Raw genomic sequence first — 72,089 nt, 5'->3', positions numbered from 1 at the left:
AAGATGTATTTTTAGATCATTCTAGCCACCTGTACATGCCAGAAGAATGTTTAGAAAGATTGTTAGAAAAGTAAAGGTTAACAGGACTGAATTTGAGAGCACCTTTTGAATGTATCCTATTGTAGCAGCCGAGGAAGCTCACTACAGTAGTTCATGTTGTGTCTTTTGTGATGACAAACTGCAATATAAACCAAACCAATTCATATTTGTAAAATGTAATATATTCTTTCTAAATGTGTGACTGATATCAGCTCAGCATCAGGCCATCCAGAGAAAGGTGTTTGTATTTTTTTAATAAAGGTTAAATAAATAAAGACAGTCATATTAGTAAAAAGTTGGAATACTGTTGACCAAATGCTTCAAGAATCCTTGCTCAGAGAATACAGTTTTAAAAAATTGCTGCCCTTGTGTCATTCCTCCCTCTGGCACCATAAGCCTGTCAGAGCCATACAACCCTTCCCAGAATCCCCAGGAGAATCAGGTGTACTTCTACAGTCAACCATCACCCAAATCAACATCAAGCTCACATTCATCCTCATCAGAATATTAATTATGTACAACTGTTCCTCATTGCCGTGGCTATTAAGACTTGTGTTGCGTTTATTCCAGTATGAAGTATTGCCCTTGTTATTTCAGTGCATACTGAGTGGTTCATTGTGTTTTGTCCTCGCCTGTTTCCTGACTGGCTTTTGGATTTTCCCTGTTGGATTTGGTAGCTTGTATTTGTGTTTTTTCTCTGGCTTTGACTTGGACTGTTTCTGACTCTCTTCCTGGTGTACCTTTTGGTTTGGAATTCTCATTTTACTGGTTTTGACTTTGACCTGTTGTCTGTTACTGGATCGCCCTTTCATCATTAAAAACATTTACTTTTATCTGCAAGCATCTGGCTGATTCTGATCTGTTACTTATCCATTACTTATCTCATTATGTAACATTATTTTAACTTTCTCCTTCGATAAGGTTTCTCCCCTAAAAAACTGAAATCATTCTTCAAATAAAGTGATGTGCTTTTAATGCAAACATGCAACATGAGACAGGAAAAGGCTGTTGCCCTCTGTAAGGCTGGGAGAGTCGTGTTTGGCTGTTATCTTCCCTCTGACTGCACTTGTAAGCTATGGCAACACTTTGTGATCCACTTCCTTCAATAACAGCAGCTTCCAGCCTAGTTAGTTAAACATTACTGGGTAATATATTTTCAAAATATTTATGTAACAGCATTAATCCAGACTCTGTTAGCAGTTAATATTTTTTTCTTTTACATCCCACTTTTACCAAAACCGGTGTTATTAGATAATATCTATGTTAACATCTCCGATTCAGCAAGGGTAAAACTGAGAATTTACTGGAAATATCATTGTCAGAAATTGGCAAATTTTGTCCTTTATAGTTTTTCCATTAAAAATGTTCTGACATATTTGAACAGTGCTATCAGTCCAGAAGGTAAACTGGAAGTGGAGTTTAGTTTGAAAGTCAGTTGGCCTACCATGCTCCCACCAAAAAGCAGTACCCACAACACAATCAAGAACTGAATAGATGACACCCTCAACAACAATCAAAAGCCTTTCTAAAGCTGTGTGTGTGTTTTAATGGCAGCTGTGGTGTTAAATAATGTTCATACTGCACACTTTGTAATTCCTTTATCAGCTGTTTTCCCTCATTAGAGTGTGCAGAGGACTGTGAGTACACAGAAGTAAACTCACCACAAGAGGGAATATTTCAGGGAGTTTTGAATAAGTACAAGAGGAAGGAGTGGTTATTTGCTTAACCTTGTTAGACCTCTGTTCAGACCTCTGACAGTTCTGAAAGGCAGAAAGAAGGAAAAAATGGAAGTGTAAACAAAGGCACAGCCTCATTAAACTATGTAATTTGTGAAATAAAATAATCAAATTTCACTACAGTGCAAATTCCAAAAATTCAGCCATATCTGATACCTAAACTGACACATAAAGTAAAAGTGTATGTCTGATGTTTTTGAGTTGGGTAGACAGTGTATGTTGGAGTGGGGGTTGAGATGGGATGCTGTGGACTTTGTTCTGTTAGGACTTTGACTCTGATTTGATTTTTCTGTTCAAGTCTGAAGCATTAGCAAGTCTCCTGTCCTGTCTAGCTGGTACAACACCCCTCCCTCCCTGAGCACAAAATGGATGTTAGGAGAGTGGATACACACACACCGCTTTACCAGCCTGCACAGCTCTGATATTACACACAGCTGAAATACACACCCATACAAAGCCACAGAACATGTCGGTGTGGAAGGTAGGGGTTGGGGGTGCTTAGATAGAGATAAAGAGTGAGACATGGTGGGAAGCAAGGTGAGAAAAAGAGAGAGAGAGAAAGACACTTGAAGGTGCAGACATGGCCTGTTGTTGGTTCTGTCCCAGTTTTGGTTTCCTGTAGGCAGACTGCATGAAAGCTCAGAGGTCCTTCGGTGTAGATTTATCTAAATGGGTGTCATATTGGAATCCAGCCTTAAAGTAAACATTTACAATGAATAGATGCTACACATATCCAAGCGCTGAATCTCTGAATGTTTGTCTAATAATTACTTATTTGTTACTTACCCCAGAGAATAAACAACAGTAAACTATGGAAAGGAGGTAGGTTGAACCAGAAAACGGAGGAACCACTCAAAATAACACCATTGTTAGTTTAATCAGGCAGACTTCCCTCCAAAATAGAGACCATGAGAACAGAAGTCATGGGAACAGCAGCTATAGCAACAGTCAGCCAAGGCCCAGAAGTAGTTGAGCAAGACTGTTGTCTTGTCTTATGAAAAAGAACTCTGTCAATCAGTAGCCGAGTGAGGCCAACTGTTACAAACACAGTAAGTCCTGAGGTAATTATTAGAGATGTGGCCTTACTCCCTAATCAGCTCATACAACATATCTAGACATTGGACATTGTGTGTTACACTGGTATAATCATATCTCCCTCCACAGGCATTTTAATTCAGACTTTATATTCCTTTAGTTTAAAAACATGATAAATTTTAATTATACAATTCTAACACACCCTTTCTTCCTCTTTTGCTTTTGATGACTTAGTTTTCCACCATGACTTCTTTTTCATTTTGAGTAATCTGAATACCAGGTTTGTTCCTTCCACACATACCTCTCCCTGGAATACCAGTGTTGTGCAAGTTAATGAAAATTAGTAATGCATTACATTTACTAGTTATTCCTATTAAAAGTAACTGAATCACATTACCAAACACTACATATAAAAGCATCATTTAAATGTTGCTTCAATTCTCTTATCAATGCACAGTTATTTTATTTTAGTTTGTGGGACAAAATAACAAATTTTGTCTACCATTTTCATTATCACTATGATGAAAAGTAAGTAGTAAAATAACAAAACACAATAGATATGTTTTAATAGGCCTGTTTATTGTAGCCGCAACAGGCCTTCAAATGAAGTACTTGTTCAAGTCTGTTTTAATATGGTTTTGTCAGTGTGAAATGAAATAACTGTTTCTCAGACATTTAGCATTAATTTCTTATCACAGAAAATAAATAAATGTGATTTACAAAAACAAAAACACACTAAGATTCATCATTTGCAACCATAAGTCCTTCAAACCATCTCAACTTATTCACCAACTGGGAACATCATGTTCAATAATGGTAGTCAAGCTTAAAAGTATTTTCAGCCTCACAAAGACAAACAAAATACAGTTGCCTTGAGATGCTATCCAATATAGCCCAGAGATATGATAATCTGGATATATAATGTTTAACAAACGTATCTTCAAATGGTGTAACAAAAATAATCTCGCTTCACCATTTAGCAACTGAAGATATCAGTAATGGTGGATAAAATTAATGTTTCCAGTTTTCAACCTCATAAGAAACTAAATGCAGATACTTTTCAGTAAGGCAGCAATATTAACAAGGCTACCACATCTCTATCCAGTGACCTACACCATTCCTAACCATCAAAGCAATGATTGTACCTCAAGAGCAGAAGCTTCTCAAACTGATCTACTAGCATGTTTATCTTTGGAGAGATAATCAGGTTTCAGAGGCTAAAGAGTCTTTCTGCTGACAAAGTGGATTAAGTGCCTGCGATATGTTTAAGAACTTCTCTTTATTATTGGAAACTGGTACAAAGTGTCTATCTCTGTCACTCCTGATTTGAGGTACTTGGTTATTTAGGTTTCAGCAGTGAAACTGGTGTCCTCATCCTCTTCAAAGGAAAATAATTCCTCCTTTTTGGTAGGAGCCAGGCACTGCATTGTCTTAGTTTTCTCTGCTGCTGATCCAGCTTGGAGACATGTTTTCAGCACTTTGCTACCAGTCTTTTCTTTTCCAGATCCTTCTTCTCTTGGTCGCATAACCAACTTAACCTGAAGTAAGGTAGTGTCACAGCAACCAGAACAGCATTTTTATTTTCAGTTGCCTGAAATAAATGACAAGAATTTAACAAGAATAGATAAAACATTATTACATTATATATTATAAATATAGTTGATATATAGCTATAGGCTACAGATTAATCACTATAAAATGAAACTGTGTTTATAGGTCTAAATTGTTATGCTCACAGTATGAGCTTTGCTCTATGTTTGTGTTGTGTGTTTTGTATATGTTTCTGCCTGTTTGTAATTGCGACCCAGACTCAGATTTATGTACAATCTGTGTTTTGGCTCTTCTACCTTGAGTCCATATATAGAATATAACCTTATACACCCATGTGAGTGAAATGTTAAAAATAATGTAATTGTGTGAGTGATTGAATGAAAGATCAGTCAAATGAACAACTAACCTGAACAACTGCATCTGATAGGCCAACAAGGATTGCAAGACCATCTTTAAAATCCAGGGTCATGAACATCAATGATTTCAGTGTCGGTAGGTTTGTTCTATAAAAACAATTGTCCTCTCCATGTAGAATGCCCAGTGCCACAGTAAGTGGCTTCATGGCAAAACAGTACTATTTGAAAAACTGATGTTCCCTTTCACTGATACATTTTAACTGTAGTTTGGAGTAGATTCTGTTCAATCCAACAATAGGTATCTCAGAAATTTGAGCCAGGGCATGGTAGAAAAAAAATTCAACCTTTAAATTTAACTAGTGCAAGGTACTATAGTATCCAGTTGAAAATAATGTCAACTGTGTGAAAAGTACTGTCTGGGAAATATCTTGACAGAATAAAGTATGTATTTGGATACCTGCAGAACTATATTATGCAGACCTGCAAACACACCTGCAGATATATGAATACAACTGTTAGATGGACGTTTTCAGGAACCCACCTAATCACATTGTTAGTTTAATTGTTTGGCCTTCCAAATGCCAATAACAGTCAATGATCTGGGTGGAGCTAGGTACTGAAGGCCCACCGCCCCAGAAGTTCAGGAAAGTAGGTGTTAACTGTCAATATTTGCTTTATAATTTTTTCTATTCTGGAATCTGACAGACACTATCTTGAATCAGTACAATTTTCTAAAAACAATTTCAAGCACTTTTACACATACTGTATGTTGTTGGAAAGTGGCCCAGCAAAGAATCCCTGATAGCAGAGACATCTTGGTGTTTTCTGACTTTTTAAATCAAAGGAAAAACAATATGATATAAAAGTTTATTGTAAAATGAATCGAAAAGATATAAAGTTTACAAAAACAAAGAGTAAAATGAAATTACCACAAATACTCCCTCCTTAGTATGACTCGCATTGTACTGAGTACCCACCTGCTTGTAATGCACTGAACAGGCAGGAATAATGGTGCAGTCTCTGTTCTATGAATGCCCCAAATGTGCACAGTTTTTCCAAAGAAATGTCTGTCTTGGTGAGGGTGCAGCCATATTTATTTTTGCCGTTACATGTTGAATAATAGAGGCTTGCATTTTATAGGACACACCTTTGCAGTTGGGTCAAGGACAGGCTTTTCAAAGCTTAAATTACAAACACACCACTGTACAAACACATGCAGACCTTTCAGCCCTACTGCTTACACAAAAAGTCAACCCAAGGCTTCTTACTGTACTGCAAACATTTGCCAACCAGCCAACCTGTGAGACTAAGCTATCAGGATATATATATTTTTCAACATTGATAACGTTTGTCTATTGGAGTCTAATAAAACATTCTGGAAGGCATTGACCATGTCCACATTTGGTATAAGAATTGTTGCAGATGACATACAGTACATGAATACTGTTTTATGTACATAAGTGGAGTGATGGAGTGAACCTATTTCTTTTTTGGATAGGATGTTAATATAGTTAGCCCACCACACTTAGTCCCACCCTAGACAACTACTTCTCCGTTGCCCTTAATGGACATTCTCTTGCCGGTTGGGCCGGTTGCACACCTCGGGACAAGACTAGGACTTCTAGAAAGTTGGACTAAACAATAATTGCTTATTTCATTTGTAAAATTTATTTTTCTCTTTAAACTGTTATTATTGTGATGTCTGTTGTCGGCCAGAGGAGGATGGGCCCCTCCTTTGAGTCTTGGTTCCTCTCAAGGTTTCTTCTTCATGCTCTAAGGAGTTTTTCCTTGCTACTGTCACCCTTCGTTTGCTCACTGGGGGCTTGGACTTGGACATTTGTAAAGCTGCTTTGTGACAATATCTGTTGTAAAATGCACTGTACAAATAAATTTTGATGTTTCTTTTTTTTTCTTTCTTTTTTTTTTTTTTTAGCAGTAAGGGAACTCTGCAGTGTCATCTGGAGCTGCTAAGTATGTTTTAAAAATGCCTCATAACCAGAACCACAATATTTCTGTTGTTATAGTACTGTCTCAACATTCTATTTAAATGCTCAAACAAGAAATTGCAAGAAGCATAGACAGAGCCATAATCTTTTAAATGTAAGTGCATGTTAAGCATACAAACATAACAAAGAATAGATGGTGATCCAGTTTTTGTACTGGTCTGCAGTGAACTCATTAAACCCTGATGCAAATCTTTGAGGAATCCTTCCAAGATCTGAACATGAGGAAGTCCATTCTTTTTTAAAGTTCCTAAAGCTTCTGGATGGTCAATACCTCAAGCTCAATCCACAGTTTTAAAATATGTCTAGCAGTTCCAAGAAGTAAATTGTGCATGGGCCGAATTGGGTAGCATCATAGGAAGAAAAGTTAAGACCATATAGCACCATTCTGGGCTGCGTTTGTTGTGGTCTTCTCTGTCATCTTTGGAAATTTTTAGTGTTCTTCAGAGGTAGACAGAGTCAAAGTTCAACAGTGAAATCCAGAGAAGCCTGTTTCCCCCCAAAATGATATCTTCTTAAATGTTTTCAGACATTTGTTACATCCTGAAAAGAAAATAAGACAAGGTTAACTGTTTGATTCATTCCATATAATAGAAAACACTGAACAATATAAGTATAAAAATAACATTAAAAAATCACAACTTACCTCTTAGTGTTCCATGGCTATCAAAATCACCACACTTATGAGAAGCTGGGATATCATTTAAGAGACAGAGTAGAGCTGCTCTGTAAACCTGGCATCCCAAGTGTGAAGAGTCCATCATGACAGCTCCTTCCCACAGATCTGAGGTCATCAACCAAAAGCTCAAGGTATGTCTTAATGTTGCTGTTGGTTTCTTTAGGTTCTGGTATCACTCCAACTAAATCTTTTTTTTCTTCTTTGAACCATTCTTCTATCAGCAAATTAAAAACAACAAGACATGACACTGCCTATGGAGAATGCTTAAAGGAACCTATAAATATTCATCATCATTACAAAATTATTAGGTTCTGCAAGAACATCCTGCCAGATTTTACATTTATTCCCCCCCCCCCCCCCCCGCATCATACATTAGTTAGGCATGTTAAGGTGTTTACATTCTTCATACAAAATCCAGACCTTACTCACAAAAGTCTCCAAAGAATGAGGGACCTTCTTGTAGCAAGTAGACTTGAATAAAATACTTTTACTTTTTTTTAAAAATACTTTTTAAAAATATTTTTTTACTTTTTAACCACTTGAGCCCTCTCCAGTGAGGGTTTGTGGAAAATAATATAAGCAAGTTTTGCTGATTTTTTTTAAAGCAGTTCTGCTGATGGTGTATGATTCTTCAAGTGTGTATGTGTCCACACACTTGGGACATATTACACAAAACCTGTCTCTACTGAGGTTTGTCCATTTTCTGAGTGAATATAAAATATTGGGGATCTTTCCAGCCAGGTCACTGAGTCAGTTCATGCATAGAATATGTGCCATGAGCCAAATTAACTATTCGCTGCAAGAGAATATTGGGTGGTTGGACAGAGTGGAGTCAGACATCAACTCAAAGCTCCAAAAAGGATAAAACGAGTGAGAAAGTAATTCCTGTAGTCTGTTGTATGACTACCACATATTCTAATGCATTCGTATTTCTTTATCTGCTTTACATCTTAATGTGATTGAATGTATTCCTTATTAGTATTTTTGCCTATTAGTATGTTTTGAAAGCAACACGCACACATGATCCAGAAACAAGGTAAGGTAACATAAACAAATCATGGTTATTTCATAACTTTGGAGCGCTGGAGGGGCCATGATAGGATTTTTGATAGGAACTTTTTTTTTTTTTTGTGCACAATGTACATTTGTGTGTGCATAGATTAGTTAATGCAGCCTTGAGATAATAGAAAATGTTCGACATTCAAAAATTGAAAGTATGTTATGCATGCATTGTGATTTCAAAACCTTTGTTCAGTATCTTGTAGCCACTTTAAACCAATCTGTGTGCACAATACAATACATTGACCAGATGATCCAAGAAGAGAATCTAGCAGAGGGCAGGATCACCACTTGCAACAAGCCAAGGAAGAGACAAACAAGTCAAAACAATAAATTTCTCCATTTTTCTGTTATTATTACTACAATCACCATCATATATAATCATGAAGACAAAAACTGGGAGGAAAGAAGGAGTAAGTTATTGTGCCACCAATCCAAGCTAAGAGTTTTGACCAATCGAAGAATACCTGGTAGTCCAAGGTGTGAAATGCAAATGTTCTCTTGCAAGCACCCTCAATTATTCACTATGGCAACTAATGGTTCTAATCAGGCTCTCAAACCTAGTACATAGGAGTATTTGGGTCTGTAACAGGACAGAAAACACCTGGATACATCTGATTGTCTGTGGAGTATCCAGAATTATACCAGTCTTAATACACCTGCTTCACACAGTTCTTGTTCATAATTTCCGAGGCCACTGTGAACCAAATCACCTTATTACACAGCCCTGAAGATTTTGTGGTAGCACTTCTGTATATTGTTCTTGTTTCAAGTTTTGACATCAGCCACTTATCCACATCAGTGCATGAAATGAGGTTCAATGTGTGTGATGCACATATCTGATGAAGAGGTAAACATGTCACCAACATCATAGGCAGGACTACTGAACACATCTGTTGGCCATTATGTGGGCTCATGCTGACTGATTTATTAATTCATTGAACCACTGTAATGTTGGGTGAAGCTAGATCATAAACAGGAAACTGGGAGAATAGGCTGCATTTGTCTATTAATATCTTTACACAAGAGAAAAGTAACGAGTAACAAGGCCATTTAAATTTCATTGTAATTGCATTATTTAAGTTGATAAGGTAATTAGATAAATTAATCTTTATCTCCAAAAGCAGTGAAATTACAGTGATGCGTTACTTTGTAACTTGTCACTTCCAATACTGATGAAAATTGATGATCACCAGCATGAACGCTTAAGAAAACTTGTTAGTCAATTCATTTTCTTGTTTTCACTGATGACGTTTGCCACAATAGGAATGCACAAGTCAACATACCCATCATTAGAGGTGGCACCATACCTTCAAAAGGAGTGGGGTGGAATTTGTGCCAGTGTTAGTAGTCTGAAGCAGGCTATTTAGACACAAATAAATATAAATTCCTGATGATTTCACAAGATTTTTGAAGTTTAATTTGTGATTTGATATCACTTACAAGTTCTTTCTCCATTCTCAGAACACTGGTGAAACAAACAGCAGGCCTAAACAGTTCTAGAGTATAACATTTACTAAACTCAGCTGTGACAGTCTGCTTGCTTGCCTTTACTTTTGGGGAATGTCCCAGCCCCAGCTGAAATGTTGATTTTGATTGACTCAAGTATGATATATTAGTATGAATAAGTATGAAGACAACAGAGCTTTCGTCTTCCATTAAACAGTTTAGAATTACAGTATTCTATGTTTTCATTTATGACATTTAGCTGACACTTTTATCCAAAGTGAACTACAATCATGGCTGAAAACAATTTGAGCAATTGATGTTTAGGAACACCAGACACATAGAACACACACAGCAGAATGATAGTCCTTTTTATTACTTAACAATCCATTCAAAAATTCTTTAAGTGAGTTAGCCAAACAACTGTGTGGACTGCATGACTATTAAGTTGAGGTTGCAACTTAATTTATTTTGAGGAATTACATCAGAAATTGTGTTCCAGATGAGGCCATGCTTAGAATAGTAATTGACTGGAGATGCTGAGATTCTTCTCTATGTCAACAATAGTAAGGCCATGCCATACCTCACAGTGCACCTACAGACCCCCATCCAGGCTTAGCAACCTGATGCAGATGTTTGGCTGTAGCTCATCCAGTGCTCATGTCCTCCTCCCTAACCCCACTTTAGCTGCCCTGATTTCCATGATGTAATTTCTGCATGCTTCTGATTTCAAACTGTACTGCAGTGTCCACTTAATCTGCAGATAAGCACACCTATAAACACTGTGTAGACTCCAGCAATGCAATACTAATGCAGTCTGGATGTTTTAACATGCCTCTGACACAGACATAGGTGTTCTCTGAGGTGTACTACATTTGAACCTTTTATATAATCTGGCTGCCATTCTGTCACACACCCACATACATGAAAGAATTGATCAAGTCAGTGTCTAATTTATGTAGTCCAACAGTCTCAAAGAAAATAACGATGAAAAAGAAGGTAAAACAGAACACCTCTGTGAATTTGCATTTAAATATATGAAGACAAGTTTTTAAAAGAAATAAAACTAAGGAGAGATCACAATGAGGTCAGAAATGCCGGATTGTAAAGATCCAGTAAATATGTTAAAGATCTTCATTGTAAAGATCATCATATGTTGATGGCAATAATATCATTTTTGTGCCTCACTTTTGTGTTTGTAAAATTGGAACTTAACTGAACACTTTGAGGATAACTGGCCCCAAGTGACCTGAGAAATTAAGGGAAGAGTGCAGCAGATGAGAGGGCCACAAATCCATATTACTTTGTTCATTTACCTGTCAGATGGAGGCTGGAAGGCCGTGAGAAGAGATAAGAGCTTTCATGAAATAAATTCCTTATTAAAACGTGCTGCAATATAAAGTAACATGTAGGCCACGTCCTAAGGCAGATTGGTTGGAGAGAGACTGGCAATGACTTTGACACCCAAGGAGGTATACATACTAGCTCTCGGAGTAACAGACCATCCTTGCTTGTTTGAAATCTTAAACCTAATAGAGGTCATTAGAACTCTCCATCGGGCCTAAGACGCTCTGTTTGTACAGCCAGTTCAAACCCCAACAATAATCAAACCAAGCTGTAAAATGACATCAAACCAAGCTGCAACATTTGAGTTGTTACAGCTTAGACCATTAAAAAAAACACTCCTCCTCAGAGCAGCAATGGGAGTCTTTCGGCCAGGATGGCACCTAGTGTTCCTGAGCAAAGTGGCTAGCACTAATATAGAATTCTAAGAGTTAGTGAAGAGGTTTGTGTCCCAGTCACACAGACAGCTCTGCACCCCTCACCACCTCATTCTCCCCAAAGCTTCCTGTCAGCTAAGAACATTTTCTCATTTTGACCTGTGGCTCTTCAATAGTAGCCTACACTATGCTCCTAAGGTCTTTACAAACTGGCTCAGTATTTACTTAAAGATAAACGTCATCAGCGGAAGATCCTCTTCAGTGTTTCCATGCATTTTGCTCTTCATAGTCCAGCCCTTCTTACCCATAGCAGTGCCACAAGTTACCTTCATATAGGAATTAACATCACATCAGCTGAAACAATCTGGTTCATAAATTCCCCATTTCCTCCATGGAGGCACTCACCCCATTTCAAAAAGTCTAAACATGGGAGAAATAGTTCTGTAATTGCCCTTACATAAGTGAACTGTTGTAAACACTGGTCCTACTGGACATGGTTTATATGTGGTTAGCACTGATGGAACAGACTAAACTATATCACCAACCTATTTTCACTCATGCTTTGTTCCCTTTAAGCAGATAGTCTACTTCATGTCTGACACAGACAGCTCATGTCAGACATGCATTGTCTGACATGCATTTGGGTTTTGGGGTGCATATGTGTGAGCGTGCACCCACTTTGAATGTGTGGAGGGAGGGTGGGAAAGAGAGAGAGAGAGAGAGATAGAGAGAGAGAGAGAGAGTAAGCATCAGCGCACCTTCTCTGCCAGGGGATCAAAGAGTCAGGGAGTGATAAAATCAGCCATTTTGCTACTTAAAGAGAATTTCCTGCATTATTGTTGCAATAACATACTCAAATTACACACACAATAAACACACACAGTGTGTCCTTGTTTGTTTAGATAAACTGCATATGTCCATCCTTTAAAACAAGGCAGATAGATAGCTGTTCAGAAAGAATGAAGCTTTATTTTTATTACTTCATTTTTCTGAAGTAGAACACAAAGAGACAGCTAGAAGAACTTTGATGGAACTTCACACACTCCTTTAAAGAACACTGTCAGGTTGCAAAAAACATCTTACATTTTTCCCTTAAGAATAAACCTTAAGGGTTTATTTTCGCATAACCAAGAAAATTACTTAAGGATGCTGCATAAAGGCCCTAAAATGTTTTAATTAAGAGAAAATTCTGAGAGGTTTACTACATCGAATGAAGTTTGATTGCAGTAATGTTCTATTTTTTCAATGACAATAGTCACTAGTGAAACACCACTTTAATGTAATAGCTTAACTTTTTAACTTTTGAGAGTCCAGTTTAAATAGTCAAGATGGAAAATATAGAAAAACAACAAAATAAAATCATTTAGCATTGACAACTATGCACAAAAAATATTTTGCTTTGTGTCATTTACTAGAGAGATGAGTGTGCTAGCTATAGGAGCTGACACACTGTAAGAAGTAAAATAGATACATTTGTAGTTTACCTAGTTACATATGGATTACCTTGATAGGAGGCATATGCCCCAGCCAAACTGTCTGACACTGCAAAGACATCACTGAGACAGTTACCCATTCTGATTAGAATGCAAGGTTAAGGCAAGTACAAGCTCTAGTTAGCTAATAATTGTAATTTATCTTATTTTGCCATAAAGCAAAATTAGGGCCCTATGTATATCTCAGAAGGTAGACTATATGATTATTCACAAATATAAGATGCTTTAAACAGCCTGTGTTATCAATTGAGATTGATCTTACAGGGAGATTTTGTTATTAAAGTATCCCAAGGGAACTGACAGTTAAGGTAATTTTTGCAATAATAGTTTCTAAGGGAGTACTTAATAAAAATCAATACTTAAGGGTAAATATAAGGGCGTATGACCATTTCCCTTAAAATAACTTTTAGGGTAAAACATTTGTGCAACACACTTAAGGAATACTTAAGGGTAATCTTAAGGGAAGATTCCACTTAAGATGTTTTATGAAAAGAGGCACAGCTGCTGTTCCTACTCCTGCCCATATCCATATCCTATCAGTGGTTTGAGCCTAGCCATTAAATATTTTTTCCTTTAGAATGGCCATTGTTCAGCTTAATGTTAATCAAGGGTTACAATTTTATGGGCAGTAATTAAGCAGAACACTGCCTTAAAAAAAAAAAGCCTTTGAATTTTTTGAATGGCTGCATTGGTGAGAGCTCCAGGATAACTGCAGATTTTTGTATTTTGCACTATTTCTTAGTGTACACCTTAGTGTACACACCAGAGGAGAGGAAACCCTTGATCGCTGCTACACTGCACTCAAAGACAGCTATAAACCCCTCCTATGCATGGATTTTGGAAAATCTGATCATACCTACATTCTTCTCCTGTCTGCATACAGACAAAGACTCAAACTGGAAAAAAAACAGTTTTCCAGTCAGTCTATCAATGGAGCAAGGAGGCCATCTTCACACTTCAGGACTGCTTTGAGTCCACAGACTGGCAGCTATTTCACAACGTAGCTGGCACCAACATCAATAAGTACACAGACTCCATCCCAGCTATATCAGTAAATGCACTGATGGCATCGTCCCTAAAATCAATGTCAGATGCTTTCCAAATCAAAAACCCTGGATCAATGCTGAGGTTCGGGCCAAACTAAGAGCCAGAGCTGTTGCCTACAACTCTGGAGACCTGACAGCCTACAGGAAAGCCTATACCTGTAAAGGACTATCAGGCTAGCCAAAAGGGACTACATAGACAGAGTAACGGCCAACTACCTCAACTCCGACCTAAGGCATATGTACAATGGACGTTGTGTGATCATGGACTACAAATGAACTTGTAACTGTGATAGGGGGTGGACCTCCTCACTTGCAGAGGAGTTACACTTTGATAAGACAGCGGTGCTTTGACTGCACAAAACCACTGCTTTCATTCAAAGCTTGATAACCTACTTGACAATATTATTTCCATTCAAAATTTGTACATGCAAAACACTTGGACTCCATTCAAAATGTCAAAACTTACTCAACAGTGCTCTTAAGCTATGCTTGCAAGCTATGTTTGCACTCGGTTCCACAAATCTCTCTCTGCTTGGTGTAAAACATGTTCAATAGTTTATGAGAGCTTTACTTGTTCAAATGAAGTGTCTTCTCCGCCGCTCTGTAAATGTAAGAAAATATGACTGATTTAATATCATGCTATTCGGCTAGCACAGGCTAGCCTGTGATCATGAGGGAGCAAGAGAAGCCATCACACAGAGTGACAACAACCATAGCATCACAGGCAACAAAGAAACAAAGAAAGCATTTCCTCCTCCTATCAGTCAATCTAACATCACAGCTTCTCCCTTCATGGAGGTTTTTCTTGTCAGCAAAAAAATGTGAAAACTTTCATGGGTATCCAAGGAGACCTCAAAACCAGATGAATGAGGGGTATCAAAAACACCATTAATAGTATTTAAAAGAACACAATGGTTGTAATCGTTTTTTAAAATTATATTTAAAAAATATTTAGACTTTTTGTCCTTAATTTTCTGATATTTTAAAGGACAGCTGGAGAAAGTATCAAATGACACTTGCAACTTGCCTTTTTCCACTTGTGTTCAGCTCTTCTACCTTCCTGTCCAGCTGTGCGAGTAACATTGTTCAGCCAAAACTTTGATTTAGATTTAGAACACATGACTCTTGATTGGGCAACTTTATCCAAAATATTTTTGCAGCTGAAAAAAAAATTGAGGTTATCTCCTCAGTATTTACACAAAGAGGAAGCCCACATTTATTCTCAACAAGCACATTAAAAGAAGCAGAAAAATGTGATGCAATCAAGGAATTCAATATATGGACAGTGGCTGGCCAGACATGTGATCAGAAAAAACTGGTTCACAAACTAAATTGTTAAAAAGGAGTTAAACCACATGATAAAACAGATCTAGTGTCTGTCCATGTTCTTGTGTAGGTCCAGACACATACTCAAAGATTAAACCGAAAATAATATTTAAAAAGTCTTTGAACAATGGTTTGGTAGGACAGCAAACATGAATATTAAAAATATTTAATATTAATATTAATGCATATTTAAAATCCTATCATATTTTGACATAACTCCAGCCAAAGAAAATCTATTGCAGTAAGGTCAGGACTTTGACTTGGCCATTCCAAAACCTTAACTTCATTCTTCTTTAACCATTCTTTGGTAGAATAACATAGGCTGTGCATAGGGTCATTGTCTTCTTGCATAAGCCTCGAGATTCAGCTCACAGACAGATGGCCTGACATTTTCCTTTAGAATTTGCTGGTAGAATTTGCAATTCATTGTTCCATCAATGATGGCAACCTGTCCTGGCTCAGACTCAGCAAAACGGGCCTAAAACATGATACTACTAGAACCACTGTGTTTCACGCAAGGGATGAGATTTTTTGCTGGAATGCAGTGTTTTAGTTGTTTAGACGTTACCTTGGGTTTCTCTGTCTGGGCCAGTAGAGCTGGAGTGCAGCAGTCATAAGCAGGGATCTCTGATAAAAATGGGGGAAGAGAAGTTCTCTGCCTGCTAAAGTCATACCTTATCATTTTTCTGTGGTGTATTGGATATTAAAAAAGGCAAAATGCATCATAAGTCAGTAGAGAGTCTGCAAATTTCATAATAAAAAACAAACAAAACTAACAACAGTATATGACAAGCCCCACACACTGGCACCATATTGCCATTATAACATTCACTTTGATGGTGTCCAAGTTCTTCTGATCTGCCTTTAGTTCTAGAATTGCTTTCACTCAGTGTACAAGAGAACCCATACACTCTGGCGGACGTATGCTTGATTTAGTGCATCAATACAGTATATACATAGAGAACATATTCATACTACCCCAGTCTGATGCCATCTCAGACAATTCCCTCATTTAATTTGAACTACATATCAGCCACAATATACTGATCTGGCCTAACTACCACACACAATCACATAAGCCACTGCAACTAGATTTATTGCAAATCTCCAGATTTATAATTTCTGACTGAGGTACTCTCAAACCCTACAGAATGTGATCAAATCAAACCATTTCACTGCAAGTTATACCATGTATGACTATGTACGTGACAAATAAACTAAACTTGAACTTGAACAAATGACTGAATGCTTAAAAGTTAGCATTTAGCATTTTGCTGCACACTCAGTGATGTTGCTCCACTTAAGGATAAAAAATGATCCTTAAAAATTGCCAGGGAAATAATCTCCATCACAATCTGGTTTGGAGACAACACCAAGCAGGATAGACAAGCGCTCCAGAGGGTGGTGCGTTCAGCAGAGCGCATCACTCATACGGAACTCCCTGACCTGCAGACCATCTATTACAATCGGTGCCAGACCAAGGCCAGGAGCATTGTGAAGGATCCTACCCATCCAAACAACAGGCTCTTCTCTCTGTTGAGGTCAGGGAAGCACTTTCGCTCCCTGAAGACCAACACAGAGAGACTGAAGAGGAGCTTCTTCCCACAGGCCATTCGGGCCCTGAATCAGGGCAACTGATGAACTGTGGGGACCACTCAGTGTACTGTGTATGATGTCAATAACATCATAGAGACATCATAAAATAACTGTAACTAAACTGTAAATTGTAAAACTGGAATTGTACATTGTGTACATACACATATATACATTGTGTATATATACATACACACACACACACACACACACACACACACATTATATATATATATATATATATATATATATATATATATATATATATATATATATATATATCCCTGTGTCTTTCCTCAGCTCAGACAGAGCACAAAACCATTTCACTGCAATTTATACCATGTATGACTACGTACGTGACAAATAAACTTTGAAAAATTGTATCGTGGTGTAATCATGTTTTCAATTTACAATAGAAGACTTGAAAGAGTGCCATCACATGAAATCTGTATTCTTCCAGCTCACATGGAAGGAGAGCCTTGTTAAAGCACTTACTAATGCTCAATGGTTTCTCTGTTCTCTAAGAAAAATTTTTTTTTTAATCCTAAATTTTTATTTAGTACAATTGCCCAAATAAACAGGAATATAACTGACACCAAAGCTCTACTTACAACATAAGTAGAAGCTTTTCAAAGAGAAAATTAAGCACATTAGCAGTTACATACACCAAAATAACCATGCCAATAAAGGCACAAGAATCATTTACCCCTATCCAAGAACCTGAACCAACATCTCTAATCTTATACTCAAAATCTTCCACCTCCTTGTTAGATTCACTGCCCACATACCTTCTTAAACAAAGTCTACCTGAAGTAATTGAAACATTACTAAATTTAATAAATGCCTCCCTGGCTACATACCTACATCATTTAAATTAACAGTAATCAGACCACTTATCCAAAATTCTAACCTCAACCCATGTCAACTGTCAAACTACAGGCTGATCTCAAACCTCCGATTTATTCCCAAGATTCTAGAAAAAAAAACGTCCCGTGACAGTATGTTAACATAAATGGAGCCTCAGCATACACCAAAGTTAGTTTTGGTGTCCCATCAGAATCTCTTCTAGGGCCCCTGGCCTTTTGTTTATATATGCTTCCTTTAGGTGACATTATGTGTGTCACGAATGGCCACCCTCCTGACTTCCCTGTCGTCTGTTTTCCTGCACTCCCTGGTTCCATGGCTTAGTTTCGTTTATTCTGCCCCTTGTTTGATTTTCCACACCTGTCCTTCGTTAAGTTCGCGTATTTAAACCATTTCTTGTTGGTCATTGAATTATTGTATGTTACTGATGTATCCTAGTTCTTGTCCCGTTTAATCATGTATCCCCATGCTCTCCGTGTTGGCTCTTAGACCCTGGACTGCTTTAATGACTCTGATTCTCTATTTTCCTCAATTAAATCTCGCTGTTCTCCGCACATACGTCCGCCTCCTTACCGCTCAAAGTTACAATATGTAAATACTGTGTTAGTTTCCACTGCTAATGCTGATGATATTCACTTATGTCTCAGCCAGTTAACTTTTAACCTTTAAAAATCTTGGTGTAATTATGGATCCCAGTCTCTCATTTGAAGCTCACTTTAAAAAATATTTCCAGGACAGCCCTTTTCCATATCAGGAACATTGCAAAGATCTGAGGCCTTTTTAAAAAGCAACACCACCAGTAACCAGAGCAGACAACAAGTTTATTAATACAGTTGAAAAAAACAAAACTAAATACAAAGAGTGAAGAATCTGGTTTGGAGATAGGCACAAAGGACTTCACTGCCATTTAACGTGGTCACACGTGCACACGTGCATAAATAATTTCATCAGTACAATTTATGATAACTAAAATATTTCCACACCTAATAAAACCCTACAACGCAAAAAACAAAAACAAAACAAAACAAAAAAAACCTCACAGAATCAGGAAACAGATTATCCCACATCATAAATTAGGCACAAAATCAACAAACATGAAAACACATATTTAAACATCACCTTACAGTATCATATGCCATATTTACTGAAATTGCGCTTACCCGCTTAAAATGTTTTTCTTTTCCCATCGCTCTTCTTTTATTCAGGACGCAGCCTACTCTGCTGCAACACTGAGATTTTCCCGTGTCTGTTCGCGCCGACAAGAACACTTTCCAAACGCCATCCCCACGCTTTTCTAGCCTACGTCGTCTATACCGTTCAGTTTTCGCGCTGAGGTAATAAAAGAGTGTTAACAGGCAAAAGAGGCTTAACATTGCATTAGATATATTAATAAAGTAAAACATAAAGGAGTATAGTCTTTGTCCTTTTAGAATGATTTGTGTACAGGCCAGAGGCCTCTGCAGGCTTTAGCAAAGGATCCTGGGTAGCCTTTGATGGACCTCTTGGTAAGATATATGACCTCTCCACCAGGCTGAGGATGGTACAGAAAAAACATTCTTCTTTAAGACAAGGTTAAGAGAAGTCTTCTCTTGGAATGTGGTGGTAACGGGTTACAACTGGTGTGGGTGCCGAATATCAGTTTGCATATGTTGACTAATGTCTGGTTTGGATGCAATGGTGGCAAATGCAAACCCTAGTATGTAAAATGGTGTGGTAAATACATAATCAATTCTGACCACTGTATAAAAATGTGGGTTCTTTGTTTGATTGCTAGACATTCTCTAGTCTCAGTAATGCTTGTTAACATTAACTTGCAATAAATGATGGACCAGCTAATCTCTTTAACTAATTCTGAAGTCTGCATCTTCATTTCATATTTGAATGTTTAACTTAACAACTAGCTTTAGGGACGACAGCACTTAAATACATGTGCTCATAAACAATGGTTCCCCCCTCCTTAATTACATGGGTTCTGTGCATGCACCTTTCCATCAGTCGCTCACTTAATCCTATTCCATTTTCAGGAACATAATATCTTCACATGATGCAGAAAAGCTAGTCCATGCATTTATCATTTCCAGATTGGACTACTGTAATGTCTTAGTATCTGGCTGTACCCCTAAATGCTTAAATGAGCTCCAGCTAATTCAAAACACAGCACTCCTATACTCAGCACAGTGCTCCTATCTCATCTATATTACATTGGTTCCCAGTAAAATTTTGTATTGTTAATAAAATACTTCTAATAACCTAGAAAGCACCGAAAGGCCTTGCCCCACAGTAGCTTAGCAAACTCCACAGTGTGTTCATATGGACTCTGTGTTTGAGATGTAACTATGCTGTGTATTTATATATAGATTTATGTAAATTAACCTGCAAGAACTGTTTGGCCAACCTTTATTGATGATGTGGTTGAGTGAATGTTAACATGCAGGGAAGTGGTAGTGTTATTTATTGTGGTAGTATTATTATTTATAACCTGCAGGGGAAGAGAAATTTATTGTAAGTATTTGAGAATAAATATTGTTCTTAAAATATGTTAAGTTTAAGTTTAATAAATGTTTTACTAGAGTTTGTTTATTTGGCCAGAAAATGTTGTAGATTTTAAGTATGTAAACAAATATAGGTTAAGAGAAACATGAACTTACCTGTGATTATTTCTGTGTAGAGACTTTTGTGTTTTGGTGGGAAAAGAAACTGTACTGTATGTTTAACAGGACTTGTATGGGGACTTTTCCTGCCCAAAAGACAAGAAATGACTGCATAATTTTCTGCTTTGTTTTGTTTTTTAATGTTTTGGAGGGAAGATTTGAGAGAGGTGGTGTTCAATTATAATTTCTGGAAAGTATATTGGAGTTTTTCTTCAAATTGTAAAGCCATGTAAATACTGAATGTGCCTTACTGAATGTGTTAATAGTTTTGTTTGTTTTAATGGGATATAGTTTTTCTTTTGCACTGGAGCACTGGGAGCCAATAATCACCTTTTCTTTTGTATCTCACTTACAGTGTACCCGTGTATTTTTCCACCAGACCATTGCAATGACCCATCACATCTGCTTTGGTCAAAAGGTGCTCTTTATTAGTAGCCCCAGTAGGGAAATCTACTGCAGAGGGCAGAGACTTTTCCTATAAATTTCCCACACTTTAAAATAACCATCCTGTAAATGTTTGAGCCTCAGACACAATCTCAATATTTATAATTAGCCTGAAAACCTATTTGTAAAGGTTTTTATAATAGTTATTTATTAAATACTTCCTTTCTTGGGTAAAGGTTAAATAATACCCCCCGTCTTGGGTAAAGGTGTAGCTCTGAGGGTTCATGGGCATTCAGAGTGCTGGTAAACTGGATGTTATGATGCAACTTTTTTTTGGCAATCACATTTATTTACTGAGAGAGGTGGAGTGCTGATGTTCCATGGTGCCCACATGTCTGTCTTTTCTTCTGGCTCTATTCTTTTAGCTGTGCTACCATAGCTAGATATGTCAGAGTTCATCCTTGTTCATTATACTTCCCTAATTTACACACCTTTATACTTTGTCTGGACATAGGTAATAATCTGTTCTCAATTTCTGAGTCTTAACCTGTCTCAGCTGTTATGACTCATGACTATGAGGACATTGTGTCATTGTGTGTTAAAAATGAGCTTGAAGGGTCTATGGTGCTAAACCTCATTGTTGAGCTAGCCTTCTGGAAATGTGGGTGTAATTCAACACAGATGAAGGGGGGGGGGGTGTACCTGGTGACCCGTGATCAGAGCTTGTGATGTTGTGATTGCTGGAATGAAGGGAGTAAGCAGGGCCCTTTGTAAAGCTCTAAAGTAGTTCTAATGGCACAGGTTATCCTGTGTATATGTACAATTATGATAGTTCTTGAAAATGAAGGCAGTATGAAAGTGTCCTTGGCATCCTTGAGATATATACAGACTATTTTGTTGTCCAGTGAAAATTCAAATCTTATGCTCCTTTTTTATTGGAAGAAAGCATAGGTGTCCATGTCTATCTTCTGTGTTCATACTTAGTGAGAGGCATCTAAGGAGAGTGGCTTGGGCATGGAAGATACTGTAATATAAAAAGGTCATTTGGAACTGGCCTACTGATGAATATGAGACATGGTGGCTTATGTTAGTTTAACTAGCTAACTAAGTGGCATCTTCAAGTAGGATAATGCTACCTAATGTTAGAAAGAAATCTGGACATGAATTCGGTAACAAAACAAATGTAATGTTATTCTCTAGCTAATGACTTGAGAAAGAGGTGAATCCATAGATTCAGTTACCTGGATAAGTCAATATGTCTCAGGTTTACTACACTACTATTTAGCTAGACAAGTAACTAGCTAGCTAGCTATACATGTGTAGCCCAGCCAAAATTCTGTGTTTAGTAATATTATCAATATTACTGGTCCTTTAAGGGTTTTTTGGGGGTAAAAAAGAGGAAAATTGTGTTTGTGGAGAGTAGTGATATAAGTTTCCCTATTCTGTAAACAACATTTTGTAAAACTCTATGATGGATTGGATTGTATAGTCACGAATCGTCTGATTACTATAATTGCTAGAGTAAGTGCTTATGAGTATCTCATAATGAATTCAAATACATTTTTCTTTTATTTTCCATTTAGCATAGCTAAGTAGCATGATGTTACATTAGCCTTCTAGGTTACGAACTAGTTTTTTTGGAATGTCAACAATGTGGGTGAGGTAATCTATTTGTATTGAAGCAACAATGACAGTTATCCTAGCATTCCACCTATTCAGTGGAAAAAGTCATCGTGCTTAGAACTCCGACAGCAACTTGGGTTGTCGTATGGAAGCAAACATTAGCAAGACGGGTGGGCACCTTTTACAGCTGCCATTTTCTGCATGAGAAGGGAGATCCCTGTTTCAATGTCCCCAATCACTGAATCAGGCCTGCTGAACACTACACAAGGTTGGCCATTTCTGAAAAATTAATCCCAAGTAGTCAGGCACTGATTGGAAGTCGCTCAGATCACACAATTTCCCAATTCCACTGTGGATTCACACTGAAACTGATCCAAATAAAACTTGCACACCTAATTCTAGTCTGGGGTCATGTGTCTAATTTCTATTCAAGGAAGCTCCACTCCTGAAGGAGCAGGTGTTTCTAATAAAGTGGTCATTCAGCATACTCTTACAGTGGCTTGTGAGTCTGCTATAGGGCCAAAGAGATTGAAATAGTAAATTGGAGTAAATAATAAAGTAGTAAATAAATAAACAAATAACAGTAAAAAATATAGTAAATAACCAACGTACATTAGCTCATACTATCAAATTTAAGGACCTAACTTTCATAATTAAATTTATAAGAGAGAAAGTCTTTTGCATTCCCAGGCCACTGTGGGTTCTAACATGCAGTTTAAAGTACTTCTTAAATATGACAATATAATAACTCAGTATTGGTCACTAATATTACAAATATTACCCTTCCTGATCATCTTTTTTTCTTAATTTCAGGCAAGAATAAAGAGGGGTACACTGTATAATCATACCTTACATTCTGGAAATAGAGCTTCAAATTCACAAGTCATTTTCTTTTAGTAAATCAAAAAAACACAGAAAATATTTTACTGTAATAAGTCTTTCCTTGAGTTGTGAGAGATGTTCCTAAACACACTCATTTTAAAATTCCAAGGTGAAATTATATCCTGTCCAGATGTCACATCACAGCAGGAAAAAATGAATCTACCAGAATAATATTCCCAAAAAAGAAACAGCTAAAATAATTCACAGATGGGATATCAATTGTAGCTATTATTTTCTCATTGGCTAAACAGAATTTTGCATTAAAAATAAATACTGGGATGCTGAAAATGTAAATTTAATAATGCAGATTATATCTCTATATACAGTTTAGAGACAATAAGGTTTTTACATATGAAGCATTTCAGTTCAGACTTTTTCACTCAATTTCTAAGGACAAAAAACACACAAAAGCAGGTTCAAAATATAATTTGTGGTAGTTTGGCTGTGGGACTAAACTAGGAAGGAGGCAGAGAGAGAAAGACAAGTGTAAGAGAAGGAAAAGAAAACTTTGACCGGAATGCAATGTGGGGTGGGTGATAACCAAACACCCAAAGGCTAGCATGGATTTGTAACTAATTAAATGAGAGAGTAACTGAGAGAGAAAGAAGAAGAGGCGAATTTAAAAAAGGAAAGTAGGGAGGAACAAAGCCTTCTTTGTTTGAAGTACTGAGAGAAATGGTCTGCAGCCATTTCTTAGGGTGTATTTTATAGAGTATGCTGCTTGCATTTCTGAACTCTGATTATGAAATGCTTTTCATTAAGTCTGCTAAAGTAAGCACACTTTAGTCTCCATTCCCCTAATCTCAATCTTTTTACTTTACTCATTGTCACGCTACTGTGTCTCTGCTATGTATGGGGCTTCTTTCACAATTATAATCTTTGTGTCTCACTTTATTTTTGCAGTGATGCATTAAGAATATTTTGTCAGAGCAGAGCAACTTGTCAGAGCAAAACACTGTATTTTATTCACTACTCATAATAGTCACTTCCCATGATGATTGCTGAATATCCACACGAAAGTCTAAAAATGTGACCCTGGTTATTTAAGGTGATTCGTGAACAGATTGCAACTGAATGTAGCAACAAAAAAGAAAAACAAAAAACAAATATGACACACTCATCACATCCAAGAAGGACTCTACAGTCCTTCTTGGATGTGAACTATCATTTGCCATTTTTTTCACAATTTGGAAGTAGACGAAAACCCCCCACAAGATCACAAATATCTGTGAATGTTGCCTTCACGTGAATGGCATACCGAGAAGCTTTTTCAAGATTTTATGAGGTTTGTCACTTGTCACAGTTCAGTAGTTTTTAAGAATTCAAGTATTAATCTGCTAGTCTTTTGTGACTTGCAGTATCATTGCTAATTAATAAAGTCAAACTTCAGAGCTTCTGTCAGAACACAGATGAAACTGAAACAAAAAACTTTAGTCACTTTAAATTCATGACAAAAATTTATTTTTCTCTTGTTTGAATGACCTGCATGTCATGTATTGAGTATTTCTTGTAACTACTCCTAGGAACTAAATACAGCTGTGTGTGGAACTACTTGTGTATCACCCCACATAGAAGAAGTCATCATTAAAGAAAACTCCACTGTGTGCACTGCATCTCTTCACATCTGTTGTGGTTCTACAAGTTGGTGGAGTACCAAAGACAAAACACCACAACACCACAAACATACTTTTTCTATGGGCATTTTAGTCAGGCAAGATGCTAATTATTCACAAATGTTGCAGATCCTCCACTCATCATGTCAAATGGTTTTCATTTTCACTAATACCAATGCAAGAAAATCCTAAACCCAAACCAAACTCCCCACTGTGCTGTTCCAGCGCAACATCTGCTCCCGTAGCCAATAATAAATGCGGGTTTGCTATGGAGACTAAGTATCACTCAGTTGTTTTATTTTTATTAACAAGACATGGAACCTACAAACATTCATGGTCATACCCTGGATCTGGACTGACTCTTCTTTCTGACTTTCAATTTTATTTGCAGACCATACATTTATTTTTTGTCACTGCTTTTCAGTGCACTTTTTTATTCCAAGAATATTATTCGTTCTCATTCTTTTAGTAATTATTACTCAGATACCAATATTTAAACTCTTATTCTAATAGTGTCTCAATGACCCACTCTACCCCTGTAAATGATCTGGTTAATAGTTTCAATAATTTAACTGATTCCTTCTCTTGGATAGATGGGTTGATTTTATAACTTAGGGAAAAAATAGAAGGCATAAGTGGAGACAAAATGAATTATAGGTTCAATATAGGTTCATTTCTATGCTAACTATTTTGTTGTATTTATTTCTAAACATGATGATTTTGGTAGACTGTAGAGTCCTTCTTGGATTTGCAGAGGAGAGGAAGGCAGGACTAGGTGAGTGGTGTCAGAAGTCGGATGGCAGTGAGGCCATCAGGAGTGTGCCCCTGCTGTAAGGGGATGGTGTAGCCTAGTTTGAAGACCCCTGATGAGGGGCATGGGAATGGCCCTGATGGATCAGGCAGTTATGTGCAGAGGGACACATTGGACAGTGTCATGCACAAGGGACACTCCCCGGTGGTGAAGGCACTGTGACGGAGACTGTCCCCCTCCGTAGGGGGGGATAGTGTGATGGAGACCGTCACTTAGGAAGGTTATTGTTAATGTATTATTTCCAAGTCTTGTTCATGTTAGCTTCTTGTTAGTTAGTCAATACTTAATGTAAAGTGTTACAAGAAACTCTAATGGTAATCCTAATTCCTAATCCTAATTCAATATCAGATATACTCACGTGATACTGTCTTTGATATGGCAATCATCCATTTTTTTTAATGTTTTGTCCACAACTCACTAGGTACTTGCTTTAGTAAATTATAGGTACTTAACAGTCACTGATAAATTTGCATGTCAATCCTATCTACTAACATTTTCTCTGCATTTACCCTGTCTACTGTCCAGGCTTTTAGTGCTCTCAGATAATCTGGGTAGCCTCCAGAGAAGCCTGTGCTGCCTTTGTACTGTTAAATCTGATACGTCTATATAAGATCCTAGCATGTCCAATTTAAAATATTTAGATGATTATGACAATATATTATGCACCATAAGTATACTTATATTACTGCTACAGCCATATAACCACAGAGCAATAAACACTCTATTCCTCTATTTTATATAAGTAAATCTTCATTTATATAGTACTTGTCTAGAACACATCTCAAAGTGCTTTACAAAATGCTCACAAATACTATACATTACAATACAGTAAAATCCTTTATGTAAGTGATACACTTGTAGTGGAAGCTACAGCCCCTGCTCCTACCACAGCTATAAACTCTGAAATGATACCCCTTTACAAACAACAGAACTCTTTTGTCTGTACTAAGATAGCACTCCATTCTCTTATCAGGTCTTCAAAGGCACTCTATAAGAAAGGTATATTACTCCACAAGGACACATGGCCCAAAACCTTAGGACTCCAGATCTGGCCTTAGGAACTAAAAGACCATAAAATACACACATGGAATTTAGGGATGACTTCACAACCTGGAATATATAGACCAGGAAAAACTTATAAAAAGGCCATTTTTTGAAGGACTACTGGAATTGGACCTTTCCCATACGAAAGGCCTTCTCGCGAGCATGTCTTTATTGAATCCAGGAATGCAACAAGATTTATTTGATTGTGCAGACTATGAATCCACAGTGCTCCTCAGTGACCATAAAACAGACTCCCCCACCTGGACCTATTAACCATGTATTGCCCAACAACTAATTGTGATATACATAACATTCTTAGCACTATGAAACCCACTCCCTCTAAATTTATGTTAACTTTTCTTGTCTAGTTAATTCAATCATTCATGAAATTATATCTATGCCTTAACCCTATTTTTCTAGTGTTTGCATATTAACCTTCATAGGTGTATTACTTAGTGATTACCTCCTTATCTCAAGTATAATAGACAGAGGATTATTATTTTAATTATTAATAGTAGGATAGTACAATACTTTTATAATAATCATGCTCTCTGCCTTTCTCTACCTCAGCATTCAACACAATCATCTCCACTAAACTCATCCCAAAAACTGACAGACCTGGGTCTGAACACCCATCTCTGCAACTGTCTTCCTGACAAGGAGACCACAGGTGGTAAAAGTAGGAAACAGCTTCTCTTCAACACTGACACTGAGCACAAGGGCTCCACAGGGTCGTGTGCTCAGCCCCCCCTGTACTCCCTGTTTATACATGACTTTGTAGCCAAACAGACATCTAACATCATCTTCAAGTTTGCTGACGACAGGACCATCCTAGGCCTCATCACAGAGGGAGACAAGTCAGCCTACAGAGACGAGGTCAGTGCCCTATCAAAGTGGTGCTACGAAAACAACCTCTATCTCAGCAAAACAAATGAGATGATCATGGACTGCAGGAAGCTGCAGAAAGATGGTCACTCTCCCAAATACATTAATGGAGCCAAAGTGGAAAGAGTCAGTAGTGTACACCTCACAGATGACCTCACTTTGTCCCTCCACTCCAACACTGCAGTGAGATCAGCCCATCAGCACCTCTTCTTCTTATGAAGGCTCAGGAATTTGGTCTGCCCCCTGAAATCCTCACCCACTTCTACAGATGCACAATATAGAGCATCCTCACAGGCTGCATTACTGTCTGGTACGCAAGGCGCAAGGTCCTCCAGACAGTAGTGAGGACTGCAGAATCCATTATAGGCAACAAACTTCCAGCCTTACAGGATATCTATCAGTCCTGCTGCTTGAGAAAAATTAAAAAGATCCAGCTAGACAGCCATCCAGCACACGGCCTGCTCACCATGCTGCCATCTGGCAGGAGGTTCCACAACATACAGGCCAGAACAAACCAGCTGATGAAGAGTTTCTACCTTCTGGGGTATAAACCATAAACAGGATGTGAAACAGTTCATCCTTCCCAGTATCAATTCACTGTGGCACTTTATCACCATTACTATTAATATACTACAGCACACCACTACTTTAACATTTCCACAGTCACTATTAATATGCAGTGTATAGTTTATTTACAGATTACCCTTGGCTAATAGATGCAAAGGCAGAAGGCTCCATCTTAGGACCCTCCTGAAGTCACATTGTTTATTTTGTTACTGTACTATGGTATATTCTGTATATTTTGTGTATATTTAATATGTTGTTGTAATCTCATCATTAGTTAAATGTATAAATGTCAATACTGCTGCAGAGGAGCCTCACCACAATCATGTCAATGCATGACTATCCTGTACGTTTATGCAAATGGAAAACAAATAAATCTGACTTATCTTGATCTTGAAAACTTAGTAGTTTTAGAAAGTTTGATCCAGCAAAGGTGATGTTGGAAGCTCTTGCGAGAATAAGTAAGTACTTAGAAGAGCGTCTTATTTTTGTCATGGTACGGCCCCTCTTCCCGGACGTCTCCGTGTGTGTGTGTGTGTGTGTGTGTGTTCGTATGGCCACACCCTTCCCGTGTATCACACCTACGCCTCGTTTTGTGTCGTTATATAAGTCTCTTATTTAGTAGGTTAGTGGGTGTTGTCGGTGTTTACCCTTGCGCTAGCCTGTGCGCTACATTGTCTGATGTGTCGTGTTCATAAACCTCACTTTATCGCATTCGGCTAATTCCTGCGTCTTGCCTAGCCTCCGACGTTACAATTTTGTCTGTCTTGTATCTAGTGAGTTAATCTGTTTTAACTCGTTTAATTTGCCTTGCACATCCCCGTCAACGTGGTCTTTTTTTTTTTTTTTTCTTTTGTCACTGGTAGAATTAGAATGAATCCTGTTTGACCAACAGTAATTAATGCTAGTTTTAGCCAATCCTAAGTATGTCCATAGCTACGTAAAGGATACGCTCTCGCTTTGACCCCTGCGAAGCTGCGCCAAACTCTTGGTGAAGCTCAAGTCTCGCCAGTTCGGAACAACTTGGTCGCCCCCGAACTTTTACCGACCCTCATTGCAAGCGAACTAACCACGGAGGTTCCCTGAACCCAGAAATAAGAACTGTATTTTCCATTGATGTACTATCTCGGGGTGCCTTTAGTCAGCAGCCATCCTATAAATAATTCAGTCCAAGATTAATATCCCCTCCCCTGTTGTCTAGGTAGTAATAGGAATAGGAATCGCTTCCCCCTCCGACAGTTCTCTATTAGCTATCCCCTGTAGCCTTAGCTACGTTAACACAATAACTAAACAGTTCTCCGGATTACGCATGTAATGTTCTATCCCTCTTATTTCAGTTATTTCCTTTTGATGTTTTTGTTTACTATTATTTGATTTATTTCCTTTGCTTTTTCATTTTCAGTTTCTCCCTCCATTGTCATTTGTTATGGATTCTGTAAACCTGAGCCAAGTCCACTATAGTATCCTAAAACACCTGTCTTACGGCGTCAATAATTTTATGCATTGATCAATATTCATTTATTCATCAAGTTGGTCGTGTCAAATATATTTGAAGCAATGGTATTCAGTCACTGCACAAAAATGAACTAATTTAGAACTGACCTTTGGTAATTCACAGGTTGATCACATAGTTGATAGTTTTCCCCTATACTTAGGGTGTTGCCCCCTCCCAATAATTGATAAAATTATACATTTTTGCTTCACATAGAAAATACTAAATAGAAAGTGACATAAAACGCACCTAGATTAAGAGCTATTAAATGCCAAACAATAAAATATGTTTTTAAAAACCAAACTCAAAACTGAGTGTCTGATATCAGAAGGGAGTCTGAGTCTCTGATGCCAGAAGGGAGATTATTGTACAATTTTAGGGCATAAACTGCAAAGGCCAGGTCCCTCTTTGATTTTAATTTAGTTCAAGGGATAGCTAATTATCCCTTATTTGAAGAAGAGTTCTCACATTAAGAAGAGGACATAAGAACTCAGTAATGTATGCAGGGGCCTTGATAAGTGAGCACTAAAATTTTAAAACCAATACTGCATCTTACAGGTAACCAATGGAAAGAGGCCTCACTGTTTCATATACCTCACTGTGTCTGTTACTTTATAATCACTCATCCAGTCTAATACCACTCTTATTATATAAAATGTGCGGCATGTAAGCATTTTCCAGGCTAGCTTTTTTTAGTAGCTGGCTAACATAAAGCAGTGTTCTGCCTCATGCACAGAGTAGCTGAATTGATGTTATTGTATCGTGAACTACAGTGATCAACCAAGAAAAACAAAAAAACAAAAAAAAAACAAAAAACACTGATTTTGTTTTAAACACGCCTAAAAGGAGGACAATGTATGTCTGGTGCAGGAGTATCACACAGCAGTTAATGTGGTCTGTCTACACAGTGAACATTATATATATTGCAGTTTTTCCACCCCTCAAACTTCTAAGACAGAATACAGAAATCTAAGTGTCTGCATGTTTGTGTTTGAATATTGTGCTTTGATGTGCTCTGACATAGATGTGGTAGGAATAATAGGAATAAGATGATCCTTAATTAATGTACTCAGCCAGTATGTCAATGTTTGCTGTTTGTACTGGGCTGATATTGCTGACAAACTAAACAGTTTAACACCTCTAACCAGATAGCCTAGCACCTGTCACCAGACACCTAAAATAATCTTTTTTTTGCATAAACTATTAATATCATGGAAAAATCATGGTCGTGATCTGTGCAAGAGTGCTGCTTCATGTTAATCATCTGGTAAAAATAGCTAACCTGGGTGTCACGGTAGGCCGGTCGTCCAGCAGGAGAGACACGCCCACTCCTGCTCAGGACCGCACTACACACCTGCCCTGCTCACAATCACCTGATTATTAACTCAACATACCTTTTCCTTGTTTTCCCCTTTTATTTAATCCCACAGGTACCTGAAATCAGTGCTGCGCATTAGCGTACTAAAGAGCAACTATTGAGCGCCACCAAAACGCTGACTTCTCCTTGCATTTACTTTTCCTTTGGACAATAAATACCACCTCACTGAAACCTTGCCTCTCGCTTCTTCTGTGCTATCCACGTCACACTGGGAGGCTAGCTTTCTCGCACTATCCCAAGTCATATTTGTGTTCTAATGTTTGGCAAGTGTTTGTCATGTTCTGACCATAAAGAATAAGGCTTCTTCATAAAAACCATAAAGAATAAGGCTTCTTCATAAAGACCATAAAGAATAAGGCTTCTTCAACTTTCAATCAGGAACAAAAAATAAGCCTATACATTTAAAAGATATAATGCTTTGACATTTATCATGCTAATTATTGATGTTAGACTGATAAGAAAAATTATATTGTGATGACATTTTTGACTATATTGCCTAGCACTAGTTTCAGGGGATCAGCACTAGTATCATGGATTTCACTGTCATAATTCACTTTCATCCAAAACGATGGTAAGGAGTAGGTATATTCTCTGACACACAGCCCTGAAATAGTTGATGTTATAGCAGTAAGTAGCATAAGACTCTGGATTCTTTGTGGTATTCACAATAATAATTACTCTGTGTTGCTGCAGTTATCAACATGTACCAAGTGGTTACTTGGTCAGAGGCATTAGCTACATAACATCACTGGTAGTCTATGGCAGATAAAAGGGATACTCATGAGTGTACCACTTTTGTTTTCTATCTAGGTTTTTCATGGGACAGGCCAAGATTATGCAAACATCATCACTGATGGGTCCTCAGATGAAGACAAGGTAGAAGTAACATTACTGTGAAATGTCAAGAATAGTGCTTTTGGACAATATAAGATCAGACTCTGATCAGACAATTATAGTTGGCTAATACCTAAATCCATATTGTTGACTTTTTACTAGACTGTCCAGGTTATAGGCCACCATCAACAATAACGAGTCTTCAGATGATGACAAGGTACATGCTAATATCTCGGTGGTGTCAAATAAATTATACTCATATTAATACTTATCTTTCCAGGATAGAATAAAGGTTTTTCCAAAAAGGCTTTTGCTATAATATGAAAACCTGAGGCATTTAGCTATAGATGTAAACATCTTATTTACACATGTTCCTGATGGCCCAAGTGCCACAGAGCAAGAAGCAGGAAGCACAGATGTCTCTCGACGAAGACAGACATTTATTAAGCATGAGACACAAAAGATAACAAACGGCACTCACACAGGACAAATTAATGAAAACAAGGTACAAATATTAATAAGTATTAATGGTTGTGGTATCACTTGCATGATACTGATATTTTTTATTTGCCCTGAGGCAAGTCATTTCCTCAAACTATTGTATTTTTGTGAAAACATTAAATTTTACTGAGGATAACTTTTTTTTTTAAGTGACCATTCCACTGTAACAGATGCATTTACCATTGCCTAAATCTTTTCTTGTTTTTTTGTCGGCAAAGTTTAAATGAGGAGCCAACATGATGATTATAGATGATGAATGTTCAGATGGTGAAAGGTAAGTGTTGCTATACTACTATTGTGTGGACATGAATGCACAGTGATTAGTCAGTTTGCAAAAGTTTATATTCATAAAAGCAATAAATAATTTAGAAGTTGTATATTTATTTTGTGTACACTTGTATACAAGGTGGAGCCAAATCAAGAATACAGTATTCGGCAAAGCACAATAGTGGTTTTTACGAATATCTATTTCATATTTAACTTGTTTTATACAATTGCCTTTACTCCAGATTCTGTACCATTACTGCTATTTAGACACTCGCTATTTAAAGCTTCACCATGAACTGCTTTAATTTGGTAGTCTCTCCCTGAAAATTACTTCAGTAAGGATAAAAACGCTGATACATTAGTGCTGAAAATAAAGCAACGTGGTATTCTAACTGAGTAAAAGAATAAACCAGACTCACAATAGCGCGTGTCTTTTCACTGCTTTCCTTCTTTACTCTTTCTACCGCATACAGTCTTTTGTTATAGCACCACCAAGTGGGCATAAAGCAGATCAGACAATATGCAATATTTTCCTCTAGTTTTAAGAGAAATGGGTATGAGAATAGAATAAAATATCCCATTTGTTGTTTTCTTATTCTCGTCACAGCACTGAAAATGTACTCCACTATATAACATTTTATGGGGAAGACACACAAGAGTACATTGAAAATAATTTCCCCTTCTAACATTAGCAGGTACTCCATGTAATATTAACCAGCATCAAAGGGTTAAAAGAAATTCGAAGGAAACAAATTTTGCAGTTGAACATCAGCATATAGGGTGACGTGCCTGTTGTAGCATGTGAGGTGGCTTCAAAAACAAGTAGGAAATCCTGCACAAACTTCAAGGTTTTTTCTCCAGATTAGCAGAGAGCATTGTCTCCTCAACAATTCCACTGTTCTACTGCTTCATTGCTTGCAGATAATGAAGCTCACCTGTGTACTATTAAGGTTATTGCAAAGTGACATTCATATCTGGCTGAGTCAAATGGCCCTACAATATCAATCCCCACATTTTGCCATGGGCCATCAGGTAAAGTAACAGGCCAGAGTGGTGATACTTGAACCTCTGTGCTTTTCTCATTCATCTGACATGCAACATATGACATGAATTTTTTTTCCTTAACAGAGCTATCCATTCCTGGCCACCAATACTGGTCTCAGTCTCTGCTTGGTGCAAACAGCACCCAGTCAGTTTTGTGTGCCAAGGCCACGAACATTTTCCTGAGTAGGGACCAACAGCCGATAGGAGCCCTGGAACATTAGCTAATTTCGGACAGTTTGTGTCTGACTGAGAAGTATGAGCTAATTTCTATACTTAAGACATTTGCTAATATAAGCCAACCTGTCTTGATTTTCTTTTTTAATGCACTTAATGCTTGGGGCACATTGCACATTCTTACTCAAATTCATCCAAGGAGAAGGCCTTCAATTCAGTGTCCAGCAAGGTACCTAGTTCCATGTTATATGCTCTGTGTTTTCCTCTAATGGCAGTTGTTAGTGAGAAATGATTATGCCTACCTGCCTGGTATAGACGTATACCTTTTACCGGTGTCTTCAATACACACCAAAGCTTAATGGAGTTTTTGGCCTTATCAACATTTTCTACTTTTATAAACTGATATTGGGGCTACTAAATTACAATTTTTCAAAGAATGCAAAAATAAGACGTACATAAATGTGTCCCTACTAAATTCTTGGCCATGAAAATTGCATCACATATTATGAATTCAGTCCAATTTTCTCTAAAATAAAGCTAAATTGGGAAAGAAATCGGATACAGACCTTCATTGGACAGTGCAGAGTAAAATGCCAGAGCACATCACGTTTTTCTTTTGCTGTGGAAATGAGTCACACAAGAACTTTGCACAGTGGATTTCCTAAAAGTAGCTAGCTGGTAATTACATTCTTAGTATAAAGTAGCTAGCTAATGTTACATTCTTGATCTGCATCTTGCTAAACTAATGTTAGTGTTGTCCATCTGCAATTTCTGACACGGAGACAGCTTTGTCAAAACGCAAGTAGTTTCATCACAGTGACAAAGAACAAAGCATAACACTGTGTACTGATGTTCAATAAGCAATTAATATAGACAATTAGCTCATCATAATAGACTAGCCTATCAAGGCCAAGCTATTATCCTAGCAATAAAGTCAAGTGTTATTTAATAAATGCTCTTCAATGTAGAATTAATCTTCTAAAATTTGTGAAATCTGAAAATTTGTGAAATCATTTTTGAGAAACATAGTCCATGAATTTAGTAGGGCCCTACACATAAATACGCATGTATTTATAAACTCACCACCTATTTTATGAACATTACATGTTCATAAATTTATAAACATAAACCTTTATTAGAAACACTTTGTAGGTTAGTGTTATGGATAAGGTTAAAGATTCTAGCCTCTTTTTTGTCATGCACAATTTATGTTTACCATGCACCATGTCTTCATCTATTGCCAGTATATGACAGATTTTTGAATGGAAGACCACTCACATCCCAGCTGTGACCCTGATACATATTCAAACTTCAATAACACTGCTATGCCCAATAACTTTATACTAGCTATAAATCCACATCCAAAATCCTTACCATGTCAGTGTTATAAGCTATATTGAGAATAGTCTATTACACAAAATATTTGGTCCGTAGTGTTCCTGCTTTATTAAATGCTTCTAATAAAGTGGGTGGTGATTATACAAGGCTACGTAAATGTGAGTGAATTGTGTTTCCACATTTCTGGATAGAGTTTCATACTCAGAATACCTAGGATAGAAAGTAAGACAGCCCAGGACATTTTGAGATTCTCATACAACAGTAGAGTTGTAAAGTTGATCAAATCATAAATAACCTTGTAACTAAAGCTGGATTTGTGCTCATTGTTTTTCACACATCAAAACTGAGTAGACTAAACGGAAAACACCATTTTACAGTAATTACATAGGCTCAATCGTTTTGAAAAGGTTCATTCCACAAACAAATTCCTGTTAATAATGTTGACATTAGTGAATTTGTTGATGACTATATTACTGTACTACAGCGTGTATGTTGTCTTCTTAAGTAATAGATCTCTGAAAGCTTGTCTATCAGATTATGGATTTTGCCATAGTTCCACACATACTACATGTCTTGCCACCTTGAATTAAATACAGTAACAGTTCATAAAAATTCACAATACAATCATGTTACAATTAAATTACAAACAAGTGACCTAAAATTTCAATCAAGAGAATGTGAGCTTATGAAGGGGAAGTGTCCTTTGTTTAAGATAGTAAAGCAGATAATCCACTCAGATGAAGCATAGAGCTGTCATTCTGTAGCTCATACAGTCACACAGCATTCCACAGCAATGACCCATGTTTCCCTTCAAACGAAATCACACTTCAACGTCATACATCACATTCTATCTTAAGGTTACGTAACACAACTCACCCGCTTACGCAAAATTAAGAACTTTCCCCTTAGGACATACATAATTTTATATTCATTAGTGATTACTCATCCATCCACTCACAGGCTTTTATAGTCTTAATTCATAATACACAGTTTATAGCTTCATAACACACAGTAAGTTGCTATTTTAAAATGATTATGAATTTAATGGAGCTGAGTATCATGACACACATTCTCATAAGCACTGACGTAAGATCCTAAATCATAATATCATTCCCTTATCACAATGGTCAAAAACATCAGGCCACAATCACAATTATTGACAATTACAGCGGTCTGAAATGATGTCAGGGATAAATTACTTTCCATCAAGTTCTTGCCAAGCCTGTTCATATGCCCCTGTGAACAATCCAGCTGTACAAGGCAATTCTGTTTTGACCTTTCAGCAGTGCGGAAGGCAAATGATTTACATTTGAGTCCCCCACAGGCCTTCAAGGAGTCAGAACGTACAAGACATGGTACTGGGATAGCACCACATAACTGGAATTTTCTGCATCTACTCCTTTACAAGAAAATGAGCCACATTGATTTATTCTTTCCACTGTTTGAAGCAAGCAATATATTTTTAATTTAATATTTTTTTTTTTGCCTTATCCTACTTTAGCTTGTGCATTGTACTACTAGTATTTAGAAAGCATAGCATGTATTTTTCCAAGTATAACAATGTATGAAGAAAATTACAATCATTGTATGTATACGGTATGAACAGTACTCTTGAGGAATGAAGAAGTGGACCACTCACACTACATGTCTCTCCCGCTCAGTCCCACAGAAGTGGACCATTCACACTACATGTCTATCCCGCTCACTCCCTCTTTTGGCACTGGTATTGGCATTCCGAGCTGTGGAGCTGGGCTTGGTCTTTCCCACTGGAGGCACAGAGGTTAACTTGGAGGCTCCTACAGGCTCAACAATTGTGTTGATCACTGGAGAATTTCATAATAAATAAAAAAAATTGATATCTGTAAAAGTCTGTCAGCATTAATTAAAAATAAATCTAATTTATAAATACATATAACTCACCCTCTAGCTGTCTCTGCACTCTTCTCAGTTCTTGAAGAATAGAGGAGATTTCCTGTTACACAGAAATGGTTACTTACACAAATTTAAATAGGCATATTTCAAATTCCATTTTGATTGTGATCATTAACGCCAGTGGTTTTAAACCAAATGGCCCTTACTTTGTTTGAGGTTTTAATGATAGGAACTTCATTTTCAGCATTGATCTTTGCTTCAGTCTCCTCCCACACCGCTGTCTTGTTGTGAAACAAAGCCCTGTAGACAGAAAAGCAAACAAAAACATAACACTAAAGGTGAGGATTCAACAAAACAAATACAACAAAAAAGACAAGCTGTGTAAATTATTGCATATTGTCTTAATGCCATATTTTTACACTTAATGTACAAAGAGTGAGCATTTGTAATTTGAAATTATTTTGTTTTAATAATGGTGGTGGAAATGGAATGACATAAGCAGTGTAAGGTAGGAAATGTGAAGATAGGTGAGGTAGATAATTACTTCATTTTCTCAGCCAGCTGCTCTGTGTTTTCTCTGATTGCCTGAGACAGCTGAGAAACAGGGTTGAGCATTAGGTTGTCCAACAGGACCTGGATACAGAAGGTGAAGTCACAAAAAAGTTAATTTGCATTTTATTTGGACAAAATAACTCGTAGGCAATCAGTAGATCAGTTAGATAGTCTTCATAGTGCATATTAAATAAAATGGGCTATTATAGAATCCATTTTTAAAATGGGAAAAAGATTCAGTTAATGTGAATGAATTTGACCTCTTCACGGGTCCAGGTACGCCGTTTGGAGTCATTCATATTTGAGTCAACTGGACTGGTGGAGCCTGGAGGAACTTTCTGGTAGTTCAGACTTGCCTCAGGTATGTGATGCACCAGCTGCTAGAGAATCAGTGACATTAAAAACAACATCTATGACTTAGAAAATCATCTCTGATTCTTTCAGACTGTTGTGAACTCATCCCTTCACTGGTTCTGAATCCAATGTAAAAGGGGCTTTCTGCTCACAAATATTAAAGCTTTTGAACATTTTTGTTGTCAAAAAAGTGCCAAATACAGCAAAAAAACAGCTCTCTAAAACTTGCACACATACACTATACCTATGAATATTTGAAGATTAAATGAGTAAAATGGTCCACAGTAATTTCTGAAGCATTATACTTAAATTTTGGAAGTTAAGTCATTTAGAAAAGCAGATTACACATGGATTTAAAGTACAGATTGGTTCATTAATAGCATTTATTAATAACAAAACAAATATTCAATTAACTAAATAATACGTCCAACTACAAATACTGCAAATAACATATGGATAATGCACAGTACTACCTGAAGGTTACTGGATAATTCTAACTATTTTGTAAGTTTATTCAATGATCTCTTTAAATGAAACAACTGTGCAAATTATAATAGTGCAAATATTTTGTGCAGTGTCAGGTGTCATGGGAGAATGGGTTTGTGTTGGAACTTATTTAGCTAACAAGTACAAAAAGCTTTTATTTTCCATTGAAATAGCACAGTATCTTTAGCTATCACAATGTGATGGCACTGTTTATTTCTTTATGGCACCAGAAGACCAAATCATATGGTGTCACGCTTTCAAAGTTTGGATTGTTGTTTTACATGTGTGTCCATGCTAGTTCTAATTGTAATATGTGTAAATTTTGCTGAAGTCTCATACAATTATTTGTGGTTGTACATAAACTCTCTGGGCCACAACCATCATCTTTGCATTTTTTTTTTACTAGCTTTTCATTTTATTTTACACTGATACTATTTTTAACTGCAGAACAACTGGACACAATCTAAGCTAATTTGCACATAACATTCATACACCTCTGTCATACAATGTAAAACATTTACAATAAACTGAAGAAAAAAAAAACACAAAGGGGAAATATTTTTTATAGATTTCGTATCACACAAATAATAAGAGTGGAATTTTATGAAACACAGTTTATAGACAATGCCTACACTGCAAAAAAAATACCTTATGTGGCCTGTAATGATTTGTCTGTGATGGGCACAGAGGCACACTTCATTGTCTTCACAGGTAGAGCACAAGAGTTCAGAGAACCCCCACAAAGTGTAGCAATGAGAGTCTCAATGAATTGAATTTGACACACGTATTGAATCTGCTTTGGTTCTTTTGCTTTGTTGTAGTGTCTTTCTTTTTTTATGGGACGTTTGAGGTAGAGTGTGGACAGAGGCAATTGGTAGCCGGCAGGAGGAGCAGTCTGTAAAAGGATCACAAGGAGAGGAAGAAGTGTGGTTTCAAGATTGTTACTGGTTCTACCAGCAGCCCAAGCTTTGTGTGACTATGCCTTGTTTGGTTATACTTTGTTTTTTCCCAGTTTGTGTTAGTGAAGGAGTTAAGTTAGTTATTCTCTTTTCTTTTCTTAGGCAAGTTATTTTCACGTGATTATTAGCTGTTTTATTATATTATTTATATATTATTTTCATTTAGACTGAAGATAAATAAACTATGCTACTATTTTAATGCTGATTGTATGTGAAGTAGGGGAATGGGGAGAACCCAGAGGTTTCTTTTACACATGTTATAACTTTTTCTAGACTGAGTTGTAACAGTGGTGCACTGAGAAGTACAGTATCAACTGATCAGCCACAGGAGGAGCGGCCCCCCTTTGAGTCTCTGAGTTTCCTCTCAAGGTTTCTTCCTCGTGCTCTAGGGAGTGTTTCCATGCCACTGCCGCCCTTTGCTTGCTCACTGGGGGCTTGGACTCAGACATTTGTAAAGATGCCCTGTGACATCATTTGATCACGTGACCCGAGTGTGGAGATAGCAAAATCACTTGTGTATCCATTGCTTGAATCTGCTAAAACAAAGAACTTTATTCCAAACTTTGTGGGTTTGTTCTAGATGTACTGACACACATCATTATTGATTATTTTCTTGGCTACTATGCATTTATGGTTCACTGATCTGACAGGAATGGACTTGCAAACATTTCACAATCATATTAAGACCTGATGCAAAGGGTTATATCCAGGTTTATATATTTTTTTCTTATGATTTATTACATTTTCATCTGGATTGTTCAAGTATATATATTCCACAATATTCCTTGCAAGGTGTTTCTGGTCATAACTAAAGCACAACACATGACACTGAATAAGGAACTGCATCTCCAGTAGTGTTTTATTCTTGGCATCTTCAAGTCAGCCATATAACAACAACAGGCCATACATCTGTCCCAGTTTTATTTCTTCCCCCATATACATTCTTTTTAACCTGCTTGTTACCTATACTTAGATAACACCTCTCTGATCAAAAAACAATTTCTTGTGTTTATTTGGTTATGGCTTGCTAGGTTTTTAATCTTCTTATGCTTCTCAATGCTGTACTGCACTTGCTGAATACTATGTAACATTTTTTTCGACATATGTTATTCCCACTGATTAGCAGACATTAGGCATTAATATTGTGATGCGACACACAACGTGATTCCTTTATAATAGTTAATGAATTAATAAAAAATTGTTTGGATTTGGAGGATCCAATGAGTTTTTGCTTTGAGTTGTTGATGTCTATTGTTGGTTGTAGAGAAATCTTCCAAAGTTCAGTTTTGATCATTAAAGTCTTAGAAATCTAATACTTTTTACTATGATGAACATTGTTTTGGCTAGTCTTTAAACAGAACATGTGCTACAAAATACCAGTATCCTCATGGGCCTAAGAGTATTAAAGTAAAGTAGTGATAAAGGTTTGACATGTTTCCTGTGACAGCAGCCACAATGTCTTTGCACAAAACTGCAATCAGCTTGGTTCTCTCATCTAAAACCAAAGTATTTCAATAGAACAGGTGTGACTCCCCTTTTCTGTATCAATTCCTCCTCACCTCTTTGATACTCTGTGGTTGTTTGGCACTTGACCTGGTAGTACTCAGGCTATCAGCTAGCATATTTGGCTAGATTGGCTTGTGTGTTCAGCCAGTTTACTTTTCAAGTGAACATATCCAGTGTGAAGAGTTCACTGCTGCTGTGCACAGGTAATTTGAATGTAGCTGTTATTCACCACTTTTGAGATGTTACTACAGTGTTTATTGTGCAAACCCATATTGCGATGATAAAAATATGACTGAAAATAAAAGTATGATTAAAAGTGAAGAACCCACAAACCAGTGTTGGCCAATGTATAAATGTGTAAATGTCATCACAAATATCTTCAATAGAACAACTATGAGCGTCAGAAAGCTGTTGGTGAACAATGCAGTTATTAGGCCCACCTCCTCTCTGGCAGAGATAGTAGATGCAGGGGTGTTGGGCATGGAGCCTGGAGATGTATTGGTTCCCATGACCGAAGATGTTTGGGCATCGCCATCTCCAGCTACATCATGGATTTCACGTGCTAGGATGGCAAGATCTTTGGCCAGATCTTGACTTAGCCTGCACCAAATGTAGAAAATAAGCAAAAATGTATCTGTATGTGTTAATTGTGGTTATAGCATGATGGAGGAAAATATAAGGATTTGCAGATGTTTATTTTAGACTTTTTAAAATTGTATGACCTAAATGAAATCAGAAAGCTCTTGAACAGATATTTTCATCAATCTGTGGAACACTACTAGTAATTGACAGTGGCGGTTTTTATAAACAAAAATGCAAAAAGGGCAAGCATTACACTGCATAATATTCATGAATTTCAGGGTCCTATAAGTACTATTGGTGTCCTATAAGTACTATTGGTGAATGCCAAGATAATTGTTCATTCAGTATTCAGGGAATCTCTGGGCAAATGACCTGGCAATTTCTGCACTGTGAGTGGACCAGTTTTGGTAGTGTTTATTCTGAGCTTCTTCCTCCTCTGTCTCCAAGGAACCAGGCTTCAGCCGAGCTTGGATCTTCTTTTTTGGTGTTTGTGTCTGCGTCTGCGTTGAGGCTGATGCATGAGCATGTTTGTTTTTAGAATTGGAACTGGTTTCAAACTCCTCCTCTGATGTAGAAGAATAGTCGAAACCCTTCTGTCTCCGTCGAGAACCTCCAGGGAAAAGAGGAGGACAAAGGTAATGTTGATGTTCCAACAAAACTTTATCAACAATATGATGCTAATGTTACACATTTTGAGCAGCATCATTCATAGGTAGGTGCAGTGGGTATCTGAAAAGAATTTGTTTGGCTCATACTCACTGTTTGTGCTATTGTGTTTTGCCTGGCTAGTGCGTGTGCGCATGGAGGAATGTTTCTCTACAGCTGAAGTCCCTTTAATGGTTGTCTGTTTTGGTTCCCCTGAAGAAAGTTTACGCCCACTGATGCTACTTTCAGCTGCACGGCTGGGTGTCCCGGGTTTGACACTAATTGATTCATTATCACTTGGAGCAGTGAAAGACCCTGTGCGCTTGCGGGGCATGGCCAGAATGTCCAACCTAGACAGTTTCTTCCCATCACCAGGAATCTTTGTGTGCTCTGAACTCTGAGAGCCACGGTCTGTTTCTGCTCCCTCATTGTCAGAAGTATCTCCCAACCGGGCACGACGCAGCATGGAGGCTCGGGTGGGTCTGGGGGCTGAAAGACTGTTGGATCGAGTCAGCACTTGAAGACCTGCTTTGTTTGATTTCCTAATATCTTCCTTTTGCAGGGTTCCTGTGAGTTTCTTGTGGTTGGCAGGTCTTGAGCATGACTCGTGGTCAGAGGCAGCAGTGTCAGGCCACAGCTGCTGGCCATGGCTGTTCTGGTTCTCAGAGAGATCTAACGAAGCACGGTTACCAGCACTGTGGTGTAACTGGAAATGGTGGGCTACCTCAGCTTTTGCAGTGTTATCTGCAGTGGCATGGTTACGTCGTTTTTCTGAAAGTCGATCACGAGCTGTTGGTTGAGCAGACAGACTAGAAGCACATTTGTCCTTACAGAGTCCATTGGAAGATGTCCGTTTGATGGATGCACTGACTGGGGCATTTTTACTGCTGACCACACTCACAGAACTGGCAGTGTCCACATCTGATTCACCAGAAAGAGAATCGTCTGCTTGTCCAAGGGAACCCCCATTTTTACATGGCTGAGCAGATACTGCTTGCTTGCTCTCTTGGGACACCAAATTTCTCATATCATCAGATAAAGCACTGTCACTTCCTCCTGTTCCTAGGTCCCTTAAGGCAGGGTGACTAGAGATGTGTGGTAACCTTTTAACCTGAATGTTGTCACTTGGCCGATCTTTGGTAAAGCTCTCCTGACGGACAAAAGATGATGAGTAGTGCTCTTTGGAGAACACTGCATCTCTCTCTTGATTTTGAAGGTTGGGTGCTGAAGAGTTAGGCTTCACCGGCCGCCTTGGCTCATGGCTGCTTAGGTGTCTTATCAAGACAGTAGTTGGAGGCAGCTTTAAAGAGGGATCTCTGTCAGTCTGGGACAGAGCAGCAATCCGGAAAGTATCCGATTTACATGAACCATCCTCAGAACCAATGTAGAATGAAGTGGATTTAGGTGTGGTTGCTGGCACCTTGTGGGGAACATTTTCAGTTGGTGATGGTGTAGTAGGCCTGTGATGCCCCTGAGTCCTTGTGTTTCTGTCAAGGATGGAACCATCATCTGAACGACTTGTGTCACTCAAGCTATCAGGATCTACATCATCCTGGACCTTCAGCCTGTGGGTAGAGTCCTGCTGCTGTGGTGTTCTGGAGCTTCTTTCTGTTGGCTCATTATTCAGGTTGGGGTTATGTTGGATCAGAATGTTTGGTGTGGAAATCTCCTGCTTCTCTCCTGCAGGAGGGACTTGAGGAAGAAGTCTCCTGGTTCTGGAGCTCTGACTGCACTCTGATTCTGAATTCTCTAAACTTTGGCTAACCATCAGTGCCACTCTGCCATCTGCAATACCAAAAGAGTTTACCTATTCAAATTGATTGCAAAGATGGCAATGTCTCCATTCACATAAAAGTCTCTGATAGTTCACTTTAAATACTTCACCTCTGATGGCAAGCTCTCCTTGGGTTGAAGTTCCTGAAGGTGCCTGTGTGGTACCAGCTTCACTGTAAGTGTCTGCTAGGCTTGCCCACCGAGACACCCATTTAGGTTGTCCCTCCAGGTCAGTATGTCCCTACATTCAATAAAGGAAAGCAATTCAATGACAGTTAAGTTTCACTTTATTATTGGTAATCCTAAAACAAGTTCAGGAACGAGAGAATGTAATATAGTTCCCATGTGAATACTACCTGCACCAAGCTAGCTGGGTCCCCACTGAGACTGCCACTAAGACCTGCTGTTGGCATATCAACAGATCCACTCTGAACATGGTTAAAGATTGCTTGCTCATTGATGACAGGTCTATAAACTCCAAAGGTTTGACCACTGTATTCTGGGGCATCAAGTACACCAAAAACCTGTTGAAAGAGTGAAAATATAATTTCATAGTTTAATGTTAAGGGAATGCTATTCATATGCATATAGGTCTGTGTAGAACCTATGACATGAGCTAAAAGCACCTAACAGATTTTCCACCTGATCGATCATATTCCGAGCCTCTTCCACTTCTTTATCCTGAGATTCTGTCTCAATGGTGTAGGTTCCAGCATCACTTAAACTATCTTCCTCCTCTGTGTGCACCATCCTAGAGGACTTTGAATCTACCCCAGACACTGCTACTGAAGAAAGCTGGGGGAAGGATGAGCTTACAGGGGAGGTACTGGAGACTAGACTCAAGGTTGGTTGGTGAGATGGAACTGTGACAGGGGAAGAGGATGAAAAAATTGCCTGGGAAAGTGCCGGTAGCTGAGATGGAGAGGATGTGTAGGAGACACTGGAGGGCCCACATGTATTTGGTGGAGATGGTGTGAGAAGATTGTGAGCTGGAGACACCATCACTGGTGGTGCTGACTTGGGTGATGGAGATATCTGTTCCGAGTCCTTATGTAACTCAGCAGAAAAATCTTGAGCCATCTTAGACTTCTTTCCAACACTACCAAAAGGCTTACTGGTAATAGCTGGAGAACAACGAGAGGAAGGGCCAGATGAGGAGGGAGAAATACTGCTCCGGTTAATTGGCTCTTCTGTTTTCTCCCTCTTTAGTGAACTGGACCTTTGGAGACCACTATGACTGGAGCCTTTAAGAGGAACTGTAATTTGCTGTGTAGCAGGAATATGCCCATGCACTGAGGCGGGTCTTTCACCATAAGCCCCACCCTTACGTCTGTCCAATTTGGCCTTCAGAGCAGAATAGGTTTCTGCATGTGCTGGATTGTGGGTGAATGACTGCGAACGCTTCTTTCGGGGATTGTCATCGAGAAACTCAATGATAAAGGCCTGTTGGCTAAGGGTCTCCCGATGTCCAGACTTCACGAGACTTTCAGTAAGAGAGGTGGTTTCCTCCACATGTGTAGCATCATTTTTCTCTGGATGCACGTAAAAGTCCTGAACTTGTTTGAATGGTAACAGTGGCTGAGGCTGGAAAGAACCATTGGAATGGATGGACTGTTGGGGTGGCAATGTATCAGATGTCCCAGATATTTTGGAAATGGTTGATTGGTGTAACTGGGTTGAGTAATGTGAATTGCTTCCCTTTTCTTTAATTACTGGATCTTCTGAATCACTTTGAGTACCATCTTCATGATGGTGGCCTACAAAGCAAATGTAAACATTTTACAGTGATATTTCCAGAGATTTATCAAGGCAAATCAAAAGATGTTGTACAGCATATGGAAAACATGCATCTACAAACAAAGTGCAATTTATAAATATAGCTTTAAAAACCGTTTTTACCTTTGAGTGTCCTAATGTGCATAGCAAGATCACTCTTGGTGCTGTAGACATCATCACAAGGTGGCCGCCTATGAATCATGCTGACATCACTCTGCACCAACCAGTCAGCCACCTTACTCTCGGCTGACAGAACATCCACAGGTGCAGTAGCCAGTGGCTTCCTATTCTGCTGCTGTTTGCTGCGCTGGTGAGATGAGAACTTAGTCACATGGTCCTTGATTTTTATCTTTCCTGGTGTGCATTCATCAAACTCAATGGTGAACGAGGCATGGCTCTGGACAACTGGTGGTGTGGGAGTCAGGAGAGCATTAGTATCTTTGGTTGGAAAATCGTTTAGCTCCACTGCTGGGGTCACTGGGTGTGTTGGGAACTCCTTGGTGGGAATCTCAAAATAGCTTGGCTCCCGATGGTACACAAATGCTGATTTGCTTTGGCTATCATGAAAATCCTGAAGAGAGCCACTGACCTCTGCTTCAGCATCAAGGTCCTCTTTATGAATCTCTGTATACAGACAGCAGAACAAAATGGGTATGAACTAGTACAACTTCTCTTAGGCATCAAAGTCTCACTATATTCCATAGTCTGAAACATTCAACTATACCATTTAATGCTACAGAAAAGATAATAAGCCAGGACTTGTCTGCAAAGGGACATTTCAATGATGTACTACATTATGATCATCCATCCTCTAAGCCACTTAATCCAATTCAGGGTCACAGTGGACTGGAGCCTACCCTGGCAGCACAAAGTGTAAAGCAGTAACCAACCCTGGACAGAATGGCGGTCTGTCACAGGAAACATGTACAGACACCCACTATTTTACACTGTGCCAATGTAGAGATGCCAGTCAATGCAACCTAACCTTTTTGGAATGTGGGAGGAGACCAGAATACAGAAAGGAAACCCATGCAAGGACAGGAATCAAACCTAGTCACTAGCTGTGAGGCAGCAGTGCTAACCACAGTGCATTATGATAATGTCTTGGACAAATAAATCTTGAGGGTGGAGTTTATTTGAATGGCTCTTGGGGGGAAAAACCTACCAGTATATCTGTTGTCTATCTTGCATGATTCATTATCTGGACCCTTGTTTCCCAAGTCCTCTTCTCCCCACCATGATGGCTGGCCATACAGTGGTGTGGGACGAGGTACAGGGGCCTCTGTAGAGAAGAATTAGTGAAAAACAAACACACACACACAAGAATACAAAGTTTATATGTACTGGGGTGTATTAAGACTGGATATATCAGTCAATATACAGCAAAACTAAAGATCTAATGCGTCACTGCTTGAGCAGCCTATGAGCACTTGTGAATGAAACTTGCACAATGCAATAGGTTACGTTCAAGGAACATTTCTCCATTGTGCAAAACAGTTCCAGTGTCCCATATTCATTTCTCAAACCTCATTCTCTTACCTGTGAGACCCTTGCGTTCAAATCTCTCTAATTTAGATCTCTCCTCTTGCAGATCTTGCCTCTTCTCCTCACTGGCTTTCAAACCCATGTGTAGCTGATTGGTGTATTTCTCATGCTGCAAAAGCATGAGGAAATAAATAATCAGTTTGCATTATCAAAAGGCCGACATATATTTATGTTTATATATAAATAGCCATATAGTGGTGTAGGACGAGGTACTGTAGAGAGGCATTCACACACATATATAGTGTAGTGTGTGTACTTACACACACACACACACACAAACACACACGTTTCATAACATTAGTTTACATTTTTTATCATGTATGCACAACACAAGTCTGTAAGGCTACAGCAGTTATAGGCAGCTCATATACAGCTCTCATTTAAACTGTGATCTACTGAAACACAGAGCAGCAGCATGATCAAGGCATGATTGGTGGGTTGTTTCTCTCAAACGGACAGCGGCTTGCATACCTTTTAAAAATTTCTATAGACATCACGATAATGTTATTGTGAATTCTTTTGACCATAGTAATCATGTAGTGAAAATCTAACATTGAGCCTGCCTGAAAATACCACAATATATACCATACATATATTGTGTAAGTGGAAGAAGGGTCCACCGAATCCAAGCCTCCTAGATTGCAGAGCTCTCTCCAATGTGCTGGAGACCATTCAGTATGGCATGAAACAACTGATGGCTGCTAGTTGATTATTGCACCTGTAGGTCTTCACCTGGCATCACGTAGCAGGGATAAATAAACTGCTAGGATAATAGCCAAGAGTCTTCCCTGTGCTTTACTTAGGGACACGTAGTATGAACAGCCTGGTTTTCTCCATTTGCCTCCCTTTTCTCTCTCTCCCTCTGGTCGACTACTCAGGTTGTAATCAACACAACAGCAGCTCATCCCACTGGAGCTCCACTCAAAAGCTGTGTGTCTTTCGCTTCTCCATTCCTCCCTGATCTCCACTCTCACTAGCACTTCAGACCCTTCTGCTAATCAGCACTGACCATGGGGTTCCCTTGCCCTCTTTGGATGTACTACCATCACATTATATTCCAGGAGTACTCACAAATAAAGGCACTCAATCACCTTGCAATTTCTGCCTGCATAGTGTTTTGTTTATGATTTGTTACACTCCCAATGCACCAGCACTCACTATATATACTTTCCCTTAATTTATGAAGTCACAGACTAAGGCAAAGCTAGCTCTGCTTTAAAGAAATTCGGATATGAGGAATGACCCAGGAGAAGACTACAATGCCCTTGAGAGAAATTTTGCATAACTGTCACCATATTCAAACCATTACTTCATGTTAAATTGAAAAAGTGCCACAAATTAAGTCACACCACAAATCTACACTCCAACTCAATTTGCATTCTTATGCCAGATTGCATATTTAAGGATTATGCTTCATAAAACGATTATGGTCAAAGTGTAACCTACCTTAAGGGCCTCCTCTGGAACTTTGTGTTGACTCCGCTCGAGAACATACACATGGGAATGTTATTTTCTGAGTTAAGATAATATTTGCTATAATATCTGCAATTAATAACTTTAAAAAAACTCTTAAAACATGCAAAATGAATCGACTGACAGTGCAAAGGCAAGATATAGAGGCAGAATGCAAGCCACAAGTTTATTTAAAGGAACAAGCAAACAAAATAAAACCAAAAGTGAAACGAAGATTTAATATAAATGCCTAGCATACACATGGATGTGAAGACCATACAACACCAGACAACTGCAAAATAATCCAATACAATAACCAGCCGGGCAGGCGGGGGATTGGGGATTGGATAGAGAGTGGGTTTTATACACAGTGAAACAAGGGTGAAACAAGACACAGGTGGAATGGATCCGTGATAAGTGACAAGGAAATGAGAGATACCTGAATGGGGTTGTGGCAAGTTTAAAAAAACAAAGCACATGAAAGGTTTGGAAATAAAGACAAAACAATATATTTGCTAGTTTTATATATTAAGCTAAAGTACAATTACAAGGCTGACAGAAAATGGAGAAATACATGCACTCCATTAAACATGTACCATTTTTGTGTTTGCATATGCCTGTAATTCTTCATGTGTGGCTTGACTTCTCAAAGGCCCTTTTCACACCTACCATTAACATGTGTCCAGGGTGATCAGATCATGAGTGGCCAGAGTGTGAGAAAGGCATAAACAGGGTACAGTGTGTCTTGGAGATGTGTTGTAATCAAATTAGTCAGTCCACTTTCAATTGGTGTCTGGCACTTTCAATTGGTGTCTCCTCTCTCATTTGTTCATAAGTTGGCACAGCAGGCAACACAACTGAAAATTTTGTAACTTCCTGCACTAAACACAAGCAAGGATTCATAGGACATTACTGTTTTAAAACAAATGTAGAATGAATGTAGAAGAGTGACCTAGTAAATGTCCATTGCACTTCTTTCAGTGGTCACTCGAGATGCATTCAAATAGCCTGTTTACACCTTGCTTTAATGTGTTTCATATTAAGCTTTTATCTGGATTCATTTCATCCAGATTTCACCGTCACTAAAATGCATCTGATCTTACTTTCCCATGTATAAAGCACTCCAACCCTCACATCTTTCCATTTTACTTCCTGAAACCTACTGTAAAAAATGTTTCCTCATCAGCTATTATCAGTGTATTAAATGCTGTCAAATACTGGCAGAAACAATCTACAACAGGCAACAAAACATCTGCTTGGTTGCAGGATAAGGTTTTGTTTGGCAGCTGCTCTAATTTCTGCAGTCAGCCAGCACTGAATTTCTGCTTGCAGAATTGTATGTGGATACAAAAGATGCATTCTCTTTACACTATTAAATGTGGGTCTCTGACCACCTAAAAATATTGTCCAAGTGATCCAATCACAGTGGCTTACACCTGGCTTTTCATGCGGTCGAAATCCGATCACCAAAAAATGTTAATGCAATGTGTAAATAGGCTCCATATGCCAGGTGTAAAGAATTATGCATTTTGTAGTCCCTGGTGATCAAATCATTCAAGGCACATGTTTAATGCCAAATGTGACCAGAGCCTTATGTCATAGAAGTGCAAGCAATGTTAACCACTTTAGTCTTATTAGCCACACATACAGATATTAAAGCCAGTCACTATTTCTAGCAACAAAAGGATATCGTATCCAAAGCGAATGCTGTCAGACAGCTTCAGAGTGATGTAGGTCTGATCAGGGATCCTTAGGTCATTCACAAATGTCTGAGGGGAACAGAAGAGCAAAAATGCATTATAAGGCATGCTATAAAGGCAGATGTATTAGTCAAATAACTAAAATTATGCATTTTTTTTTAATGGAACTGCTTTTAAATTATACCCACTCTATAAAGAGTTATTTTTATAAAAGTTGGCTCATCTAATCCCAATTATGCTAATAAATGTATTGCTAATGCCTGTTAAATGTTTTATTTAGGTTTTATTGTTAATACAACACACCATTACTACAACAAATGCTTGATATTAAATAACTGATTAATACAAACAATTCTGGTGTGTAAATTAAGGTCACAGTCTCCTGTAGATTTTCATTTGCTTAAACAATTTAATTAAATCAACATTTAACACCCATCACCAGTCAAATCTATATATTTTGATAATGTTATAGTTAAGCAGGTACTGCAGTGGAGTATTAAGATTTTTGTGTGGTTTCAGTGCTACTGCAGGTTCAGTACATGCCACCAAGGTAATTTGAGAGAAAGGGAAGCTTTCCGATTCCCAAGCTTCATTACTGCTTCACTAAACTGTCAATAGTCATGCCACACCATCCACTGCCAGCGCCGATGAAAGTTTGAAGTGTTTAATAAAGTTTCTATAATATGTCAAAGACAAACTAATCTGTTAATTTAAAATGCATGTGAAGTGAATGGTTATGTTTTGGAATAATATGCAAAAGTAAATTTGCTGTCTATATTGTATTATTTCATGAGTCCTCTGTGAATAGTGAGACACTTTGGATTAGTGAGCATGAGTTTGATGTTACCCCATTCAGACTGCCCAGATCTTTAACCAGGTGTTCATCTGTGGCAGGGCTGAAGTTAATGACTGCATGCTGTTTATCCACACTGCGAGACTGGGTGGAGGAAAAGGAAAGAGAAATAGAAATTTCCTTTACTGTTACAAAGCCTACTGCCACACCTAAGAGAAAAGTTGCTTATGGGTCTTCCTAGACTAGACAAAGTTGAATAGGCATATTCAATTATAAGCCTAACATTTTTTTTCAGAATCGAAATGTGTGTTCCCTTCCATACCACAATACAAACTTGGAGGGAAAAATCTTATAAAAAAAAAAAAAGTGTTGAAGTGTTTCCTCCATTTCACGAACCCTTTCTCCAAATAGATCAATATGCTCCACATATCTCTTGGTAGCTGTAGGCCCCATACAAAACCCTCCACAGTAGATCTGCTCTCTGCTTCACAGTAAGAGGTGCCCACCAGAATCTACAAAACCTCTGGCACCAGCAAACATAACCATGACTCCTTTAGACCAAATAGAAGATTCTGTGCTTTATCTTTAGCATAGATTCCTGAAATTATGTCTCCCAACAGTCATGTAAAAGATACAGCTAAATATGTTTGTGCTCAAATTACTCAGATTCTTTTTGAACATTCCTGTGACAAAAGCTGAGGGCAACCCACTTAGTGTAGCCTTTTCAAGCATGAATTATTAAAATTGTTAGATGGATTTTTTTGTAAGCTTTTTACCTCCAAACAAGACTTGACCAATAGATTAATTTTTCAATATGTATTATTTTGATGGACACACAACTGTCCACTGTAGTGGACACCATACATTAACAGTTTAAAATGTATCCCATTTACAATAGTATTGGCAATTAAATTAATTTACTAAATCCTTTTTGTAGAAAGAAATAATTCTCTAGTATTTGTGTGCTCAAATGTGCACAAAGACACATGCAGCCACGCACAGAAATGTACGTGCGCACACACCCACACCCACACACACATGCACACAATCTGCCCCTATGCCAATACCATACTGAAATTCAGTATGGTAGCATACTGTGACGTCAGTGGCAGAGAGGAAGCGAGAGGTGAAGTTCCAGTAACAGGTTCTTTATTACTCATTTTCTCAATGCAGCAATACCGAGTCTAGTGGCTTTTCAGGAGCAGAGTAGCGTCTCTCCAGTAGGCTCGTGTGGTTTGAATACTAATGTGCAGCGCTGTCCCTCCGAACCTGTGGGTGTACAAATACGCGTACAGGTAAATGAGACGCAGGTGTCTCCTGTCAGGAGACAGGTGACTGCGAGCGGGGAAAGTGAGTGACACGGTCCTGGTCTGGCAGGGGCGTGTCTCTCCCCCCCCCCCCCCCCCCCCTTAGGGGACCGGCCAACCGTGACAGAACTGCCCCCCCCCCCCAAAGGCCCTGATCGGCCCGCGGCCCGTGGTTGACCCAGGTCAGGCCTCAGCGGGCGCCGCCTTTGGAACGAGGCAATGAGGTCGCTCCTCAGGGCCGTATCCCTCCCAGTCCACCAGGTACTGGAGGCCCCTCCCCCTCCTACGGGAGTCCAGCAGAGAATGCACCCTGTATGCCGGGCTGTCCTCCGTCTCCAGAGGCGGGGGAGGGACATCCGGGGAATCCCCCCCTCCTCCGCAAGGGGACCCTCCTTCACGGGCTTCAGTGAGGATACGTGGAAGGCCCGGGAAGCCCGACTATTCCCCGTCAGGCCTACTCTATAGGTTACCTCATTAACCCGGCCAGTAATGGAGTAGGGGCCCTCATACCTTGCCTCGAGCTTGCCTGTGGCTCCTGCACGGCCATCCCTGGTAGAGACCCACACCTTCTGCCCAATCTCCTACTTGGGGGTCTCTCCTCTTTTCTGATCGGCCTTCTTGTAGGCAGCAATCGCCCTACGTAGGTCCTGGTGTGTCTCTTCCCAGGTCTGTTCGCTTTCCTGACACCATCTATGCACCGCCGGGTGGTCCGATGTAGGGACGTTCCAGGGGTAGAGAGGCGGTTGGTAGCCTAGAACACACTCAAAGGGAGTGAGACCAGTTCCTGTGTGTCACATGGAGTTCTGTGTGTATTCTGCCCATGGGAGATACGCACTCCATGTCTCTGGGTAGTGGTTACAATAGAGGCGCAAGAATTTAACCAGCTCCTGGTTAACCCTTTCCACCTGCTCATTGGCCTGGGGGTGGTAACCAGACGTCAAGATAACCGTGATGTTAAGCTTGCCCAGTAATTCCTTCCATACCTGTGATGCAAACTGGGGACCTCGGTCTGAAACGATGTCCTCAGGTAGACCGAATTGTCCTGGTGGAACAGTAGGTCTAATGTGGTGGGCAGGGCTACCAAAGGGACAAATCGAACCATCTTGAGAACCGATCCACGACAGTCAGAATCGTGGTGTTGCCCTCAGAGACTGGCAAGTCGGTTACAAAGTACACTGCCAGGTGGGACCTTGGCTGGTGGGTTGTAGGCAAGGGGCACCTTGCTGTGTGCGCAACCGGGACAGGAAGCCACATACCTCACTACTTCTTTGGGCATAGCAGGCCACCAATTACGTGCTCCAATCAGTTGCGTGGTGCGGGCTGCGCCTGGATGACCCCTCCCCAAGGATGTGCGTGCCCACGTGATAAGTGCACCTCGATGTGCTGGGGGACGATTGGCGGGACATTATGGATGAGGATTAGCAGCCTTGATCTGTTGGTCCAATTCCTATTCCAGGGACTCCAAAAAGCAGGTGGGCAAGAGAACCGGCTCTGAGCTCATGGACCGCGTTTCTGCTGTGTATTGTCGAGAGAGCACGTCCGCTCGGGTGTTCTTCTCTCCTGGCCTGTAGGTGACTTTGAACTGAAACCGGGAGAAGAAGAAGATTGACCACCTGGCCTGCTTGGCGTTTAGTCTCTTGGTGGTCTGAAGGTATTCTAGGTTCTTGTGGTCGGTATAATGGGCGTCTTGCTCCCTCAAGCCAGTGCCTCCATATAAAAGTTGGCGAATCCCAGAAAGCATTGTAGTGCTTTGCGTGTAAGCGGCCTTGGCCACACCTTCACTGCCTCCACCTTGTCTGGTTGCATACTCACACTCACTTATTGAATAGCGTACCCTAGAAAGTCAACCTCCTTGCGGTGGAATTCACATTTCTCAGCCTTACATTACAGGGGGTCACTAACAAGGTCTGTAGCACGGCCCACACGTCACGCACATGTTGTTTCCGAGAGGGGGAATAGAACAAAATGCCCTCAACACAGGCGATGACGGATCTTCCCAAAAACTCCCAAAGAACCTCATTAATGTAGGCCTGGAAAATCGGCGGGGCCATTGCCAGACCATACGGCAGAACCAAATACTCATATTGGCCCGTGGAGGTGCTGAAGGCTGTTTTCCATTCGTCTCCCTCCTTGATCCAGATTAGGTTGTATGCGCTACATAAATCCGGTTTCATGAAATACCTGGCCGCTCTCAGTTGTTCAAGTGCTGCTGGTACCAGGGGAAAGGGATACGGGTACTGCACCAGCTTGTTGAGTCCTCGGTAGTCCACAACAAGGTCTCTCCCTCTTCTTTACAAAGAAGACCGCTGCTGATGCTGGAGTGGTCGAGGGTCGGACATACCCTAGTTGCAGCGCCTCTTTGAAATACTGTTTCATAGCCTGCTCCTGCTCCTGAGAGAGGGGGTAGATCCTGCACCGATGGGGCACCGCTCCCTCCTTGAGTGTTACAGTGCAGTCCCAGTATCGATGCAGTGGAAGCTGAGTGGCTTTGCTGGGGCTGAAGACCTGCTCCAGGTCCTGGTACTCTAAAGGAATAGGCACATGCCTATCAGCTTCAGGGCTTTCTATTGAAGTAGCCTGGAGGGGTACTGCCATGTTTGGGAAGCACCTCCGATAGAAGGATGGTGCCCACTGCAGGATCTGGTTTTTCATCCACAGCATCTGTGGATTGTGTGCACGTAGCCAAGGCAAACCTAGGGTGAGAGAGTGAGACAGGCCAGGCAGGAGGAAGAAACTGATATGTTCCTTATGTCCCTCCCGAGTGAAAAGGAGAACCCGGGGAGTTACATGGGTAATATATCCTGGGCCTACCAGACCCCCATCCAGGGCCTGTACGTTTAGCGAGGAGGGAAGAGCAATGGGCTTGATACCTAGCTTCCTCGCAAAGCCCCAGTCCATGACATTCCCTGCAGCTCCTGAATCCACTAGGGCATAAGATGACAGTACACAGCCTTTGCACGATACCTTAACCGGTAATTTAAACAGGGGGCGAGAGGAAGAACAACTCACCCTACTGTCGCCTCTTCCTCTTCGCTGTACCCCGGCTGCGTCCAGCTGCATGGGCTCATCAGGCATGTTGGTTTGCCGGGCGGGTCCGGCCCCGGTTTGTTACGTAGCCTCCCGTTGCACACTCAATCTGCGTGGGTTCCTTCCAACGTGTTCCTGCCACTAAGGTCCGGAATTCCATGGCGTAGCCTCAGGCACAACAGTGATTGCCCGCAGAGCCTTCCCTGACGGGGATGGTGGAGTGCCGAACATAGTTTTCCGATAAATCCCGCATAATCATTCATAAGTGGAGAGTTATTTGTGACCAAAGCAGCACCCCATACACGTGCTTTTCCCGTGAGCCTCGAGATGACAAAGCTTTTACATGGTTGGACAGTCGCGGTCAAGCAGGATGCGGGGACAAGTGGCAGACACAAGAACATACGTTTATTTGCAAATGTAACATATAACGCTTAGCAGGCTAACGGGGTAAAACACCGACAACACAAACACGTAAAGGATAGACTTTTATACATGTATGCTAATGACACAACGAGGAGCAGGTCTGAGACACAGAGAAGGCATGGCCACTTTGACGAACACAAACACACACACACAGAGGTGTTTGGGGGGAGGGGCTGTATCGTGACAGAGCCCCTCCCCAACGGTGCGACTCCCGGCATACCAGCCTATCTGGCTGCGGCCCTGAGACCAACGCCAAATGGCGAGGCCAGAGGACGGAATGACCCGACACGGGCCAGTGCGAGCAAGACAGAGGGGGTAAGGACAGGGACCAAGACGACAACAGGCACAAACAACGTGACGGGGACAGACACAGTGACTGGGACGGGTAGAACATTATTTAACAAGTTAAGGAGTCCAGGTAAGCCGGTGAGAGTCCCGGGCTGTTCCCCAGTTGTCGGCTGGGCTGCAGTCCAACCCGCCTGCAGAAAATCACCGATTTGTGGGGCGGCAACCTTTGCTGTCCCGCCACAGGGGGCGCACCAGCCACCTTGCCCATCTCTGGAGTGGGTACTGGTATCACCTCCTTCCTGCCTTCGCCAGGCTTCGGTATGGGTGCAAGAGTTCTGGGGCTGTGTGCCCTAGCGAAGGGAGTCCTCTCCTTGAATAAAGCTGCCTCAGGGAGTTTTGAGAATGCTGGCTTGCTTGCGCCTAGGCGATACCTCCTGGACGGAGCCTTGGGCTGCCTCGTAGGTGCTGGAGGCTTGTCGTTCCCACTCTCCGTGGGAGAATCCCCATGGACGACCTCCTCCACCTACATCGGTGGATACTCCGCATAATCGGACCACATGTCCGACCGCAGACTGACATTACTGTACTCTTTCTCTCCACAATCAATCATCGCAGTCCTTATAATTGTTCATGTAGGGGTCGTAGCACCCAGTGGAATCCACTTCCGAGTGTCGGTTCTTGTAGTCCGGTTGATCTCTGTAGGACTCAGCAGAGTCCAACCCCGGACCATAATCAGGGCCCCCCCAAAATCGTCCAGTGGGTTCCTCCCCTGTTGTGAACTTATGGAGTGAGGCCAGGACGAGTGAGGTCCTCTCCGCAGGATAACAGGAGTCTTCGGAGTCCAACTCCGAGTACCGGACATCATTGTACCAGTCCCAGTGGCCAGACGCAGTTCCATATGACTCCCCAGCGTCTGCAGAGGGACCACACTCACCTGGACCGCTCTCCCCTACTGCGAGATTCAGGAGTGTGCCCAAGAACATGGAGGGTTTCCCTGCGAGGGTTGGGGGAGGGTGTTTACTTTCCTTCCCAAGGCATCCTTCATCGGTAGGATAGACTTTTATACATGTATACTAATGACACAAATGAGGAGCAGGTGTGAGACACAGGGAGGGCGTGGCCACCTGCCACAAACACACACGATGTAGGCGATTGGGGGGAGGGGCCGTATCGTCACATGAAAAACTCATACTGATTAAACTTTGACGGAATATACCCTACAACATAATCAGAATTTTTTTTGTACTTGTGCTTCTTGTAGAATAAAAGAATGTAGACCTATGTTGCAATATTTCAGGGTAGTTTCACGGTACAGCCCGTCCTCTCAAGCGTGTGTGTGTGTGTGTGTGTGTGTGTGTGTGTGTGTGTGTGTGTGTGTTTTTGTTCATCAGTGTGGCCACGCCCCCTGTGTTCCATACCTGCTCCTAGTTGTTTCATTAGTATGCGTGCATAAAAGTCTAGCGTCTGCGTTACTGTTGTCGGTGTTTGGATACAATAGCCTGCGAGCTATGTTGCAATTGTTACGTGTGTTTCTGTTTAATGTGACTCGTCTCCACATTCTGTTTAGCCTCCCCGTTGCAAGTAGCAAATATTAAATGATCATACAGAAATACAGTAAAGATTTAGGAGATGCCCCTGTGTTGGTTTGGAGTAAATATTGCAAATCATGTGGTTTAAAATCATGTTTGAATATCTGTCCACTGTAGTGGACACCATGCATGAAAAGGCTAGAATCTGGATCTTCTTATTAATAAATACAGTGGTGTGAAAAAGGTCAGGTGTGGTCAGGCGTGGCAGTAATCAGGCCTGGATGTGGCTAGAGAAATTGAACTCAGCTTTCCAAAGATGCGATAAACCATAGGTAAATTTTGTGTTTAACAAGGGGGGGGGGGGTGCAATCACTTTTTCCACACATGGCCATGTAGGTTTGGATTTTTTTTTTTCCCCTTAATAATAAAAACCTTCATTTAAAAACTGCATTTTGTGTTTACTTGTGTTATCTTTGTCTAATATTTAAATTAGTTTGATGATCTTAAACATTTAAGTGTGACAAACATGCAAAAACAACAACAACAAAAAAAAAAGATATCAGCAAGGGGGCAAACACTTTCACACCACTGTATGTGTTCTGACAAAAAAGCCATCTGTAATGGCCAGAGTGCTGCTGGGCAAGGAGCAGGATGTACAGACTCGCTCAACGGAGACAAATGTTTGTTAACATACGAGACAGACACTGGCACTCACGTATAACAAATCGTGAATGTGAACATAAATATGACGGACAAGAATAACATGAACACCAACATAATCAATGACCAACAATAATGCACACACTAACAAGGGTTTAAATAAATACAAATATGACTAGCACACACCTGCATTGGTTTAGTCTTAACAACAAAGGTGTGGTTACAAACGAGACACAGTCAACAAAGAACTCCCACTGCACGCGGCAGGACATACAACATGACCAGTGGAAAGGGAGCGTTCCGTGACACCATCTCTCTGGCACAGCAGCCAGAACACACTATCCTGAGTAACAGTCTCTGACACACTACCTTCTCCTTCAAGGGGTCTCTGACACAGGGCTTTCTTCTTTAGGCAATGCATCCCTAAGCTTCACAAATTCCATGTGTTCCTCACACAAACATCCTTCTTTCAGGCTTACATCCATATCCCTCAACAAGAATTCAACACTGTGCTTCATACCATTCCCTCACCACTGGTTGGGGGGGGGGGGTCAGGAGGTGAAACACTATCCCACTTCTGACACCATTTGGGACAATGTTAGGTGGCTGCGACCATACCCAGCCTCAAACCTGAGGCTTCCAGATGTGTGATCTGAAAAAAGACCAGAGCCAGCTCTCTGGCACAGCAACCAGAAAACATATTTTCCAGCTTGAGTCTCCATCACAATGCCATTTTCTCTGATGACGCTGTCCCAGCATATGTAGTAAACTGACAGTCCTGCACCTGACCATGCACCAGAAACTTACAATCTTTTTAAGGTGCTCAGTCAGTTCTGTGCTCAGTCAGTGCTCATGATAGGAGTGACCATCTTACCTGAAGCATGAGCTCACAGTCTTCCCTCCCAACAAAGATCATCTCCTTTGGCAGTCGGTGGCGGGTGCCAGAGCTGCTAACCAGAAACCATGACGTCACACTCATATTTGCTCCTCTGAGAAAACACTTTGCATCCTGAGAAACAGAGGAATTGAAATTAAGGACAAAGTTGTGGGTCCATACATCTCAAACAAACTGCCCATAATCCAATACCATATTGCTACTTCTGCAATCTCGGTCAGTATACTGTATACAAAATCCACGTTATACTTCCTACTTGACTGAGAAAATAAGAACACCTAGAGCTACCTTGGCCAAGCCAATTGCTAAACATTATTTTTGAAGAAATGCTGCAAAACCGAGAAGAGTGAATAAATACAAAAGCAACTAAAGCTGAAGCAGACCTCAATGAAGAATTAGTTCCAAAAACGGAGGGTCCATGACCATTTGTAATTGGTTTATAGTCAGAGTTTCCAACCAAAGCCAGCAAACTATATTGTGCAAGTTGTCAATGCACTGTATAAACTAAAGGTAGAAACACCAGAAATGTATTTGACCACTTGAAAACCACATGTATGTAAGAGGCGGTGACAAAATTATGTGCAATAATTAGCTTCAGTAGCAAAAAATATTTTTAAGGACTGAATAGCAACAGCTACATATTACACATGAAATCTGTGTGTGACAGCAATGCATAAATCTAGTAGCCACTCCTCCACATTGCTATAATTCATGTGGAGATATTTTTAGCCCATGCTAATTGGTCATAAGCATTACAGAGGTCTTCTGGTTAAATCACTGGAGAGTAGAAAATACTATGATATGATTAGCAGCTCATTTCACTCCCCCTTTATCTAATGATGCACTTGCTGTGAAAAGGTAACAGCTAATCACTATGTGAAAATCCAATACCTTAATATATAATGTAGTGGAATAAAGTAATTTCACATTTTAAATATATGCACTGGAAGAGACTGGCATGCTTTCAAGGTAGCTAGCTAAGCTATCTTGCTAACTAGTCTCAATGTAAGAGAGCTATCTCTTGAGGTGAGAAATGGCCAGAGAGTCTATCTATATCTTGTGTTCAGTTGAGGCATTTACCATATGTAGTCTAAATGCATTTACCCTATGGCATGTTGCAAGTTCATAGCTAGCTATTGCGCTAGCATAAGATTAGCTGAATTATTGTTTGAGTAACTTATTAATATTAGAAACAGTATTATTGTGAATCAAAAAAGGGTGGAGTCTAATTTAAGAAGGCAAAATCAATGGAGTAAAAATAATCAAGCCAAATTAAATTATGAACTAGAATCGTATAGAAATCCCAAATTGGTAAAACCTATCTGAGAGTTTAATATTCCTATTTCCAGGGTTGTGAAACACATTTTCAGGTTCAATATGACTTCAATTGGAAGGTCACATTTATGTTTTATGTAATTTGTGTCCACTAATTCTACATTTCTGAAACATCCCATAGAGGGTACACATTAGGCTTCAAAACAAATCTCACTTGATGTCTTACTAATGTTCATAAAAATTATATCTCCAAAACCTTTCAGCTATATATTACAACAATGCTGTGAGGAACCTACAAATCATTGCAATCTGTGATCATCTAGGCTGAAATATTATTTGATGCTGTTTGAAATTTGGGATTGATTTTCCGTGTCTTGTGTATCATTTCAGATGTTGTTCAGAAGATTATATGCTTATGTAGGCCATATAATTATACGCTTATATAATTAGGTAGGCCAAATACATTTTAGTGCTCTAGATGGTCAGTTACTTCCATTATTCAGAATTATATGATCAGACTTTTTGTGTTTTGTCAGCACAGTTTTGTTTTAAGTGTCACAAATAAATGCTGTATCAGGTACATTATGGGTATTATTTGTTTGTTTGTTTTTCTTTTAATCACAGGTACATTTCTTCTGTCTTATTCAGTTCTCAAACAGATACACAGAATTATATTTATATATTACATTAAAAATCACACATATGCATTGCAGTACATAATAGTAAAATGTAGTACCAGTTTTATATATCTTACAATATATGATTAATATATTACCAACATTAGCCATATGTTCATGCATAAAATTTTGATTCTTCAGAATAACCATCCTATACTTTGATGGCACCTTTGCACGCTCTTGGTGTTCTCTTAACCAGCTTCAGTCCATGATGACATTCTCACATATGCAGAGCACTTGTAGGTTGCCACTCCCTTGTTAATCGGTCATGTGCAACACCTGTCCTTTATCAAACTTGTTAGTGTGTGCATTTAAGGTCTTGTTTGGTTATCATTCTTTGTCGGTGTTAGAGAAGTGTGTGAAACACGGGGTCAGTGTAATACTGTGCTTGTGCCACTCGGCTATATTTTACTGTTTATTGCTTTTTAGTCTGTTATCGTTCTTTGTGTTTTTGGTTTTGTATGTTGTGTTAATAAACATCTGTGTTGTTTGAACCACGGCTCACCTATGCATCCTGCCTCGCCTCCCCATAGTTACAGTATCTGAAACTGGTTGTTACCATCCATATATGAAAAGTGGCAATAATCTGTATACTATAAATTGTATTAAGAATATATTATTGGTACATTACACAATACAATTAAAGTACATTTTAATAATTATTTATATTTATCATACATGCTACGTTTTTGCTTTTCTGTTTCTATTACAAGTACACCTAATAAAAAATGTAATTTTTATGTAGGCTATACAAAAGCCTGTTAAGACACTGCAGTTCTATAAAATACCACTGACTCTTCAGATCTGTTCATGCCAGAGAAAACATGCTTTGAATATTTCATAGTTATAACCCAGTATATATTTCATAGTTATAACCCAATGTAGGTTGCTGGCTGAATAAAATCAGCTGTCATAGATGACAGCTGTGTTAGTGGCTTTTCCCCTGAAATACCACTTTACATTAGAGAATAGACTATTTGAAAAACAGAATTATTTTTGTAATAAATCCAATTAATAAGCAACATGGAAATAATAATTGGAGCCAGTAGCTGAAGGGTTTTGGTTGATAGATGTAACTTTCTAAACCTTTCAGTCAATATTACATTTATTTTAGTGGCTTCATGTTCCATTGTAAGCCCTACTCTGATTATTAATGATTAAGCCACTTAATGGCACTATGTCATATTAAACATAATGCTTCATGTTAAGTACAGGGATGTTTGGACTCGGCAAAAACATCAGGTTGAGTACTGCTACATAAATAAACCAATCAAGTGATTATGAATAGCTGTCATGGATTGTGAGCCAAGTTTTCACACTTAATGGCGACCAAGTAGTAAATGGTCATTTCTGAAGACCCAATTACATTTTGAATAATGGGAAGATAAGAAGCTATCCCTACAGTAATATTGAGACAATTATAATATAAAATATCGATTTTAAATCGTTGTATTTGAGTAGCTCTTGAGTAACTTCTGCATGAATACAGTACAGCCGATGTCTTGGTTTCCTTTGTACCTAAATACCCAAATATTTTACATGAATAATGAACGTAAGAGGCAGTTATGTTATGGTGCAGTGATTCAGCACGCAGATAGAGACACGTATTATATAGTCGATGGCTACCTTAACTGTATTATTTTCAAATTCGTTAATGAAAGCGTTCACCGCGGCCTATTGATGCTCGAGGCGTTGGTTCGACCACAGCTTCATTCTTAGCGGATGTGATTTAATGAAACCCCATCAGACAGCACGACTGGTGTTCGGAGACAGGACATCACGTTTGAATAAAATAATTAAATTGTACGATAAAATGAAGGGTTGCTTAAGATTTAAAGGGGATATTTCTTAAACTGATATAATCATGTTAGCATTACTTATATGATCTATACAAGTACTACCTATAACAATATTTAATGGCATTTAATCTATAACCGTTTAACGCTTAACGTGAGTAGCAGGTTATCCAACCTATCCAGCGGTGCTAAATACTCCAACCTATATAGTTAAAATCCCTAGCCGCAACGCTCGTCCAGTAGTGACACCATTTGCTTACCTCCCCGTCTCGTATATCTTGGTATTTCGTGATATCAGATGCCTCTTTCAAAACCTGGCGTGGTCACTCCAGATATCTGCACCATCAAAGCAGCGTGTTTGGATGCTGTCATGGCATTTGCTTCCTGCACTGGTGTCACCATGTAGGGACCCGTGCCGCCTCGTGTGCGCCGGACAAATTGATAGCATAGAATTTACAAACAAGAATCGCAGTCAAAAATAGGAAACTGCAATTCCAGATTTCCAGATTATCATCATATAGGGAGAATTTCTGAGACACTGAAACACAAACCCTCACTAGCTTCAAACGTAGCAGTGCATGACGTCAGTCACTATGTCTGAATTTATACACGAATGTTTATCCCATCGCGTGATTTCGTTCATGCTATTTTGATATTTTACTGTTTTCTTTCATTTTTTATGAATTAAAGAAAAGTAAATTGGTCAGAGGTTTAGTCGATAAAGCATAGTGTATGCATATTAAGATTAATATATATTTTTAATATTTTCATTCATATGACGAATCATTCAGCTTGCAGCAAGAGCCGTCACGCACACGCAGCCCTCGCATCTGCTGCTTAGACAGCTGAACATGCCAAGTACAGATCTGAGCTAACAGACTATATAAATCGCACAGAAAAATTAGTTGCACAGAGATGCTGTATATTTTTGACTAGATTATCACTTAGACTTCTGTCCAATGTATTTGCAAAAAAGGCAAAGGATTTCCTTGAAGACAGATACTCCTACTCCATACCAGCCCCGGGATCGGGTCACATTAAAAAGAAAAGTCCTGAATGACTTACCGCTATTTTTCCGTGTCTATTAGCGCCGACTAAAATACTTGCCAAACGTCATCTACCAGCAGTTTAGCCTATGCATTTTTATACTGCTCAATTAGTCGTGCTTAAATATACAGGCCCATAACCATAACTTCCAATATGAAATAGGTAATACTAATTTTGCGTAAATAATTGCAAGATGTAGGCTACATTTACATTTACCTCTACGGCATTTAGCAGACACTATTATCCAGAGCGACTTACAAAAGTGCTTTGTCATTTACTCATAAGTACAATAAACAAGTACTTGTTTGTAATAAACAATACCCTACAATAAGTACTAGTTTCAGTTAGTTAACATAGGAGCAAGAACTGCATTAGTTAACATAGGAGCAGGAACTACATGGAAAAAAAGGGTTATTTTGCACTGAAGTGCACTGAAGTGCAAAATAGTGTGATTTTAATCCAAATTAAAATTAAACAAACACCTACCTGTTGTATCCTGTAGTTACATGATGTTCAACCACTAGGGGTACGTAGGACAATAATATATAAGAGTGGGGAAAAAAAAAACTTGACAGTCTCTTGCAGCTAAAGCCAAATACAAATAATGTAATACATATGGACTTTTTTTGCATGTGTCTGCCATTTGATACCAAATATTGATGTGCATGAGAAACAGATATCTGATATAACCATGCTATATTTGGAAGAATCTGATAATGCATCAAGAAGACTTTTGGAATGCCAGTATCCATACAACCACCTGACCTGCCAAGGTCATAAAGTGTGTTATGGATACAGGCTCTGCTGGGTCTTTATTTCCAAATCAAGTTTAAAATCAGTATGCCTGTGCCACTCCACTGTCTGCACCTTCCACTAGACTCATGAACTACACACAATAGTATAGGTACTCTTGCCTGCAAGCTCAAATAAATGCAGGAGCTGCTTCTACTACAGCCATATTCTTCTTAGTGGTAAAGGGGACCTGCATTGCTGGGCATGGATCAGATTACTGCTTTGCACCTTTACATCACTGGACACAGCAAGCATACTTCATCCTCAGTGCTTCCTATATCTATGCTCTCCACAAATACCACATTACCTCAAAATGTACCTGCAGATAGCAGCTGGGTTAAGTCCTTTGTGCATAGAATGAAACTCAACCCAGCTGTTAAACTGGTACACCACAAGTTGCAACAATTGCCTTTTGGAGTCTGCAGAGTCTGCGGAACTGGACTGCTTGCTGAATCATTGAGAAAACTGTCCCACTGTCTCCCATTGTGGTAACTGGAATGAAGACTCAGAGGATTCATCTTTTTTTTAATTTATGGCTTGACACCTGCACCCTCCACCTTATAAAAAATTATGGACACTATTTTGCAAGGTGTACCTGGTGTCCAGAACTACCTGGATGATCTCAGTGTCTAAAGTGCTACTCTTGACAAGCCTGATTTAAATCTGCATGCTGTAATACTGGAACTGATATAGACAGGCCTAGTATCGAATAAACAAAAGTGACAATACAGAAAGTCCTCCTTGCGTTTCCTTTGACATACTTAGAGAAGGAGAGGGATATTCTTTATTGTAATTATACATCAATATACCGAAATTTCATTGAAGCCTTCCCAAAGTGGAAAAATATACATTTATAAAATACACATTTACATGGGTTACACAAAGGGTAGAAAGAAAGTAGATTCCAGTCTTTCACTGTTGATATTTTCAATATAAATTACTGTTTGACATAAACGTCAGGGTGGTCAGTGGTCAATTGCTCAAGACATTCCACCTCATTCCTGTAGGCACTCTCATTGTGGTCAACACTGTGGTGTTGTCTGCAATTTTTATGATGTTGTTTAAAAAATGAATGGGGGTGCAGTTGTATGTAAACAGGGTGAAGAGCATGGGGCTCAATGTGCAACCCTGCGGGGTCCTGGCATTCAGGATAAGAGTGGAGGAGGTGTGGTTTCCAATCCTGACTCTCTGTGGTCTGTCAGGCAGGAAGTCCATGACCCAGGAGCACATGGGGCTGCTCAGTGCTAAGATTACAGGTTTGCTGACCAGCAGTATTATTACTGTTGATGGACTTCTGCCTGATCAGGAGCACCTGGATGCAGGCCTGAAAGCTCTTACCCCATCTGATACAGATGCTTTGCTGTCTTTTGGAGCCTTGGGTCATGATTAAGTTTTAATATCATTTTTCACATGTTGTGGCCCCCATTCATGACTGTATCAATGCCAATTTTACTTGGACTGCTCAAAGATGTTTTGAGGTTGTTAAGCAAATGCTAGAGACCAGCATTTAGGATCTTTGATCCCACTCTCCAATCAGTGCTTCCCACAGATGCAAGTTATTTTGGACGCTGTACTGGCTAAGATACAGGCAGATGGTGCTAAGAAACCTGTAGCCTTTGCTTCCTGCAGATTGACTTCAGCAGAATGCAAGTATTTGGTAGTTAAAAAAAGAGGCACTATGTTACATTTATACAGCATCATTATTAGAACCCAAGGACACTTTACAGTCAATACACCAGTGAGAACCGCACTACTCTCATCCAAAAACTGCAGCCCCCTGGGAAATTGCATCAGGCACAGGAAGAGAGAGGATAAGAACCAGGACAGAGTTCCATCCCTCGTTGGGCATGCAGACAGATTCACAGTCCTTCACACAAACAATCACACCAGGACAAGTTCTTTTTCTTTTTTTTTACAGTAACCAATTTTATGTTTATAGAGTTTAATTGATGCTTTTATCCAGATAAATTTACTAGTATGACTGAGTACAACTTGAGCAATTGAGGGTTAAGAGCCTCGCTCAGGGGTAACTAGGCAGTGGTGGGGCTTGAATAAGTAACCATGTGATTACAAGTCAAGTACTTTAACCACTAAGCTACCACTGTCCTACCAATGGGAAACTCCACCCAGATAGGGAGCCAAACCCAAGACCCTAGCACTGAGATGCAAACAGACTAACCACGAAGCTGCCCACTAGCCTGCCTATGGAATATAGATAGATGGACTACTGATAAATGGTGACTATACCTATGGGGCCAATGTTTTACCCTGTGAACAGACAACCAAGCCCTCACATCCCTACTCACCACAATCGCCAATCGCCAAGACTCACACAGCACATTGACTTTCCCATCTTCCTCTGACTGTGATTACTGACCTTTATTCTAAAGTCTAACCAGATTTATTTGTCTCTTCCACTTTTTTAGGTCTCATTCACTTTGCACTCCTTTTTTTGTGGATGACTATGAAAATGCCTGTCCTTCATGCTCCAAACTAGAGGCTGGGAGTCAGAACTCGACACATTACTACAAAGTCAAGCATGAGCTCTCCATTAAGGACAGTGCAAACATGCAAGACTGTTGGCACTTATTTCTGAAGACTTCAGACACTTCTCTGCTTAGCTCTGGTTTTGTCTCCATTTTCTTTGCTTTCTGAAGATATTTTTCAAGCTACAGTGTCTCATTATTTACAGAAGAACTAAGAAGCCAAAAGTGGTCATTTTTCTTTGTGATTTTCATATTTTTAAGATAAGTGCTACAGATATAGAAACAGGACAGTCTCCTGGATACAATACAAAACAAAATAGAAAAAAAAAATAGAAAATGGCTCCTCAGGTTACAGAACACATGTACTGTAATCTTTCAGAATTCTACAGAAAATGACTGCTGGAATGTGTTTTTGGAGTTTAATAATATACTTCTTCCTGATCATTGACTATGTACATAAATCATTCAAATTAGCAGTCATCAAACTACTCATAAAGAAAGCTAACACTGACCCATTTCAGTTGACAAACTTCAGGCAGATCTCAAACCTTTGAGGTAATAAAAAGAGTGTTGACAGGGAAAAGAAGCTTAACAGTGCATTAGGCATAATAACATAAAACATAAAGGAGTATAGAGATTCTGTGTCCTTTCAGAATGATTTGGTACAGGGCTGTAGAGGCCTCTGCAGGCTTCTGCAAAGGATCCGGGGTAGGCCTCAGTGTATCTCAGGGTGAAATATATTATTGCTGCACCAGACTCAGGACCATGTAGAAAAACAATTTTCTTTAGGACAAGGTCAAGAGAAGTCTTCAGTTAGAATGTAGTGGTAATGGGTTCCAACTGGTGTGGGTGTTGAATATCAGTTTGCATATATTGACTAATGAATGGTTTGGATGTGATGGTGGTGAATGCAAACACTAATATTTAAAAGAAGGTAGGGTGAATACATAATCACTTCTGACAAATATATAAAAATGTGGGTTGATTGTTAAACGTTAGACATTCTCTGGAGTGTGTTTTGACCAGGTATGTGTCTTGCTTATATTGCTTGAGCTCAGTGCAGAATTTGACATCATAGATAGCAATTTACTAAATAGACTTGGGTGCCTGCTTTTGTCTTTATATAGGCTACCTCTAAGTGAAATTATTTATAAACACTATGCTAATTTCCATGCTGATGACATAACGATCATGCTGATGATAGTTATGTCACAGCTAAACCAGAGGACAAATATCAGTTTAATATTAGAGGAATGCGTAAAGAACATGCAACATCAGATGTTGAGAAATTTCCTTTCACTTAAACCTGACAAAAAAAGAAGTACTTCTTGGACTCCTGTAATGTCTTACTATCTGGTTGTACCACTAAGTGCATAAACAAGCTCCAGTTCAAAATGCAAGTCACAGTTCTTCCTAGAACTAGAAAGTTTGGTCAAGTTACTCCTCTCTTAGCTACATTGCACCAACTCCCAGAAAAATGTTGTATTGATTTTAAAATACTGAATGGTCTTGCTCCACAGTATCTTAGCAAACCCCCCAGTACGTTAAATCAAAAGGTGCAGGCTCTTTATTAATATCTCAAATAAGGAAATCTACCACAGTGTTATGATTCCAACAGGAACAGGTGAAAGACAGAATGCATATGCAGGAGGCGGTTTATTAAACGAGGGAAACACAAACACGAAGGGCAAAATAAACAGGGGCAAGGGGAAAATACTAAGGCAAGGTAATACATGAACTAGGCAAACAGCAACTCAAGGGCAACAACAGGAATAGCAAGCATACTCTAACCACAATAGAACAAACCCAACTTACCAAAATAACCAACAACCTAAGGAATGAAACACCGGGCTTAAATAACCAAGACAATCAAAGACTAACAGATACAGGTGAACATGGGCACAGCGAAAACTAAAACAAGGAGTGGAATAGAGGAACAGACGAGGGGCGGAGAAAATGAAACCAAGGTATGGAACAGGGAAGTAAAGGAAAACAGACAGGACAGGGAAACCAAGGAAACAAGGATGCCAGGATGGTGGCCATTCATGACACACAGGGATCAGAGCCATTTACTATAAAGCTCTCATACTATGGAATAACCTTCCTGCCAGGGATGGACTGGTCATCATGAGTAGCGGGACAATTCCCAGTGGGCCTCTTTTTATGTGTCCATCAGCCATCATGAAAATGTCACTTCCTCCAGGATAAACTGTAATCATAACAACTGCAAAAACATTAATAATGAATGCAAAAGAGAAATGCAAAATGCAAAAGACTCAGACATAGTCTCAATATTTAAGGCTAGGCTGAAGACCAATTTGTACTGTCAGGATTTTTATTTAATATGTCATATCTTAGGTTAAGGTGATGATGAGGGTTCATGGGTATTGAGAGTTATTGTAAATTGGAGGGCCAGAGGAGGATGGGCCCCCCTTTGAGTCTTGGTTCCTCTCAAGATTTCTTCCTCAAACTCTAGGGAGTTTTTCCTTGCTACTGTCGCCCTTGGCAAAAAGCTGCTTTGTAACAACATCTGTTGTAAAAAGCACTATATAAATACATTTTGAATTTTTACAATTTTGATGTTATTATGCTATCGCTTCACCTCTTTTTATCACACAATTTGCTGACAGCAGTGGAGTGCTGATGTTCCAGGAAGCCCTCATGTCGGTGTTTCCTTCTTGCTCTATCCTTGTAGCTGTGCTTCCATAGCTAGTTTTGCTGCAATCCATCCTTGCACACTATAGATACCTAATTTACACACTTGTATAATATAAGTTGTACAAATTATCTCTCCCCTGTTTCTGCTGAGGTACTCTATTCCTGGTGTGTGGTGGCTCCTCTGTATCTATGCTGATGTGATTTCTTGGACTAAAAATAGTCCAATTTTAAGTCCACTCATGCTAAAATAAATAGCCCAAGAAGAGCTAAAATAGTCCAAGAAGAGCCCAGGACTAACCAGTGGCTAACCACTGGAGGATGGGTTCTTGAGTCTTGGTCCTCCCAAAGTTTTTCCTTGCCACTGTTGCCTTCAGGTTGCTCATTAGATATCTCATTAGATATACATCTGAAAAGGTACTTTTTTGACAATGTGTGTTGTAAAAAAAATAAATCTATATAGTTTATCTGACTTGATATTCCTTAGCAAGCAAGGTCTAAGTGTCATTTTATGGCTATTGTTAGACATCTTCCCACTACAGTTGTCTTGTTTCCTGTTTGTGGGCAGGTGGTGAGCCAGTCTGATGAGGTCGAACTAATATTTAATCAGAGGAGTAAGGAGTAATCTATATTCACTACATTGGAGTAGTCTGGATCTCTTTGGGGAAAGGAGCATCTGGCAGTGTAATGTGTGGTGGCCCGAGTGCCGCAGGACGCGAGGCAGGACGCACACTTCCTCGACAGGGACGAACATTTATTAACATAAACGGCAGCGGCACTCACGTATTACAAACGATAAACATGAACAATTAACGATTGACATTAAACAAACACAATGCATAAGGATACATCTAACATAAACAAGTTACATTTAGACATTACATCTACATTGACCAAGTACGCCGCACACCCTGACGCGAGTTTAAATACACACAGACAAAACGAAGTACAGGTGTGTGCAGGCGTGGCCACAAACGAAAGTCCTACTGCACGTGGCTGGCCAAACCACGTGCCTCGCGGGAGGCGAGCGTTCGGTGACAGGCAGAACTCCTTTGCCCATTAATTTTCAACAGAAAATAAAGCACACCTTGAGCCACATGGAAAAAGAAGATCTATATGTAAAATTTTTATTCTGATTTAAATGAGCCATCCAGCTAAGCTATAGAGCAAGGTTTCACCATTGCAACAAAGGTGATATGCGCGGAATTCTCACTTAATTAAAGTACATCGTAATTTCTGCTGCTGTTACTGGTGGCTCATAAAACCTGCACATTGCTGTGTTAATTACTGTTACAGATTTTTTTTAATGAGTACTATGGGAAAGTGAACTATACAAACTCTGCATATGAAATGCTGATAATAATGTTATCAGTTGAATGAATGGTACTACGACTGGTTCATAGGCTGCTTCCAGTACAAATGAATTTGGAAAAGAATATTCTAAATATGAATATTGTTGCGACTACTGAAAAGTCATGTAAAAAAAAAAAAAATTAAAAAAAAAGCACAAATGTAAAGTAAGCAAGATTAAAACCAGAAGGGATAAAATGCCTAATTGCTACCCCCGAGACGTACGGAGGAGACCCAGAGGGGTGTGAGGGCTTTGTCGTTCAGTGCAAACCTTTTTTTGGATATCAACCCCAACTGCTCGACCACGCCAAGGTCTCTTCTGTAATCTCCAGGTTCAAGGGGAAAGCCTGTACCTCGGAAGCTGCTCTCGTGAGTAATGCCTCCCCGCTAATGAATGATTACGCCGGTTTCATTCAGGAGCCACTGGAATGAGCCTGCTGTAGTAGATGCTTTTA

General features: G+C 39.4%; 2 protein-coding genes across 6 annotated transcripts in view; one reads left to right on the top strand and one right to left on the bottom strand.

The window, feature by feature from the left end:
* Window positions 1–872, top strand: part of zfp36l1b (ZFP36 like 1 zinc finger CCCH-type b) — a 4,896-nt gene extending 4,024 nt beyond the window's left edge. For both annotated transcript variants that reach the window (XM_027000764.3, XM_081718475.1), the window contains exon 2: window positions 1–872. This exon is cut by the window's left edge. The gene's annotated coding sequence lies outside the window, so the exon portion shown is untranslated.
* Window positions 873–32,531: 31,659 nt separating this feature from the next.
* On the bottom strand, window positions 32,532–63,866 carry cep170bb (centrosomal protein 170Bb). 4 transcript variants are annotated; one of them, XM_027005276.3, is made up of 19 exons: window positions 63,565–63,866; window positions 59,536–59,670; window positions 51,482–51,571; window positions 50,625–50,703; window positions 48,929–48,987; window positions 47,477–47,591; window positions 47,103–47,219; window positions 46,061–46,561; window positions 44,804–45,918; window positions 44,518–44,685; window positions 44,273–44,402; window positions 42,503–44,173; window positions 42,116–42,353; window positions 41,602–41,761; window positions 38,117–38,236; window positions 37,849–37,937; window positions 37,511–37,604; window positions 37,353–37,404; window positions 32,532–37,255 (listed from the first exon to the last, which is right to left on the bottom strand). In XM_027005276.3, the coding sequence occupies exons 2-19, from the start codon at window positions 59,638–59,640 to the stop codon at window positions 37,113–37,115; spliced, it is 5,046 nt and encodes a 1,681-aa protein (XP_026861077.3). In that variant the 5' UTR covers window positions 59,641–59,670; window positions 63,565–63,866; the 3' UTR covers window positions 32,532–37,112. The 4 variants fall into 4 exon arrangements, with proteins under 4 accessions (XP_026861077.3, XP_026861095.3, XP_026861086.3 ...); XM_027005294.3 differs by having other exon boundaries at window positions 32,532–37,198; XM_027005285.3 differs by having other exon boundaries at window positions 38,117–38,233.
* Window positions 63,867–72,089: the final 8,223 nt, after the last annotated feature.

Source organism: Electrophorus electricus, chromosome 7 (genome assembly GCF_041902795.1).
Source record: "Electrophorus electricus isolate QZ-2024a chromosome 7, ASM4190279v1, whole genome shotgun sequence".
Lineage (NCBI taxonomy): Eukaryota > Metazoa > Chordata > Actinopteri > Gymnotiformes > Gymnotidae > Electrophorus > Electrophorus electricus.
The sequence above is the reverse complement of the archived record's forward strand: the minus strand, read 5'-3'. Positions and strand labels throughout refer to the sequence as shown.

Coding starts and splice junctions, on each gene's coding strand:
- cep170bb (XM_027005276.3), bottom strand. CDS start 59,640: ATGAGTGTGACGTCATGGTTTCTGGTTAGCAGCTCTGGCACCCGCCAC. Junction 45,919..46,060: donor GCACATTAGGACACTCAAAG/GTAAAAACGGTT, acceptor TTTGCTTTGTAG/GCCACCATCATGAAGATGGT. Junction 37,256..37,352: donor AGTGCAGAGACAGCTAGAGG/GTGAGTTATATG, acceptor GAAATTCTCCAG/TGATCAACACAATTGTTGAG.